Raw genomic sequence first — 72,089 nt, forward strand, 5'->3', positions numbered from 1 at the left:
TCTCAAATAAATTTTAAAAAATCTTTTCAAAGATCTTTTAAAAATAAAATAAAAAATCTGGTCTTTATTTTTAAATTTATGGCTCAATGGCCCCTGAGATACTTTGGGAATCTAGAACCCCCCAGTGGCATTGCCATCCTCCATTGTTAGGTGTGTAAGTATTTTTCTGGAAGATTTTCCTCTCCCCCAGGGCATAATCAGTTGAGATGCTTGCAAGTCTTGGAAGGAGAAAGCTCTGATTTAGTGTTTCCCATGGTCTCCTGACCTCCAGTAATGACTATGGTGGTCACAGAAAGTCAAGACCAAAAGCTTGACTATGACCTTCTGAGTCCATAAGACCCCAGTCACTAGTTACAGGGCATGAATTAGAACTCATTACAATATCAAATTTTGTTGGTTGGTGCATGTCATAATACATTTATCAATATTTATGTTTTGTATACCAAGAACAAGCTTATTCAGCAGAACCATTAGGACCACAACGTTCTTTCTGTCTGAAAACAATCTACGCATCTCTTTAGGGGTGTTCAGCTTTTACTTCTTGATATACAGGCAGTGGGCATGCCCTATGTTCCTGACTCTGAACTCGGTGTTGTCATTTGCAGCTGTCCTATTTTAGTGGCTCTGAGGAATCACAGTGAGGAATTCAACATGAAAACTTGTTGAATTAAGAACTGCCATCTCCCAGCTGCCTTTCTAAATGGCTCTGGCTGTTGGTTCTCTCCTCACTTTAAAATCACAAAATCAGGCTTCTAAGAGACCTGAGCATGTATGAAATCTCCCCAATATCATATCACACAGAAGGCTCCAGGCATCAAAAATGACAACTCACAGAAATTCAAGTTCTGAGGCAATTAAGCAATTAGGTTCTAAAGCACGAATGCCTTGGCCCAGCGAGGTATCAGACAATAGGAACCTGGTTAATGAAAGTCTTTATGGCTTGCTTGTCTTTTGAAGGGTTCTTATCTTATCTTTTTATTTTCCTGCATTAAATATTTGAAAAATAGAAGTTGCAGGAGATTTTAGGCCTACTAAGAGGTATGCAGACAATCCTAAAATACTCTATCTTACATAATATGGTTCAGGTCTTTGCTCTCAAGCCAGATTAAAATGTCACCAATCTTACCTTTTGCAGGCACTTTTCTTCAGTTCCTTAGGCAGGCTTGGTGATTATTCTTGAGGAGGTCACAATAAGGCTGGTAACACGGATGTCAGGGGCTATTTGTGTAAAAGGAGAAGTGAAGGGAAAATAAATGTGCTCACACTGACAACAGGAAGCCCAGTTGAAGAGAGGGAGGAAGTGAGGCTTGGCCTGCCCTCTTTAGCCTTAGAGGTGCAATCCTTCCCCTGTGGCTTTTTAAACATCTACTCCCACGACCCACCCAAATACATAAACTTGCTTCTATGAAACATAGGAAAAGTCAAAGACCAAAGTGGTTCAGGTACTAATCAGTGAGCACTGGTAGGTTCTGGGGTGATTTTAGCCTTGATTTCTGTCTAGAAAAAGGCAGTGCTTCTCAATCAAAGTTGTGCCTCAGAATTACCCGTGAGTCTTTTCAAGAATAAGTATGCCTGGCCCCCCATTTGGTAGCTGGAAACTGGAGTAGAACCCCAAAATAATTATTTTTAAAGGTTTTCTAGGACTAAGACAGGAATGTCTTTTAAGCCTCATTTGACCTTCTCCCCACCCTCCCTCCAGCTGCCTTCCAGAAGATCTCTAGTTTCCTGTTGGATTGGGATACCATTTTCAGACTTCTGTCTCCAAAGCTGGATTTTACTTATGTAAGGATATTGTCAAGGATAAACCCCAAGGTACAATCCAAGGGACACTGGTAAAAATGATTTGTTTAGTAAAGAGAGCCCCAAAGTTCTGAGTTTCAATCCCAGCTTCATCTCTGTTAGCTGTGTGATACTGAGCAAATCTCAACCTCTCAGCTTCAGTTTATTAATAGTAACATCTAATAATAATCCTGCTAGTTACTGTTATATCCCCATTAATAGATGAGAAAACAGAGCTCAAATAGGTTAGATATTTAGCCCAAGATTATACAGCTAAGAGATAGCAGTTGGGGGTGCCTGGGTGGCTCCATCAGTTGAGCAACCCACTCTTGATTTTGACTCAGTTCATGATCTTAGCATCATGGGATGGAGTGCATGTCAGCTCCATGCTCAGTGCAGAGTCTGCTTATCCCTCTCCCTCTGCTCCTCCCCCACTTGTGAGTTCTCTCTCTCTCTCTCTAAATAAATAAAATATTTTTAAAAGTTTAAATAAATAAACAAATAAATGAAAAAAAAAAACAGCAGTTTTTCAAATTCAAATTCAAAGTCACAGAGACTCAAATTCAAAGTCACAGAGAATGGGGCAGCCCAGTTGGCTCAGCGGTTTAGTGCCGCCTTCAGCCCAGGGCGTGATCCTGGAGACCAAGGATCGAGTCCCACGTCGGGTTTCCTGTATGGAGACTGCTTCTCCCTCTGCCTGTGTCTCTGCCTCTCTCTTTCTGTTTCTCTCATGAATAAATAAATAAAATCTTAAAAAAAAAGTCATAGAGATTGCTATTTAAAAAAAAAACTATGACCAGTAGATTTTGAAAATTATATATCCAGTTTTCTCTCTGCTGTGCCTACTGGGATTTTCTTAGATTGAAATGGTAAAGGGCTAAGTGATAACCCCAACAAATCCCTAGCCAGCTGTGAGCTGTGGAACCTACCACTGAGTCACAATTTTTTTATCTGATAAATGAAGAACTAGACATTCTCCCCAATCCTCAACTTAGAAACATGCCTCTGGCGGAGGGGGGTGCTTGGGTGGCTCAGTCAGTTAAGTGGCTGCCTTTGACTCGGGGCACAATCCCAGGGTCCTGAGATGGAGCCCCACGTCAGGCTCCCGGCTCAGTGAGGGGTCTGCTTCTCCCTCTCCCTCTTCCCCTCCTCACCTCTCATGTGCTCTCTCTCTGCTCTTTCTCAAACAAATAAAATCTTTAAAAAAAAGAAAAAGAAAGAAAGAAAGAAAGAAAAAGAAAGAAAGAAAGAAAAAGAAAGAAAGAAAGAAAGAAAGAAAGAAAGAAAGAAAGAAAGAAAGAAAGAAAGAAAGAAAGAAGACAACGGTAAAAAGAAACATGTATCTGGAAAAGCTAGCTTTCTCTGTCTTCCTTCAACCTGACACACTCAGATTCTGGAATCACCTGTGACCAGGGCTGGCTTATGGAAAATGCTAAATTAAAGAGGAAATGGATCTTTACTGCAGAACTTGTCAGTCATTAATATTCTCTAAGTGCACAGATTTTTCCAAATTTATTTGATCATTGAACAACATGTGTGTGTTTGGGTGTATGATTTTTTTTCGGGGAACAGTTTTTCAGCCTAACTGCACCTTAGGCAATGCTGTTGTAAATTCTCCTATCTTCGTGTGGCATCAGTTTGAGGAGTCAGGGCCCCTCACTCAGGCTGTTATCACCATGACAGGTCCCTGATATAGAGGAACTGAGGAAAGACTTCTTGCTTGGCTCACATTTTCTGTGGCTTCCATTAGTATCTGCCAAAGATTCACAAATCTATATACATAATTCGAGTTCTCATTGAGTTCCATGCAGTTACCTTAAATCCGGTACACAATATTCAACTGAGGAAACTGGGCATTCTTCTGCTGAAACCTGCTCTTCTCCCATATTCACCATCACAGGGAAAGGCCCCACTACTTCCCTGTTGTGTCCTCTTGGGCTACTCTCTTAGGCTACCCACATCATGGAATGTTATCAACCACCAAGTCCTATAGATTGTAATTTTGCCTAAATATTTCTCAAATCGGGCAACTTCTTTCTAACTTGAAAGCCACACACTAATCCTTATCTCTCACCTGTTTCACTGCACCCCAGCCTTTTTCAAGATCAGCTTGGATATTTTTTCACTCAGCTCAGACAAGGAAAGCCTTTTAAAAGTGATGATTTAATCATGTCATTCCCCAGCTTACAGCTCTTCAATGGTTTCCCTTTTAGGTTTTTGGTTTTGTTTTGTTTTTGTTAAGTAAGCTCTACACCCAGCGAGGTGCTCAAACTCATGATTCTGAGATCAAGAGTCTCATGCTCCACTGACTGAGCCAGCCAGGAGCTGCCTTAGGCTTTAAGCAGCCCCATTAATACCTAGTACTCATAGCTGGCCTCTCCTTGCCCACTCCCAACCCCAAGGCCCTGCCACACTAGATACTGAATTACTTTGAGTTGCTTGAACAAATCAGTATCTCTCTCTCTCTCTCTTTCTCTCTGGAATATCTTCTCAACTCTTCAATTGACAAATCCCTCCACATTCTCCACATCTCAGTTCCTTTGGGAAGCCCTCCAAACAGGACTAGATACTCCTACTACATGCTCTCATACCCATATACACCATTTTATCATTCATTGTTTTCCTACTTGTCTCTTTTCCATATTGACACAAAGTTCCAAAGGTAGGTTCTGTGTTGCTCTGTTGCTCTGTGGATGTTGGGTGATGGTGTCTGGTGCATCAGAGGTGCATTATACATATTTGAATAGCTTCTGGTAGTGTAAGGTCTGAAAATTAGGGGAACTGGAGACTTGGATGGGAGGAGAGAGTACCAGAAAGAGAGACGTAGTAGAGTGAACATCTGAGGGAGAAGAGGGCATTTTAGGATTATCAGGAAGAATATCTCAAGATAAGAGTTGCTCACAGAACTGGATGACTGCTTTAATGGAGAAAACTTTTTCCTTTAACGTACTCCTCTCTGCATCCCAATGAAGGGCTGGTCCAAGTGCCTGACAACCAGAAGTGGCTGTGCCTGAGTATCAGGTAAGAGTAGAGAATTGCATATCTGCTTAGACCCAAATCTACAAGATTCTATTGGGAACCAACGCTATTTCTGACCATCAGGTGTTTACAATCCATTTGGGGAGACAAGGGGGAAAAAAACAAGAATAAGGTAATGTCAGGGCAGACTGTGTTGTTGAATAGTCCTAAAGAATGCTCCAACACTTTGAAAAATGAAATCAGGAAAGGGATTTGCAGAAGCCTAGACTCATGTTTTGGTCTTCTTGATGCATGGTATATTGGATCAAGTGTCGGAGTAACAGTGGTGCCTGGGAGTTTAGGAGACCTGCATTCAGCCAGCCAATGAGTGGGAATACAAATTATGAATGTTCCATTATCACACAATAGTACCTGCCAAAATGTATGCTGAATCTCATATAGACAGAGAGAAATCACTGGTTCTCTTTTGGGCTTTTTTTTTCTTTCTTAACTTTCTAGTGGAGTAAGTTTGCTATTATTGAGAAAAGTCACTATTAAAATAGAAGAGGAAAACGAAAGTCCTAAATTTTTCTCCTCAAGTTACTCAGATATGCAAGAATATTAGAGTTTGGGAGGGATAGATGCTTGAGAATTATAAGATTAATCCTCCTTCAAATGGAGGATTAAACTAGTGGCACAGTGGATTTTGCTTATGAACTCAGGTTAGAGTTTTGAAGACAGTACAACAGAATATCACTTGTAGAAAGAGAATTCTCCATACAATTTGATTGCTATTATAGCTTAGAAGTGAATATAAACACTCAAAATTCTAACATTTGGCTTCATATATTTTGGATATTTCTGGAGTTTCAAAAAACCATTCATACTGAGAAGCAAATTCAAAATCTGGGTTTCAGCAATTGGATATATATTATCGGTGCCCATATCATTCCTAGGGTTTAAATTAAGTAGCTATATCACAGACATTATGTAACCATTTGGCAGTATGGCTTGTGGGGCAATGATATCAGTGGGGGGCTACCCTGCATGCAAGCTTGCCAATCTATGTGGTATTACATTAAGCTCCAAGAGCAAATCAATATCATGATTGGTATTATAACTATAATAAAATAACATACTGTCTTAGTCCATTCTGGCTGCTATAACAAAAATACCACATAGATTGGGTAGTTTATAAGCAACATAAATATTTTTCTTACAGTTCTGGAGACTGGAAAGTCCAAAATCAAGGCACCAGAAGACTTGGTGTCTGGTGAGAATCTGTTTCCTGTCCCAGTTCTGCCAGTGGGAAAGTTCCTTAGATAGGAACTAAGCAGATATCACAACTGTTGGCTCACTCTGAGGTTGGGCTCCAGGAGGATGCATCAGAAGTGGCACCTTTTGCTGAAGACTCATAATTTCCACATGAAAGGACTCTCTTGCTAAGGTTTATCTTCTTTGAGGTCAAGTGAGTATGGATAAATGAGAACCTACCAAGATTGTATGACACTGTAGCACAGACAAAATGGGCTTTCTTGCCCTCCTGCTTGACCTCAGAGAAAGCAGGGTGACAGGTCTCTCTGAAAACATAGCTACTCTCTGTGTTGTCAGAAGTGGCTATGAATTCCTCTCCTGACCCCTCATCCAACCCTGACTGTACGTCTATATCTCTTCCCATCCATCAGCAAAGGACTGCACTGCCCTAGGCCAAGAATCAGCTCATAGTGCAGCATTCCCTTCCCTTCTCCTCCAAAAGGATCTAAATCAGAGTGACAAGAGACTCCTTTTGCAGGCCAATTCACTCCTGAGGCTAGAAGGACAAATGTGTCAGGGTGTCAGCTTGCTAACTTGGGGTATCCAGGGCCCTACAAGGACAGGCATCCCTTGATAAGCCTGGAGGTGTCACTGGCAAGTGTTGCTTTGAGACCTGACTTGTAGATGACAAGTCAGTTACAGATATTTAGAGGCTTAAAAAATGCAGGGCCAGTAACAATGACACAAAATCATCTATAGAAGTTGGTTACCTCAGAAGCTGTGGCTGTCTCTAAATACTCTCCCCTTATTCTCCTCTCAGGGTACACCAACTGCCCTTGGCTTTACAGGGCATAAATTATTCCAACTGTGAGCTCCTTCTTTTTGTGTATCTTTCCAGTAGGAAAAGTAAGGGAAGCTAAAATGAAAAGATCTAGCCGAAAAAATAGTTGTGTGTATATGTATGTGTATGTAGAGTATACATATATAGCAGCAAAACTCTTTATTCAAATAAAGCTGAAAATGGAACAGCAATAACTCAGAGAGATGAAAGCAGAACTGCATGGAGAACACAGGGGTGGGGCTCATCCTTCTCCCCCTTTGGTGGCTTCTTGGCTTCTTTGACCAACACTAAGGATAGAAAAGCACCGGTCCCCGATTCTCTTGCCAGTGTTGGGGTTTGTTTTCAGTTGTGGGACCAGGGCTGTTGTTCCTGCAGCCCTGCTGAACCTCACTAGCTTGGAGAAAGTTCCATTGCCATGGTTCAATGCAAATAGGAAGCCAGTTCTAACCCTATAGCTCTTCTTCCCCATGGGAAGGCTGGGAGTTGTGGCTGCCTGCAGAGAGGATAATGCGGACATGTTTCTCTCAGCTGACAGCAATTGTACTGGCCACAAACACCCTGAGGCCTCCTCTCCTGATCTGAGGCCATGAACTTGTACCAGACACAAGGTGGGGCTTGGGGCTGGTGTGGGATGTCAACAGCTATGTGCACTGTGATACACCACACTCTCTCCTCGCCAAGTATAGCAAAATGGTATTCCTACAGGCAATTCTGGCATACAGCAGTGGGCTTCTTCTGGTCTAGGGCAAGGAGAAAAGCCAGAGTTGGTAGGTGGTGTGGTACAGGGGAGAGAGGCCTGGACTCAGAAACAGAAGTGCTGGATTCTAGTCTTTGTTCTATAATTACTCAGGGAAAGTCCATTTAATCCCCTAAGGGATCACTTCCCTGTCTGTGAAAGAAAATAGACTAGGTAATCCACACATTCTCTCTGGGCCTTAAAATTTCTGCACATTTATCACTTTATAATATCGAATATGAATACCTAAAATATAGTGGTTTGGTTAGCATTTGGTGCAGAGAGTGGAGCCTAGAAGCAGGGTTAGAAGAGCTACCATTTACGGAGCTGTTCCTGTGGGTCAGACAGTGTGCTCTACATGTTCCTATTTAGCAGTAGCGGGGAATAAACATGGCATTTCCTCCTTTACTAGAGAAAGGTTAGGATCAGTGAGTCCCCCTAACCTGTCCAAAGCACACTGCTATAAAATGGCAAAGCCGGAATGAAAAGCATGCCCATGACACAAAAGCCTGCTCACCTCTCCAGCAACCCAGCTTCTGCCAGAGCTAATCAGTGTAACCCTTGTTGCACCTGTGGATAATTGCAAGCTTACAATGTTTACTTTCACCAGGAACACCTGGTAAGGTGATCTCTCAGTATTTCCCAGGTTTACAAGAGGAGCAAGAAGAGGGCAATTCTCTCTTCATAAAGCAGTTCATAAAGCAAAGCCTGAGGATGTTTTCAGACACCCAGCACAGACTCCTCTGTGCTATTTCCTAGCCAGGGCTTTGACTAAACTCCATGAATGAATAGTGAGCATAATCTCTTTGCTCACGTCAGAAAGAAACCCCAAAATGCTTCAAAAGAAAGATTCAGGCAAGACATATTTGTATCCTCAGCACCAGGGAAGCATAATCTGAGGAGCCAGAGGCAGGCAGCATCTGAGTGTGCTGCTGACTTCAGTTATTCTACTCTGAAGTCAACTCAGCTCTTTAGAGCTGCATAGACCGAAGGACAAACACATGCCCACCACACCCTATGTTCTAAGTACTCAGAGCACATGCCAGCAGAAAGGGGAGTGTGGGCCAGAGCCTGGCAGAGGGCCTGGCAGGGGAGGCGGCACTCAAAGAAAAGCCTCAGCTTTCCCCTAAACCTGCCACTAGAGCGCCACGGGAGACGCTGCGCTGCGGATGGTGCTGTGGATCCTCTGCGTAGCCGCATCTCCCCAAACCTTCACTTCCCACCGTGAAGTTCTAGAGTGCAAGGGATTAGAAAATGATCTGCATCCACCAAATCTACTCCAGAGAAAGAAATTGAAGCTCCACATTCTTGATGAATAATTGATTTCTTATAATTATTGCTATTATTATTTTAAAGTAAGTTGATTTTTGGAGGAGTTTTAGGTTCTCAGCAAAATTGCGCGGAAAGTACAGAGAGCTCTATTTATCTCCTGGCCCCTGTGAAAATTAGGAAAAGGAAACATTGTTTGGAACGGAGTTAGGGACCAGCAGGAGGAGCTCTCACACCCTACCTCTGTCCACTGCCGCCCCCACAGGAAGACTTGGATACTTGCGCTTGGATACTTTACCATTCCAGCAGTAAGAAAAAAGGCTCTCCCCTCGCCTGGCAACAGCCCACCCAATGACAGACTATGCTAAGGCAGCCAATGAAAAGTCACTACACTTCCAACTCCGAGTTTACCCTAAATGAGTCTTTTGTTTAGAAGGGCCTTCCCAACTTCCCACTTTCCTCTATAGAAGAGGCTGCCTCTGCCTTGTTCTCTGGACTTGCCCATGCATGGTTGTGTCGTATCTGGCTCGTAGGGGATGTCAATTCTGCACTAGTCTCAAACCCATGTTTACTGGCAAGATAACTGGAAGTTTTATATTTAAGGTTCACATTACTTGTTGATCTGAAGCAGGATCCAGAGGAGACCCCCAACTCGGAGGCAGTGTGGCAGGATATAAAAATCAATGCTCAGAAATCAGTGGCATTTGTATACACCAACGAGACTGAAGAGAGAAATTAAGGAGTCAATCCCATTTACAATTACACCCAAAAGCATAAGATATCTAGGACTAAACCTAACCAAAGAGGTAAAGGATCTATACCCTAAAAATCACAGAACACTTCTGAAAGTAATTGAGGAAGACATAAAGAGATGGAAAAATATTCCATGCTCATGGATTGGAAGAATTAATATGGTGAAAATGTCTATGCTACCCAGGGCCATGTATACATTGAAGGCAATTCCTATCAAAATACCATGGACTTTCTTCAGAGAGTTGGAACAAATTATCTTAAGGCTTGTGTGGAACCAGGAAAGACCCAGAATAGCCAGGGGAATATTGAAAAAGAAAACCAGAGCTGGGGGCATCACAATGCCAGATGTCAAGTTGTACTACAAAGCTATGATCATCAAGACAGTGTGGTACTGGCACAAAAACAGACACATAGATCCATGGAACAGAATAGAGAACCCAGAAATGTACCCTCAACTCTATGGTCAACTAATATTTGACAAAGCAGGAAAGACTATCCACTGGAGAAAAGACAGTCTCTTCAATAAATGGTGCTGGGAAAATTGGACATCCACATGCAGAAGAATGAAACTAGACCACTCTCTTACACCAGACACAAAGATAAACTCAAAATGGATGAAAGATCTAAATGTGAGACAAGAATCCATCCAAATCCTAGAGGAGAACACAGGCAACACCCTTTTTGAACTTGGCCACAGCAACTTCTTGCAAGATGCATCTGTGAAGGCAAGGGAAACAAAAACAAAAATGAACTATTGGGACTTAATCAAAATAAAAAGCTTCTGCACAACAAAAATAACTGTCAACAAAACTAAAAGACAACCTACAGAATGGGAGAAGATATTTGCAAATGACATCTCAGATAAAGGGCTAGTATCTAAGATCTATAAAGCTTATTAAACTCAACAGCAAAGAAACAATCCAATCCTGAAAAGGGCAAAAGACATGAACAGAAATTTCACAGAGGAAGACATAGACATGGCCAACAAGCACATGAGAAAATGCTCTGCATCACTTGCCATCAGGGAAATACAAATCAAAACCACAATGAGATACCACCTCACACCAGTGAGAATGGGGAAAATTAACAAGATACGAAACCACAAATGTTGGAGAGGACTTGGGGGAAGGGGAACACTCTTGCACTCTTGGAGGGAATGTGAACTGGTGCAGCCACTCTGGAAACTGAGTGGGGGTTCTTCAAAGAGTTAAAAATAGATCTGCCCTAGACCCAGCAATTGCACTGCTGGGGATTTACCCCAAAGATACAGATGCAGTGAAAAGCCAAGACACCTGCACCCCGATGTTTATAGCAGCAATGTCCACAGTAGCCAAACTGGAAGAAGCCTTAGTGTCCACTGAAAGATGAATGGATAAAGAAGATGTGGTCTATGTATACAATGGAATATTCCTCAGCCATTAGAAATAACTAATACCCACCATTTACTTCGACATGGTTGGAACTGGAGGGTATTATGCTGAGTGAAGTAAGTCAGTTGGAGAAGGACAAACATATGTTTTCACTCATACGGGGAAATAGTGAAAGGGATTCAAGGGGAAAGGAGACAAAAATGAGTGGGAAATATCAGAGAGGGTGACAAAGCATGAGAGACTCCTAACTCTGGGAAATGAACAAGTGGTGGTGGAAGGAGAGGTGGGCGGGGGGATGGGGTGACTGGGTGACAGGCACTGAGGGGGGCACTTGACGGGATGAGCACTGGGTGTTATACTATATGTTGGCAAATCGAACTCCAATAAAAAAAAAAACATACAAAAAAAGAATCAAAACTCAAACCCAAAGTCACATTTAATAAGAAGTCAAGTAAAAAAGCCGAACTAAACCTGAACTTAATTATGGTAAGTTATCAACAAAGCAATCAAATCAAATGAGAATCATTATCAAGTACAGGTAGGTAGAAGTCCAAAAATTCATATGAAATCTTCAGCATAGGCTCTTAGTGCATACAGAAAACAATGGCAAGAGTGTGGTTAAAAATAGGTTTTTTGTTTTTTTTTTTTTTTTTTGTAATTTTCCTTTCTTATCCTGAGGGTGCATTCTAATAGCATGTTTAATAATATATGGGATATAAATAATAGCTAAAAGCAATAGAAGGATTTCCTTAATGGATTCCCAAACATGAGCAGAGAAATAATTCCATCTCATATCTAAGTATTTTAGAAGATTCTAGTCGACCATCAGCCAGAACAAATCACATGTTAAAATGACAATTCTAGAAATGAACATTTCTTATGTAAATTTTGTATATCTCTGTTTCCTGCAGCTAGGTTGGTGTTGACGAGTGCCTAGGCCGCATGAGTAGCTTGTGCAGCCCTTTCAAAGTGGGTTAGCTTGCAGGTCAGGTTTCATGGGCCACTTTGAGCCCTTAGAAGCTTTCATCTGAAAGTTTGTTCTGTCAGATTTTACTCAAGGTAGTTCTGTTATTTAATTATGATAGGATGTTGGGAAATCTTTATATGAATATTCTGAGATAAAAGTACCCATCTTGGTAACATTAAATATCACCTTAATAGCATACAATCTATTTATACACTCATGGTGATGGACACTGCATGGTGAGGAACATCCTTCATCCTAATGTGATTAAAGTACATGACCTCTGAGAAGTTCTTAGCATACATTGTCCAGTTAAAATGTCCCATGTCTAAGAAAAACTTTTCCATGGATGTTCTTGTTAAGAATATAGATTAGCATTGATTTCTAATTCATGATGGGCATAATACATGTCATTAGACTGTTGAAATATCATCTCTTTGGGTAGTAAATATCCATCAATTCATAAGGGTGTGTGGGTTGCCCAAATAGCTGTGCTGGTATACTCATCATATGTGTATGTGTCATATGCTAATAGACTTTGACTTCCTCCTAAATCTTAACAATTAAACTCCTGTATTATCACAACCGGATAGTCTGGAGGTGTCTGTCAGAGAGACCAGTCTAAAAAACACATTTTACCTGTCAAAATAATGTTTCTCATATCATTCCGTGTTCTTTCCAGTAGGTTATTGATTTTGTAGCAGTGATTTTTAAATTGTTTTCTTATGTAGAAATTTCTAAGATAGAGTAAATTCTGTTGGAGGGCCTGAACCTTATGGTCAATGTTATAGTTAAACTCCAGTTGGTAGGCATAGTAACCATGCATAGTTGAGACAATGGGATGTAGTTCTCTGAGCGCTGGGGAGATTTTGAAACTCAAATTTCCTACTGCATTAAGTAGAGGGTTCGTATGTTTTCTTAAAAAATGCAAATAGCTCCTTTTTATTTTTATTTCTTAATTTTTTTAGCTCCTTTTTAATAGCACCTTTTTAATGGCCAAAATTTTTGTTTCTTGAGTTTTAGAAATAATTTAGAGATGATGCCTTGTCTTACCAGGATTGTAGGGGTATTCTAAATCTAATCCTGTCAACGGGTGGTAAGTCGGGCAATTCCTGGGTGGCTGTTCCCACCTCTGTTGCACAAATCTTACATTCAGATTGTATATAGAGCAAATTGAATTGTTCCTTTTGGAAGCTTATTTTAACTTTCTGTGGCATAGGTTTGTATGCAGTTCTCCTAGCATTAAGTAATATGGGTTCAAACATATTTGGTTTGAGAATTTTTGGTGTTGGGTTGCTAATGCTATGTGTCCATGGCCATTATGCTTTCCATTGAAAAGTTTTCATACAATGTGTAGTATTCCAACATCCCCTCTCAATAATGCAGGGATGGGCCTGCACCATTGGGTGATACATCACATTGGTCAAAGGTAACTCCTTTCACTATGTAGATTGGTATTGATGAGTCATTTATGGTTATTTCTCATAGATAGGGTGCTGTGCCAGCCATGTGTATTCTACCCATTCTGCATCTGATGGTTGGATCAATGAAAAGTAATACTGTTGTATACCTGGATCAATCTGTGTCATTAGGTCTGCATTAAGATCAGTTCCTAATGTTTCCCACCATGCTTATGATCTTCCATGTATAATTGAGTCTTATTAATCAAGGGATAATAAAAAATATATTGAATCTAATTGTTCTAATGGACATAAAAATATGATGACTTCCTTTCTTATATAGGTTGACTTTAGATTTTGATATTAAGATAGCATTATAGTGTTGGCAGTTGAGCTGTATCTTATACTACATAGGTGTGAAAGGACCTAAGATGACTGGACTCATAGGTACAAGGTTATTAAAATTATCTAGCCTGTGATCACAGGTGAAAACTGTATTACCCCATTTACCTTTCTTGTACTGAAACTTATTTAGGTATGAATGTATAGGTGTCATAGACTGTTTGGGGAACTGTTTTGCCTTAATTACAGGGTGACCAGATTTCCAACAATTAGTTATATCAACTGGTAGTTTGTAAGTTGTGATATTAGCTTGTAGTAGGGGTCTCCATTACAAGTAATCCCTAAAGCCATAAACATTATCTCTAGAAATATTCCACTATGTAATACTGCATTCAATTTTTGATAAGTTTTTTTTTATAAGTTTGGATCATATCTAGAAGTGTTATCATTGGAAGAGATGTCAACTCCATGAGAGTGTGGTATAATAATGATATATCCTGTGAGGATGTCTTCAAGGATTGAGGTGTTGGGGCACCTCAGTGGTCCAGTCAGTTAAGTGTCTGCCTTCAGCTAGGATTGTGATTCCAGGCCCTGGTATCTAGCCCTGCGTTAGGCTCCCTGCTCAGTGGAGAGCCTGCTTCTCTCTCTCTCTCTCTCTCTCTCTCTCTCTCTCTCTCTCTCTCCTACTCCCCCTGCTTATGTGTTGTTGCTCTCTCTCTTTAATAATTTAATTTAATTTAAAAAAAGGATTGAGGTGTCATTTGGTATCCATGTATAACCTTTGTTTGTGTCATCATGCTATTGTGTACTATATTCCATGTTAATGAAATGTAACTTAAATTCAGCTATCCCATTAAGCAGAAGTTGATCAATCATGGTATTGCTCAAGAGTTTTGATTCTGTCCCATTATGATTTGATATGCAGAAAGTTTCAAAGACTGACTTTGAGGTTATCTTTCTTACTTTAGGGCAGTTTATCTTTCAGGGTAATATCCATGCCCTGTAAACCAATGTTTTAAAGTGTGAATTGTTCCAAATGGTTAGCTTAGGTGCTGGTTCTGAATATTCTGCATAAAAATGTTCCATCATGTGTCCTGTTGTGAGGTTCAATAGAAAGCATACACAAATTGGTTTTTTAAAAGCATTGGTCTTGTAGCATTGTCCCTGTGTAAGTGGGTGGTAAAATTACCTTTAAAGCCACTTAGGCAATGCCAATTGTGGCATAATGGCTTCATCTAATAATGTGTGTTTTTTGGTACATGTAAATCAGGTCTAGCTTGATGTATGAAGTGGTGATCCGGCTGTGTAAGCAAGGTTGGTCCTATTTTTAATTTCCAATCTAATTCTGTAGGTACAAATGTTCCATTTCCTCTTTTCTAAAATTCTTCAGATGTTAAGTAGGTTGATGAAGCCTTGGGGTATCAAGTGCCATGTGTGTTGTTTCATTGTGTATCTTTATGTCTCACACAAAAATTGCCAAAAGATAGAAAACCTGGAAAATGTGTTAAATAATAATCATAATATGTAATGTTTTCATTTGTGGATATGATGTTGTAATCCTTGGGTTTCCAGTTGGCATTGGAACCTTGTCTAGAGGTGGGTTAAAGTATGGTAAATGATATAATGAGGGTTTAGTAGTAATAGTACTTTCAAGATATTCATATTTATCATATTCATTAATACTAGGAGTATTTTCAGGATATTTATATTCATCATATATATCCTTTGTCCCATACCTGGTTAGTACCCAAATTCATACCATGTGTTGATGAAGATTTGTACAAGTGTATTATAAAGTTAATGCATGTGATGTCTAGACATCCTGCAGTGTGTATAGCTCTATGTTGGGTACATATGCTTGTGTGGTGAAATTATGTAGGATGGTACTGTTTTAAATTTTTTCTGATTCTGAAAATTTTATTTTTTTCAAAGATAGATTATATATTCTCAAAATTATTTTTTGAAAGACAGTATTTCCATCCCTTTTTGTTTCCAGTAAGAATTTTCTTTTTTTTTTAAGGTTTATTTAAATACCAATTAGTTAACATAGTATAATATTAGTTTCAGGTGTACAACTTAGTGATTCAGCACTTTATTTTTTTTATTTTTTTTTTTTAATTTTTTTCTTTATTTATTTATGATAGTCACACAGAGAGAGAGAGAGAGAGAGACAGAGAGGCAGAGACACAGGCAGAGGGAGAAGCAGGCTCCATGCACCGGGAGCCCGACGTGGGATTCGATCCCGGGTCTCCAGGATCGCGCCCTGGGCCAAAGGCAGGCGCCAAACCGCTGCGCCACCCAGGGATCCCAGCACTTTAATATAATATGCAGTGCTCATCACAAGTGCACCCTTTAATCCCTATCACCTATTTAACCCAGTCCCCATCCACCTCCCCTCTGGTAGCCATCAGTTTGTTAAGAGTCTGTTTCTTGATTTGCCTCTCTCTCTTTTTTTTTTCCTTTGCTCATTTGTTTTGTTTCTTAAATTCCACATATGAATGAAATCATATGATATTTGTCTTTCTCTGACTGGCTTATTTCACTTAGCATAATACTCTGTAGCTCCATCCATGTCCTTGCAAAAGGCAAGGTTTCATTCTTTTTTATGACTGAGTAGTCTATATACCAGTAATGAAGTGGCAGGAAGAGAAATTAAGGAATCAGTCCCATTTATAGTCACATCAAAAACCATAAGATAGCTAGGAATAAACCTAACCAAAGAGGTGAAAGACCTGTACTCTTAAAACTATAAAACACTATGAAAGACAATAAACACAACACAAAGAAATAGAAAGACATTCCATGTTCATGGATTGGAAGAATATTGTTAAAATGTATATACTACTCAAAGCCATCTACACATTTAATTCAATCCCTATCAAAATACCACCAATATTTTTTACAGAGCTAGGACAAATAATCCTACAGTTTCTATGGAACCATGAAAGACCCCAAATAGCCAAAGCAAACTTGAAAAAGAAAAGCATAGGGACGTTTGGGTGGCTCAGCAGTTTAGCGCCTGCCTTCGGCCCAGGGCATGATCCTAAAGTCCTGGGATCGAGTCCCACATCGGGCTCCCTGCATGGAGCCTGCTTCTCCCTCTGCCTATGTCTCTGCCTTTCTCTCTCTCCCTGTGTGGATAAATAAATGAATAAATAAAACTTTTAAAAAAGAAGCACAGATGGAAGCATCAGAATTCCAGGCTTCAAGTTGTATTACAAAGCTGTAGTAATCAGAACAGTATGCTACTGGCACAAAACAGACACATAAATCAATGTAATGCCTTTTTAAAGGTAGCCTTGAGATTTCTGTGAACCACCATATATAAGGCATATATTTCCATGAGATCTTTCTGTGTATGCATTACCACAATGATTTGTGGAGTTAATTGTACTTGTTTCCTTATTTATGTGATATTGGTCTCTTTTTTTTCTAGTTTTTTTTTAACCTTTCACTTTTTTTAAATTTAGATTTTGTGTATTTATTCATAAGAGACACACAGAGAGAGGCAGAGACATAGGCAGAGGGAGAAGCAGGCTCCCTGCGGGGAGCCTGATGGGACTCCATCCCAGGACCCCAGGTCAGGACCTGAGCCGAAGGCAGATGCTCAACCACTGAGCCACACAGGTATCCCTCTTTCTAGTTTTAATAGTGATACTCTAGGTACTTCCCATTTTCCATCTTTATGCCCTTTCATAAAATTATAATTTAAATTCCAGTTAGTTAACTTACAGTATATTAGTTTCAGGGGTACAATATTGTGATTCAACACCTCCATGCAACATCCAATGCTCATCATAACAAGCACACCCCTTAATTCCCATCACCTATTTGACCCATTCATCCACTCACCTCCCCTCTGGTAACCACAAGTTTGTTCTCTATAGTTAAGAGTCTGTTTCTTGGTTTGCCTCTCTCTTTTTTTCCCCCTTTGCTCATTTGTTTTGTTTCTTAAACTCCACATAATGAAATCATATGGTATTTGTCTTCCTCTGACTGATTTATCTTGCTTAGCATAATACTCTCTGGCTCCATCCATGTTGTTATAAATGGCAAGATTTCATTCTTTTTTCTGGCCAAATAATATCCCATTGTATGTATATACTACATCTTGTTTATCCAAAGAATACAAAAATACTAATTCAGAGGGATACATGCACCCCAAAGTTTATAGCAGCATTGTCTACAATAACCAAAGTATAGAGATAGCCCAATTGTCCATCAACTGATGAATGCATCCATGTCCCTTTTTAAGGTTATTGGTGGCAGTGTGTCTCCATTCTTTTTTATCCTTTTTAAACTTTAATTTTAATCCTCTTTGTTTCTGTCGCCTTAGTGATTCCTGTCAATGCATCAACCTCATTGTTATATTTCATTACCTCTGTATTGTCTTTTTTGATGTGCTGATACACATGTGACATGTATTTTAATATTCTCTGAGGCTTTATATAGTTCTTTCCAATATTTTCTTGACCATGAGTCTTTGCCATTTATTTTAAAGTCATTTCTTTTCCATTTTCCTGACCATGGGGGCTATTCCATTTGCTACTGCATATGAGTCAATATACATGGTACTTTTATTTTCCTCTTGGATTTTCTTTCAGCCAATATTACAGCAATTAATTCCACATGTGGTGCCAAGCATGTCTTTCCTTTCTTTTAAGGATCAGATTGTCCAAGGGTGTCAATGCCATGCCTGTCCATTCTGTTTTTCCAGAGACTAAGGAGGTTGATCTGTTAACCAGGTATTTGAAAAATCTTTATACCAGGATAGGCCCCATTTGCCTAAGTTCTGAGTATGGATTTGCCCTTCCCTCAGAATAAATTCTGGTTAAGTCCACTTCTATCGTATGTATTCCCCTGGTGACAAGTCCTGGTTGTCCCTGGAAAGAGGTATCTCTCCCTTGGATATACCGTTTCCAAGCAGGCAATTTGGGATCATGTTCAGGTAGCTGTTTGTTCTTCTGGGCTCAACTTTATCCAATAGGACAAAGGTTTATGACTCCATACTATTTTTTGGGTTCCCACTAGGGGTTCTGTATTCTTTAAAGCCTCATATATCAATCATATTTACTTCTCAAATATTAAATATTTATGTTCTGAATATGGGAATTTTATAACCAAAAACCCACTGTTGGAAAACTAGGCTTGTGTTCTTTTTTTGTCTAAAGGGACAATGAGGAGGAGCAAGATGGCGGAAGAGTAGGGTCCCCAAATCACCTGTCTCCACCAAACTACCTAGAAAACCTTCAAATTATCCTGAAAATCTATGAATTCGGCCTGAGATTTAAAGAGAGACCAGCTGGAATGCAACAGTGAGAAGAGTTCGCGCTTCTATCAAGGTAGGAAGACGGGGAAAAAGAAATAAAGGAACAAAGTCCTCCAAGGGGGAGGGGCCCCGCGAGGAGCCGGGCTGAGGCCGGGGCGAGTGTCCCCAGGACAGGAGAGCCCCGTCCCAGAGACGCAGGAGCTGCACCGACCTTCCCGGGGGAAAGGGGCTCGCGGGGAGTTGGAGCAGGACCCAGGAGAGCGAGGATGCCCTCGGGCTCCCGGGGACAGTAACAGCAACTGCGCGCCCAGGAGAGTGCGCCGAGCTCCCTAAGGGCTGCAGCGCGCACAGCGGGACCCGGCGGGACACGGAGCAGCTGAAGGGGCTCGGGCGGCGGCTCCGCGGAGGGGGCTGCACGGCCCCGGGAGCAGCTCGGCCGGGCTCGGGCAGAGGAAGAGGCTCCGTGCGGAGGGGGCTGCCCGGTTCCAGGAGCAGCTCGGAGGGGCTCGGGCGGCAGCTCCGCGGAGGTGGCTGCGCGGCCCGGGAGCGCGAATCCAACAGCGCAGGCTCCGGAGCACAGGGCGCCGGGACACAGCCCAGGATCCGGCCTCCCCCGGGACAGGCAGAGGCCGGGAGGGCCCAGGACAGCAAGGACGCTCCTGCCCCAGCTGAGCACATCAGCGGCCCCGCCCCGGAGCCTCCAGGCCCTGCAGACGGAGTTCCCGCCGGAGCTGAATCCACGTTTCCAGAGCTGCCCCGCCACTGGGGCTGTTCCTCCTGCGGCCTCACGGGGTAAACAACCCCCACTGAGCCCTGCACTAGGCAGGGGCACAGCAGCTCCCCCAACTGCTAACACCTGAAAATCAGCACAACAGGCCCCTCCCCCAGAACACCAGCTAGACTGACAACTTCCAGGAGAAGCCAAGGGACTTAAAGTACACAGAATCAGAAGATACTCCCCGGTGGTTCTTTTTTTTGTTTGTTTTTGTTTTTGTTTTTGTTTTGTTTTGCTTTTTGATTTGTTTCCTTCCCCCACCCCCTTTTTTTCTCCTTTCTTTTTCTTTCTCTTTTTCTTCTTTTTTTTTTTTTTTTATTTACGATAGTCACAGAGAGAGAGAGAGAGAGAGAGAGAGAGAGGCAGAGAGAGAAGCAGGCTCCATGCACCGGGAGCCCGACGTGGGATTCGATCCCGGGTCTCCAGGATCGCGCCCTGGGCCAAAGGCAGGCGCCAAACCGCTGCGCCACCCAGGGATCCCTCTTTTTCTTCTTTTTTTTTTTTTCGTTTTTTTTTTTCTTTTTCTTCCTTTTTTTTTTCTCTTTCTCTTTTCTTTCCTTCTTTCTCTCCTCTTTTTCTCTTTTTCCCAATACAACTTGCTTTTGGCCACTCTGCACTGAGCAAAATGACTAGAAGGAAAACCTCACCTCAAAAGAAAGAATCAGAAACAGTCCTCTCTCCCACAGAGTTACAAAATCTGGATTACAATTCAATGTCAGAAAGCCAATTCAGAAGCACTATTATACACCTACTGGTGGCTCTAGAAAAAAGTATAAAGGACTCAAGAGACTTCATGACTGCAGAATTTAGAGCTAATCAGGCAGAAATTAAAAATCAATTGAATGAGATGCAATCCAAACTAGAAGTCCTAACGACGAGGGTTAACGAGGTGGAAGAACGAGTGAGTGACCTAGAAGACAAGTTGATAGCAAAGAGGGAAACTGAGGAAAAAAGAGACAAACAATTAAAAGACCATGAAGATAGATTAAGGGAAATAAACGACAGCCTGAGGAAGAAAAACCTACGTTTAATTGGGGTTCCCGAGGGCGCCGAAAGGGACAGAGGGCCAGAATATGTATTTGAACAAATTCTAGCTGAAAACTTTCCTAATCTGGGAAGGGAAACAGGCATTCAGATCCAGGAAATAGAGAGATCCCCCCCTAAAATCAATAAAAACCGTTCAACACCTCGACATTTAATTGTGAAGCTTGCAAATTCCAAAGATAAAGAGAAGATCCTTAAAGCAGCGAGAGACAAGAAATCCCTGACTTTTATGGGGAGGAGTATTAGGGTAACAGCAGACCTCTCCACAGAGACCTGGCAGGCCAGAAAGGGCTGGCAGGATATATTCAGGGTCCTAAATGAGAAGAACATGCAACCAAGAATACTTTATCCAGCAAGGCTCTCATTCAAAATGGAAGGAGAGATAAAGAGCTTCCAAGACAGGCAGCAACTAAAAGAATATGTGACCTCCAAACCAGCTCTGCAAGAAATTTTAAGGGGGCCTCTTAAAATTCCCCTTTAAGAAGAAGTTCAGTGGAACAGTCCACAAAAACAAAGACTGAATAGATATCATGATGACACTAAACTCATATCTCTCAATAGTAACTCTGAATGTGAACGGGCTTAATGACCCCATCAAAAGGCGCAGGGTTTCAGACTGGATAAAAAAGCAGGACCCATCTATTTGCTGTCTACAAGAGACTCATTTTAGACAGAAGGACACCTACAGCCTGAAAATAAAAGGTTGGAGAACCATTTACCATTCGAATGGTCCTCAAAAGAAAGCAGGGGTAGCCATCCTTATATCAGATCAACTAAAATTTACCCCAAAGACTGTAGTGAGAGATGAAGAGGGACACTATCTCATACTTAAAGGATCTATTCAACAAGAGGACTTAACAATCCTCAATATATATGCTCCGAATGTGGGAGCTGCCAAATATATAAATCAATTATTAACCAAAGTGAAGAAATACTTAGATAATAATACACTTATACTTGGTGACTTCAATCTAGCTCTTTCTATACTCGATAGGTCTTCTAAGCAAAACATCTCCAAAGAAACGAGAGCTTTAAATGATACACTGGACCAGATGGATTTCACAGAAATCTACAGAACTTTACATCCAAACTCAACTGAATACACATTCTTCTCAAGCGCACATGGAACTTTCTCCAGAATAGACCACATATTGGGTCACAAATCGGGTCTGAACCGATACCAAAAGATTGGGATTGTCCCCTGCATATTCTCGGACCATAATGCCTTGAAATTAGAACTAAATCACAACAAGAAGTTTGGAAGGACCTCAAACACATGGAGGTTAAGGACTATCCTGCTAAAAGATAAAAGGGTCAACCAGGAAATTAAGGAAGAATTAAAAAGATTCATGGAAACTAATGAGAATGAAGATACAACCATTCAAAATCTTTGGGATGCAGCAAAAGCAGTCCTAAGGGGGAAATACATTGCAATACAAGCATCCATTCAAAAACTGGAAAGAACTCAAATACAAATCTAACCTTACACATAAAGGAGCTAGAGAAAAAACAGCAAATAGATCCTACACCCAAGAGAAGAAGGGAGCTAATAAAGATTCGAGCAGAACTCAACGAAATCGAGACCAGAAGAACTGTGGAACAGATCAACAGAACCAGGAGTTGGTTCTTTGAAAGAATTAATAAGATAGATAAACCATTAGCCAGCCTTATTAAAAAGAAGAGAGAGAAGACTCAAATTAATAAAATCATGAATGAGAAAGGAGAGATCACTACCAACACCAAGGAAATACAAACGATTTTAAAAACATATTATGAACAGCTATACGCCAATAAATTAGGCAATCTAGAAGAAATGGACGCATTCCTGGAAAGCCACAAACTACCAAAACTGGAACAGGAAGAAATAGAAAACCTGAACAGGCCAATAACCAGGGAGGAAATTGAAGCAGTCATCAAAAACCTCCCAAGACACAAGAGTCCAGGGCCAGATGGCTTCCCAGGAGAATTTTATCAAACGTTTAAAGAAGAAATCATACCTATTCTCCTAAAGCTGTTTGGAAAGATAGAAAGAGATGGAGTACTTCCAAATTCGTTCTATGAAGCCAGCATCACCTTAATTCCAAAGCCAGACAAAGACCCCGCCAAAAAGGAGAATTACAGACCAATATCCCTGATGAACATGGATGCAAAAATTCTCAACAAGATACTGGCCAATAGGATCCAACAGTACATTAAGAAAATTATTCACCATGACCAAGTAGGATTTATCCCTGGGACACAAGGCTGGTTCAACACCCGTAAAACAATCAATGTGATTCATCATATCAGCAAGAGAAAAACCAAGAACCATATGATCCTCTCATTAGATGCAGAGAAAGCATTTGACAAAATACAGCATCCATTCCTGATCAAAACTCTTCAGAGTGTAGGGATAGAGGGAACATTCCTCGACATCTTAAAAGCCATCTATGAAAAGCCCACAGCAAATATCATTCTCAATGGGGAAGCACTGGGAGCCTTTCCCCTAAGATCAGGAACAAGACAGGGATGTCCACTCTCACCACTGCTATTCAACATAGTACTGGAAGTCCTAGCCTCAGCAATCAGACAACAAAAAGACATTAAAGGCATTCAAATTGGCAAAGAAGAAGTCAAACTCTCCCTCTTCGCCGATGACATGATACTCTACATAGAAAACCCAAAAGTCTCCACCCCAAGATTGCTAGAACTCATACGACAATTCGGTAGCGTGGCAGGATACAAAATCAATGCCCAGAAGTCAGTGGCATTTCTATACACTAACAATGAGACTGAAGAAAGAGAAATTAAGGAGTCAATCCCATTTACAATTGCACCCAAAAGCATAAGATACCTAGGAATAAACCTCACCAAAGATGTAAAGGATCTATACCCTCAAAACTATAGAACACTTCTGAAAGAAATTGAGGAAGACACAAAGAGATGGAAAAATATTCCATGCTCATGGATTGGCAGAATTAATATTGTGAAAATGTCAATGTTACCCAGGGCAATATACATGTTTAATGCAATCCCTATCAAAATACCATGGACTTTCTTCAGAGAGTTAGAACAAATAATTTTAAGATTTGTGTGGAATCAGAAAAGACCCCGAATAGCCAGGGGAATTTTAAAAAAGAAAACCATATCTGGGGGCATCACAATGCCAGATTTCAGGTTGTACTACAAAGCTGTGGTCATCAAGACAGTGTGGTACTGGCACAAAAACAGACACATAGATCAGTGGAACAGAATAGAGAATCCAGAAGTGGACCCTGAACTTTATGGGCAACTAATATTCGATAAAGGAGGAAAGACTATCCATTGGAAGAAAGACAGTCTCTTCAATAAATGGTGCTGGGAAAATTGGACATCCACATGCAGAAGAATGAAACTAGACCACTCTCTTTCACCATACACAAAGATAAACTCAAAATGGATGAAAGATCTAAATGTGAGATAAGATTCCATCAAAATCCTAGAGAAGAACACAGGCAACACCCTTTTTGAACTCGGCCATAGTAACTTCTTGCAAGATACATCCACGAAGGCAAAAGAAACAAAAGCAAAAATGAACTATTGGGACTTCATCAAGATAAGAAGCTTTTGCACAGCAAAGGATACAGTCAACAAAACTCAAAGACAACCTACAGAATGGGAGAAGATATTTGCAAATGACATATCAGATAAAGGGCTAGTTTCCAAGATCTATAAAGAACTTATTCAACTCAACACCAAAGAAACAAACAATCCAATCATGAAATGGGCAAAAGACATGAACAGAAATCTCACAGAGGAAGACATAGACATGGCCAACATGCATATGAGAAAATGCTCTGCATCACTTGCCATCAGGGAAATACAAATCAAAACTACAATGAGATACCACCTCACACCAGTGAGAATGGGGAAAATTAACAAGGCAGGAAACAACAAATGTTGGAGAGGATGCGGAGAAAAGGGAACCCTCTTACACTGTTGGTGGGAATGTGAACTGGTGCAGCCACTCTGGAAAACTGTGTGGAGGTTCCTCAAACAGTTAAAAATATACCTGCCCTACGACCCAGCAATTGCACTGTTGGGGATTTACCCCAAAGATACAAATGCAATGAAACGCCGGGACACCTGCACCCCGATGTTTCTAGCAGCAATGGCCACGATAGCCAAACTGTGGAAGGAGCCTCGGTGTCCAACGAAAGATGAATGGATAAAGAAGATGTGGTTTATGTATACAATGGAATATTACTCAGCTATTAGAAATGACAAATACCCACCATTTGCTTCAACGTGGATGGAACTGGAGGGTATTATGCTGAGTGAAGTAAGTCAGTCGGAGAAGGACAAACATTATATGTTCTCATTCATTTGGGGAATATAAATAATAGTGAAAGGGAAAATAAGGGAAGGGAGAAGAAATGTGTGGGAAATATCAGAAAGGGAGACAGAACGTAAAGACTGCTAACTCTGGGAAACGAACTAGGGGTGGTAGAAGGGGAGGAGGGCGGGGGGTGGGAGTGAATGGGTGACGGGCACTGGGTGTTATTCTGTATGTTAGTAAATTGAACACAAATAAAAAAAAAATAAAAAAAAATAAAGGGACAATGAGCCATATTCTCTACTTATTAGTATTTATATCTGTAATGGCTCTCTTGGCACTGGATAGTGTATTATTTGGAATGTTTTGATGAAATAATTTAATGTATCTAATGGCTTTTGTTTGTTCTATCCATTCAAAATCTTGTGCTTTCCTACTTATTTTGTATATGGGTTTTAGAATTATATTTAAGTATTGTATATGTTGCCTCCAATATCCAAATAAGCCTTATAAATCCTTCTGTCTGACCTCTAGATGATCCTATTGCTAGTATTTTATCTATTACCTTATCTGGCACTTTCCTTTCTTCAGAAGACCATTGGATTCCTAGAAACTTGCAATGAGTGTCTGAATCTGATGTTTTTTCATTATTAATGGTCCATCCCTATTCCCTTAAATAGATTACCAGTCTTTACTCTTCCTGTTATAATTGCTCCTTATTATTACCATTATTATATTATCAGTATAAGATATCACTAGAGAATTGTACTGTGACTCATCTATATGGGTGGATAATAGAGTATATGCTGTTATTGGACTATTTAAATAACCCTGAGGCAGCCTCACGGATTGGTATTTTTTGCCTTCCCATGGAAATATAATATATTCCTGGCTTTCTTCTGTAATAGGTATTGCAAAGAACGTATCTGACGTATCTATGGTCACATGATATTTTCCATTATTACTAGTTATCTTGTTCATCTCTTCTTTTTTTTAAATATTTTATTTATTTATTCATGAGAGACACCGAGAGAGAGGCAGAGACACAGGCAGAGGGAGAAGCAGGCTCCGTTCAGAGAGCCCGATGCGGGACTCGATCCCGGGACCCCAGGATCATGCCGTGGGCTGAAGGCAGGCACTAAACCGCTGAGCCACCCAGGGATCCCCTTGTTCATCTCTTCTTATGTGACAAGTAATGTACCCATTAATTTTGGTGTTGCTTTATTTATAATTTTATAATCTACCATTACCCTTTACTTTATTGTCTATTAGGTTTTTGTAAAAATGTTTTATTTAAATTCAATTTAGTTAACATATAGTATATTATTGGTTTCAGGGATAGAATTTAGTGATTCATCAGTTGCGTATAACACCCAGAGCTCATTACATCAAATGCTGTCCTAACTGACCATCACCACCTCTACCCACCTCCCCTCCACCAACCTTGTTTGTTTTTTATAGTTAAGTGTCTCTTATGGTTTGCCTCACTCTTTTCGTCTTATTTTATTTTTCCTTCACTTCCCCTGTGTTCATTTGTTTTGTTTCTTATATTTCACATATGAGATCATATGGTATTTGTCTTTCTCTGACTATTTTGCTCAGCATAATATATTCCAGTTCCATCCACATCATTGCAAATGGCAAGATTTTCTTTTTTTGATGGTTGAATAATTATTATTATTCCATTTGTGTTTGTGTGTGTGTGTGTGTGTATAATCACCTCTTCTTTATGCATTCATCAGTTGATGGACATCTGGTTTTTTTTCCATATTATGGCTATTATGGACATTACTGCTACAAATATTGGAGTGCACGTGCCCCTTCGAATCACTGTGTTTGTATCATTTGCATAAATACCTAGTAGTGCAGTTGCTAGGTTGTAGGGTAGTTCTATTTTTAACTTTTTGAGGAACCCCCATATTGTTTTCCAGAGTGGCTGTACCAGTTTGCTTTCCTACCAACAGTGTAAGACGGTTCCCCTTTCTCTGCATCCTCACCAACATCTGTTGTTTCCTGACTTGTTAATGTTAGCCATTCTGACTGGTGTGAGGTGATATTTCATTGTGGTTTTGATTTATATTTCCCTAATGATGAATGATATTGAACATTTTTTCATGTGTCTATTGGCCATTTGTATGTCTTCCTTGGAGAAATGTCTATGTCTTCTGCTCATTTTTTACTGGATTTCTTGTTTTGGGGGTAATGAATTTCTTTAAAGATTTTGGATACTAGCCCCCACCCTTTTTAAAGATTTTATTTATTTATTCATGAGTGACATAGAGAGAGAGAGACAGACAGAGAGAGAAAGAGAGAGGCAGAGACACAGGCAGAGGAAGAAGCAGGCTCCATGCAGGGAGCCCGACGTGGAACTTGATCCTAGGTCTCCAGGATCAAGCCCTGGGCCCAAGGCGGTGCTAAACCGCTAGGCCACCTGGGCTGCCTAGATACTAGCCCTTTATCTGATACATCATTTGTGAGTATCTTCTTCTTTTTAGTCTTTTTTCCATTGCTTTGCAAAAGTTTTTTTATCCTGAGAAAGTCTCAATAGTTCATTTTTGCTTTTGTCTCCCTTGCCTCTAGAGATATGTCTAGCAAGAAGTTGCTTTGGCTAAGGTCAAAGAGGTTGGTGCCTGTGTTCTCCTCTAGGATTCTGATGGATTCTTCTCTTACATGTAGGTCTGTCATCCATTTTAAACTTATTTTTGTGTATGGTGTAAGAAATTGGTTCAGTTTCATTCTTCTGCATGTGGCTGTCCAGTTTTCCCAACACCATTTGTTGAAGAGACTATCTTTTTCCCATTGGATATTCTTTCATGCTTTGTCCAAGATTAGTTGACCATAGAGTGGAGATTCCATTTCTGGGTTCTTTATTCTGTTTCATTGATTTATGTGTCTGTTTTGTGCCAGGACCATCCAGTCTTGATGATCACAGCTTTGTAATACAGCTTGAAGTCTGGAATTGTGATGCCTACAGCTTTGGTTTTCACTTTCAACATTACTCTGGCTATTTGGGGTCTTTTCTGGTTCCATACAAATTTTAGGATTGTTTGTTCCAGCTCTGTGAAACATGCCGGTGGCATTTTGATAGGGATTGCATTGAATGTGTAGATTGCTTTGAGTAGCATATGTCCATTAGATTTTAATACTAGTCTTATGGACTATTAAAACTATCCCTGAAATGATTATTTCCTTTTTTAATAATTCCGTTATCTTTTCTGTTATTTCCTTATTGTTTAATGGGTATTGTTTAGTAAATGATCTCTTCTTAGGTCTTGAGAGTTCTTTGGGATCTATTTTCACTTGTGCTAAGCATGCCTTCTTATTTTTAATTTATTTTCAATGGTGCACATTCTTCATATAACTTTGGGATCAGATTCCTTCCTATAATGCTTTCCAGTAGCAGCACATTCACAAAGATGTGTTTTATGGCTTCCACATCATACATTAGCACTTCTCTTTCTACGGGTATTCCTTTGGTTATTTTTCCTCCTAATTCTCCAGGGTTAATAGTTTTTCCTTTATTGGGTCTTTCTTTCCTTAATAATGTTTGATATTTGAGATCTTGTATCTACTGAAAATGTATCTGTTCTTTTCCTAATCTCAATGCTAATTGTAAGCATGGCCTATTATCTCTGATTTTGGTGGCCTGCTGTGCCACCCTGGAACATCCTCTAGTGTTTGTTTTTACAAAAAAAAAAAAGGTTTTGGGAAAATTCTTCTTGTTCCTTTTGTCAGTAATTCTCCTCCTCTCTTGGTGGTTTAGATGAGACATTTCTTTTCTCTCTCTTCTGTCTTGATTTCTGCATGCATTTCTGGTAACTTTCTCATTTCTTTGTTTCCTGTTTCTATATTGATTTCTATTTCCTGTGCTTCTTTGTTGATTTCTCCCTGGATATCTTTGGTTATACTCTCTATTCCCTCTTCCTTGATTATTTTGATAGTTCTGTGTTCTATATCTATCAAATGGTCTATTTGTTTTGTTCCCATAAACTCGCAAGTAGTGTTAAATGTAACTCTTCTGGTGTGGTCTTTCTCAGTGGATGATTGAGTATATGTTCATTTGTATGAGCAAGGCATGTAAGTATCAGTGACAGTCTGTATATGTTCTCATATCTCTTACAGTCCTCATCTGGTGGATTTGGGGTTTTCTGGGCCATAATGCTATCTTGAATGTGCCTGATAGCTCAGCTGACAATCTAAATGCATCTATTACATCTTGCATGTTATGGCATCCTGTGGCATCTTGCATAAATGCATGTTATACATTCATAATTGAAATGTTTAATTCCCAAGGGCTCCTAACAGAAGAGCTCTTTTGATCTCATCAGTAACCGGCACCTCAAATAGTGTCATCATCTTTCCTGAGTGTTCTGTATCTTTGCCAGAATAGCCAATTTCAGCAGTGTAACCAGGTCTGTTCTAGATGGTCCAATTTAATTTAGTTTATCTCCAGATTTGGTGGAATATAGATAGGAGTTCACCCTTTCTATGCCAAGGCAATCCAGTCCCAAAGAGATAGAATCTTTGTGATGTATTTCACTGTTATTTCCAGAACTGCATGGTTTAATGAGGGAGTTTCCACTAAAGAAGATACCTGATGCATTTCTTCTGTCCCTGATGGTGTTATAATTGCCACACACACTCAGGATTATCATCAGTCTCCTGGGTCCTCAGGATGGGGATCCTGTGATCCCTAGGGTGGTTTGTCCTTTAAACTGAAATTATTCACTGATTTGGCCTTCCTTATCACTCTGTTAGCTAGCTCTTTGCTCCTTTTTTGGTCCTAGTCTTGCTGCAAGATTTTCATCAGTAAGATGGGAACCTGTGAAGGGGGCACTCAGAACACTGAGTTTTAGATTTATGATTCCATCTCCTAGGGGTCCTATTTGTGAGCTTCTTTCTTTTTTTTTTTTTTATTGGTGTTCAATTTACTAACATACAGAATAACACCCAGTGCCCGTCACCCATTCACTCCCACCCCCCGCCCTCCTCCCCTTCTACCACCCCTAGTTCGTTTCCCAGAGTTAGCAGTCTTTACGTTCTGTCTCCCTTTCTGATATTTCCCACACATTTCTTCTCCCTTCCCTTATTTTCCCTTTCACTATTATTTATATTCCCCAAATGAATGAGAACATATAATGTTTGTCCTTCTCCGACTGACTTACTTCACTCAGCATAATACCCTCCAGTTCCATCCACGTTGAAGCAAATGGTGGGTATTTGTCATTTCTAATAGCTGAGTAATATTCCATTGTATACATAAACCACATCTTCTTTATCCATTCATCTTTCGTTGGACACCGAGGCTCCTTCCACAGTTTGGCTATCGTGGCCATTGCTGCTAGAAACATCGGGGTGCAGGTGTCCCGGCGTTTCATTGCATTTGTATCTTTGGGGTAAATCCCCAACAGTGCAATTGCTGGGTCGTAGGGCAGGTATATTTTTAACTGTTTGAGGAACCTCCACACAGTTTTCCAGAGTGGCTGCACCAGTTCACATTCCCACCAACAGTGTAAGAGGGTTCCCTTTTCTCCGCATCCTCTCCAACATTTGTTGTTTCCTGCCTTGTTAATTTTCCCCATTCTCACTGGTGTGAGGTGGTATCTCATTGTAGTTTTGATTTGTATTTCCCTGATGGCAAGTGATGCAGAGCATTTTCTCATATGCATGTTGGCCATGTCTATGTCTTCCTCTGTGAGATTTCTGTTCATGTCTTTTGCCCATTTCATGATTGGATTGTTTGTTTCTTTGGTGTTGAGTTGAATAAGTTCTTTATAGATCTTGGAAACTAGCCCTTAGAACTCATACAGCAATTCGGTAGCGTGGCAGGATACAAAATCAATGCCCAGAAGTCAGTGGCATTTCTATACACTAACAATGAGACTGAAGAAAGAGAAATTAAGGAGTCAATCCCATTTACAATTGCACCCAAAAGCATAAGATACCTAGGAATAAACCTCACCAAAGATGTAAAGGATCTATACCCTCAAAACTATAGAACACTTCTGAAAGAAATTGAGGAAGACACAAAGAGATGGAAAAATATTCCATGCTCATGGATTGGCAGAATTAATATTGTGAAAATGTCAATGTTACCCAGGGCAATATACACGTTTAATGCAATCCCTATCAAAATACCATGGACTTTCTTCAGAGAGTTAGAACAAATTATTTTAAGATTTGTGTGGAATCAGAAAAGACCCCGAATAGCCAGGGGAATTTTAAAAAAGAAAACCATATCTGGGGGCATCACAATGCCAGATTTCAGGTTGTACTACAAAGCTGTGGTCATCAAGACAGTGTGGTACTGGCACAAAAACAGACACATAGATCAGTGGAACAGAATAGAGAATCCAGAAGTGGACCCTGAACTTTATGTGAGCTTCTTTCTGACTTCCAACTCCATGGAGTACCCTGGGTCTTCTATACAAAGTAATAGTGTATGACCTCTTTCTACCAGCTTTTTAAAGTCTTTACCTTTTTATTTTTTTATTTTTAAAATTTTTTAATAATAAATTTATTTTTGATTGGTGTTCAATTTACCAACATACAGAATAACACCCAGTGCTCATCCCGTCAAGTGCCCCCCTCAGTGCCCGTCACCCATTCACCCCCAACCCCCGCCCTCCTCCCCTTCCACCACCCCTAGTTCGTTTCCCAGAGTTAGGAGTCTTTCATGTTCTGTCTCCCTTTCTGATATTTCCCACTCATTTTTTCTCCTTTCCTCTTTATTCCCTTTCACTATTCCTCCACCTTTAAAGGGATTTAATCGGTCTTGGGCCTTGGCAGGTTTCTTCTGGTTCTAGTGATTATCACTCTCAGGTCTTCTAGGCTCTCTTGGCTTTGCTGGTTATCATTAGGTCTGGATGCTGCCATACAGTGTGGGGTCAGTGATATCTGACCAGCCAAAGCTGCAACATGTTTGGCTGCTTGTGTTACTGCTTGACAAGAGTAACTGCTTGACAAGGGTGACTCCATCTTGCTCTGTGTAAAACCTTATTTGGGATCTGTTTTAAGGCTTTGCTTTTTGGGGTGTGTGTGTGTGTGTGTGTGTGTGTGTGTGTGTATACATTTTCTCTGAGAATACTCACTTGACCTTTAGGATGACTTCTTTACGAATCAGACTGTTCCTAATGGGAACTGTGCTGATGGTTGGTCTGATTTCTTCTAGGACCAGGTTGTACCTGTTGAAACTGTGCTGTTTAGGAATGTCTCTTTACTCTAGAGAAAAACCTCTGACAAATAGCATCCCACTGTATGTCTTGAGGGCATTCGCCCCCTTGGGCACTGGCTGGTTTTATGTTTAAAAACTATGGTCCCCTGGGATGCCTGGATGGCTCAGCAGTTGAGCATCATCTGCCTTTGGCTCAAGTTGTGATCCTGGGGTCCTAGGATCGAGTCCCACATCGGGCTCCCCACAGAGAGCCTGCTTCTCCCTCTTCCTGTGTCTCTCCCTGTCTCTCTGTGTGTCTCTCATAAGTAAAATATTTTAAAACAACAAAAAACAAAAAACTATGGTCCCTCCTCCTGCACATTTATGGCTTAAGTGGATTGACTTAACCAAAATAATTTAGAACTTCAATGGCCATTATGGAAAATTGCAGTCTCCTCAAACTTGTTTTACTCAAAATTACATTGAAAAGCTGTGGTTTCGGAACAATCAAGCAAACAGAAAACTGAATGGAGTGTCTATTTTAAATGGTGCCTTGAGGCTTTCCAGATGTTTTCAGAATTCTAAGTCTGCCTCCTGCAAAATACTATTTCTAAATTAAGTGAGGCAAACAATTGAAAGACATCAAAATATGACCTCTGAGGCTTCCCCCATTGCTTCCCCCACCACACTATCTTCTTCATCTGCAGGCAGGTAGCAGTTACCTTGCGCTCAGGCCCCGTCCCTGGCACCATCTCTGCCAAACATCTGTTTTCCACTGAATCTTTCTCCGGTCCCTCCTCTTCTGAGCCTATTAAAGTTAAGTCTCCTAAGGATAAACCTCAAGTATTGTACGTTCCCTGGAGTAAGACCAAATTGTGAGTCATAGAGTTTCAAGACCTAAAACTCATTATTCAGACTTAGCAACCTGTTTTCTCAGATTTATATCATTAGGCTCCATGCTTGTTGGTGAGAACCAGGCCAAACATTGGATGAAACTGGCCTGAAGGAAATATCCTGAAGGAGATTTAGAGAAACAAACCCCTAACTTTTGGCAGTATGTTAGAATACTTGCTGGAAAACACTGAGCAATTGCAGGAGCTTTTCCTAAGCCTGTTGATGGAAACAAAATTCAGGTTTACACACACACAAAAGTCTGATGAACCTGTCCATAACTATTAGATCAACTCTAAATTGTCTTTAAAGAAATTTCTTGTCTTCCTTTAGATGTTGAATTCACCCGGGTGGCATTTAACTCTGTGGGGTTTTAAAAATTTTTCTTTTTATCGGAGTTCAATTTGCCAACATATAGCATAATACCCAATGCTCATCCCGCCAAGTGCCCCTCTCAGTGCCCGTCACCTAGTCACCCCAACCTCCCCCCTACCTCCCTATCCACTATCCCTTGTTGTTCTCCAGAGTTAGGTGTCTCTCATGTTTTGTCACCCTCACTGATATTTTCACTCTTTTTCTCTCCTTTCCCCTTTATTCTCTTTCACTAATTTTTCTAAATGAATGAGACCATATAATATTTGTCCTTCTCCGATTGACTTATTTCACTCAGCATAATACCCTGCAATTCCATCCATGTCGAAGCAAACTCTGTGTTCTTTAACGGGCTGAACCAGGTTCATTCTCTTTTAGTTAGAAGGGCCAGGATGGAATGGGAAACTACCCACTCCAGATTAAGTTCATTTGGCAAACTGATTCTCTTATATCCTTGGTGAGTCACCTAAAAGAAAGACTGCAAAAATTCTCAGTTTTCAACTCAGGTAAATGAAGGCCCCCAGACAAAAGCCAAGGCATTAGAAAAAAGATTATTATGAGTTTAAGTGCTCAAGGCACCATCCACCTGCTAGTTAGCCTTTTTGGTGGCCTCGCAATTCTCAGTGATGGGGCTACAGGGGCTCTTCCCAATCCTCCTTCTCAATCAGCTCAGAGAAGTCACTCTCTGGATTTGAAATTAGTTTCTATCCCTATTGACATGGAAACTACATCTTGGTGCTTAACCCCATTGCTATAAATTAGCCCCTGCCTCAAAGTATTAGGAGTTCAAATTGTGGGGTTCGGGGATCCCTGGTGGCTCAGCGGTTTAGCGCCTGCCTTCGGCCCAGGGCGTGATCCTGGAGTCCCGGATCGAGTCCCACATCGGGCTCCCTGCATGGAGCCTGCATCTCCCTCTGCCTCTCTCTATCTCTCATGAATAAATAAAATCAATCTTAAAAAAAAAACACAAAAAAACAAAACAAAACAAAACAAAACAAAAAACAAATTGTGGGGTTCTCCAATAAACTTCAACAAGTTCCTGTCTCTGAAACGATTCCCTTTTGTGTAGACTCTTTGAGAGATACATCCCCCTTTCTCCTTAGTTGCTCTACCTCCTTCCAGTATTGGGCTGAAATTTCTCAGGAAAATATCATGCCAGAATTTCTTTCTCCCAGAAAGAGGAAGGAATTCTAGATTTGACAGTAGTCATCAAAATAGCCAATGAGGGGAATTAAATAATCCTTTGACATCTTTTATTTGTTATGTCTCTGATGACATTATAGCTGAGTCTAGGGACACTGATTTTTTATTCCTGTTGAATTAGATACCATTTTCTTTATGGGCAAAGTACTTAACTGATATTGGCAAAACTCACGGCACACCTGCCATCAAGATTCAAATAGATCCCTCAAAACTTCTTCCCATAATTGATCACTACCCTATAAATAAAGAAGCTCTTCAAGGCATCGAACCTATAATAGAAGATTATAAGTCTCAGACCCTCATTATCCCCTGCACTAGTAATAGCCCTGTTTTGCCTGTGAAATAACCCAGTGGCAGAAGATGGAAGTTTTTCCAGGACCGCTGAGCAATAAATACTGCTGTTATCCATTGGCACTCTTTTTCCTAACTACTCTATGCTACAAATATTCTTCCACTAAGAGCAAATTTTTCACTGTAATTGATCTATGTGGTACATTTTTAGTATTCCAGTTGATATAGATATCCAATATCTTTTTGCTTTCACTTGGGAAGAATGGAAATAAGCCTGGACAGTAGTGCCTCAGGGTTTGACCAAGAATCCTCCTCATTTTTCATAAACCTTAGGAGCTGATTTGGATGATAGAAAGTTTTCTGCAGGCTGTACTTGGTTATAATACTACATGATTTGCTTCTCTGCTCCCCTTCTCAAACCTGTGCACAGTTAAGATAGCTTCCATCTGCTAAAACCTTTGGCCTTTCTTTTCCAAAGAAAAATTATAGTTTGTTCAACCTCAGGTTTGATTCCTATGACACCTCAGAATAAGGACTGCATTTGGATTCAGATGGAAATCCCTTACGACTGCTTAATGCTGACAGATTACCTTTTGAATCCTTGTGATAATTTATAGGAAACTCCTCTAACCAATGCAAATTTTTCATAGTTTACTGGTAGTTCTTATTTAAAGAATAAAAATCTTAAACAATAGTTTAGGTATGCTGTTTTAGCTCCTTTTAAAGTCGTTGAAACAGCACCTCTTTATATTTGGCTACTTCACTTCCACCCAGCACACTGAGTTATATAAGCCCTTACTTAATGTAGTATATTAGCCAAGGGTAAACTGCATTTATATCAATAGTTGGTATGCCTATGATGTAGCTCATGACTTTGGAATATTATGGAACCAACAAAGTGTCCTTAACTTCAGTGTGAATACATTTAAAATGGCTCATATGTCCAAAATGTATTATATGCCATACTGTTGACAGCTGCTTTGGCAATTACAGTTCCTAGGCATTCCAGATTCAACTCCCAGGAGGTCAAAGTAATTTATCTCACTGATATTTCCACCAAAATGACTACTCTCAAGGAAATCAACAGCCAAATCTCTGTCATGGTCAAAAGTGATATCCTCCCAAATGATAAATTTTGGAAAAGTTCACAAAAGATACCCAACAGTTGGCCCCAGAGAGAAAAAACAACATTGGAAACTTAGTAATTGTTGGCTTGATTTAAGAAAAAAAAAAAAGGCTTTCTCTATAGACATGACAATGCTGCTTCTGTTAGAGAAGATTATCCTTACCTGAGGAAACTCTCTCAGAACTCATAGTGATCACAGAAGCCATTTGACTAGTCAGGTGCTTTGACAGTTCTGTGCTCTTTGGCTGGTTTTACACTTTTGTTGTGCATATCATCCTCAATCCTCAGAATTATTCATATATGCACTAAGTTATGTGCTAGGATTCAACTGGTGAAATTTGTAGAGACCCTCCAAATACCTGGGCTGCAAGCATTGCCATTGGATCTTTTAAATCTCAGATTTATCCCCTTGGGAACTTATAGTCTCCTATTTTGAGAGAGTCACAAAGTGTCCAATGCACTTGTCTCTGCCTCCTTCAACCCACAGTTGATAAAAAGAAGATAGGAATATACTTCAACAATGTAAGGGCCTAATTGGTTCTATTAAAAATAGTTATGTTTGGTGGGTTCCTGAGTGGCTCAGTCAGTTGAGCATCCAATTCCTGAGCTTAGGTCCGGTCTTGATCTCAGGGTCATGATTTCAAGCCCCGAATTGGGCTCCATCCTGGGTATGGAGCCTACTTAAAAAAAAAAAAAAGCCATGCTTGGTGGAGCAGTCTATTCATACTGGACTCCTAGAAGACAATGAACTTAAACACCTTGCAACCTGGAGATTTCATCTGTTGGAAAAGATACCTCCAGAAAGATTCTTCAACTTCACTGGACGTGGTCCTTACCAGGAACTGCTAACCAACCCTTGTGCCACCAAACTCCAAGAAATAGAATCATGGATCACTGTGATGCATATAAAGAAAGCACCAAAGCCTGACTGGAACTTCATGCCATCTGGTGATCTGGAAGTAAAGATTCCTAGGAATTGAAGCAGGCATCTGATGAGAGCTTTTCCAAGGTGTCCAGACCAGGCTTGTATACCTTTTCTTCCTATGCTTCCTCTCTCTTCTTTATGAGAAGACAGTGCCCTGTCTGCATTTCCCAAGCCCTTGCAAAGGGGGGAAACCTTTTATTTTGATTATAGCCTTTTGGAAATAGCCTCATGATCCTGGGACTAATTAACCTTTCACTTGCTTTCTCTGAAGGGTTAGCAAGTTAACAGTTCACAAAAGTTTTCTTTCATCTGAACTATTAACTGACTTAAAAGTCTTTTCCATACTCATGGTCTCTGGATTTTCAACTTTACTGACTGTATTTATTGATAATATATTTGGTCCTAAACAGTTCTTTTGAGATAACATCATTCTTTAAAATGTCTTTGAAGTTTTCAAAAAGGCTCATCAGCTGCTGCTTTACACCTATACTGTGTCTTCCCAAATGCCCTTGGTTAATTCTTTCAGTGTGTTTTCACAATACTTACTATTCTGCTTTTGTGACTTTCAGGATGCATACTATGGGAATTTGCCTTTATAAGGAGAACCTTTTCTCCCATAAGTCAGAATAAGTGCCAATAAATATTTCAGTTGGCTACTTTTCAAATTTAGACTCCTGGTTTAGAACCATCACACAGTTTGGAATTGTTACGTTATGTCTCTTATTTTTCATAATTATTTTACATTTTATATTTTTTTGCCGTCAAACTCTCTAAAAAATGATGTACCCAATAAGCTATCTCAGAGCTCTGAGATGATCTCCAAAACATATGACCTTGACAAGATACAGGCTTTAAGTTGGAGTACCTGAGTTCTTCCCTCCTAATTTTCCTTGTTACTCAAATGTGGCCTTATGTGGTTTCCAACTGCTGTGCACTTTTCCTCTGATGTAGGACGTGACAACCAGGAAAGGTCATTCCTGACACTGAGGGACAAAACCACTAAATATGGAAAACCTGACTCTTGATCAGCAATGCTTTCAAAGAAAGATCTTGATCAAAAGGGGGAAAGGTGAAAATTAACAAAAGAAAATATGATTTAGAATGGAGTTGGGAAACCAGCAGAGAGAGCACTCATGCCCTACCACTCATCAATTGGTGACCCAACAGGGAGAGATGGATCTTGCATATGGATACTACTTTACTACTTCAGCAGGAGGAAAGAAGCTTCTCTTCCTCTCCTGCAACAGTCCAGCTAATGAAAAGCCTCTATACTTTGAGCTCCCAGTTTACTGTCATGGACATTTTGTTTTTCACAACCTTCCCAACTTCCCCCTTTCCTCTGTAAAAAAGCATTCCTCTCCTGTTCTGCACACTTGCCTACAGTTCTGCCATAGCTTGGTTGATCTAGACTGCAATTCTCTGCTATTCTCAAATAAACCCATTTTTGCTGGTAAGATAACTGGCAGTGTTAGTTTTCAGGTAATACCCCACATTTGCAGTCTCCCCCCATTATCAACATTTCCCACCAGAGTGGCACGTTTGTTACAATCAGTGAACCTACACGGATACATCATTATCACCCAAAGTCCATAATTTACTTTTGAGTGCACTCTTGGTGTTGTATACTCTGTTGGTTCTGCCAAGTGTATAATGACAAGTGTCCACTTTGTAGTATCATACAGAATAGTTTCATTGCCCTAAAGTGCTGTGCTCTCTATTCATCCCTCCCCTGACCCTAACCTCTGACAACTACTGATCTTTTTACTGACTCCATAGTTTTGCCTTTTTTCAAAAATCATATAGTTGCAATCATATGATGTCTATGATTGACTTCTTTCACTTAAAAATGTCTATTTCAGGTTTCCTCCATGTCTTTCAGATCTTGATAGCTCATTACTTTTTAACTTTAAATAATATTCCACTGTCTGAATGTACTACAGTTTATTTTTCCATTCATCCATTGAAGAACATCTCAGCTGCTTCCAAGTTTGGGCAATTATGAATAAAGCTGCTATAAATATCCATGTGAAGTTTTTTGTGTGGACATAACTTTTAAACCCATTTGGGTAAATATCAAGGAGTGTGATAACTGGATTGTACGTTAAAAGTCCATGTAGTTGTAAGAAACTTCCAAACTGTCCTTTAAAAGTGGTTGTACTGTTTTACATTCCTGCCAGCAATGAATGAGAGTTCCTGTGGCTCCATGTCTTCCCCAGTATTTGGTGTTAGCAGTGTTCTATATTCTGGCCATTCTTTTAGATAAGTACTAGTCGTCTTATCATTTTTGATTTTGAAACACAAGTGTAGTTTTATATTTTATATGTAGTTTTATGTTAGTTATTTGATTAATGTTTGTCATCCCCCTATAGACTGTGGGTTCAGTGAAAGCAGGGACTCTGTTTTTTGTCTGTTTTATCAGCTATCTATAGTACAGTGCCTTGGACATAGTAGACCTTGATGAATATTTGAGTAAATGAGCAACCAGCCTTAGCAGCTCATTTTGCAGGTGAGCTTTTACACAAGGATCCAGATCTACTAAAGATTATGGATCAGACTTTGACCCACTGAGGCCATTCCTGGGATGCTAGTTCACCCAAGGCTGTCAGAACTCGGCAGCATTCACAGCCATGCTCAAAGACATCTGGTGATCTGGCTTTAAAATAACTCCTGATGACAGGTAGTACTTTCGCACAGAATCTAAATTACTCAATCCAGTTCGTCATCCTTGAACAAATATCGAACTTTTCCTTTTTGTATCATCTAAGGAGGAATCCTGGCTTCTTACTCAAGCACATCTTCAGGGCTTCATGGATGTCTCTGTTTCTTAGGCTGTAGATGATGGGGTTGAACATGGGTGTCAGGATGGTATAGAGAAGAGAGAATCCTTTGCGCAAGAGTTGTGAAGAATTGGCTGAAGGCACAAGATACGTGGCAATCAGTGTCCCATAAAACACTGTGACCACGGTGAGGTGGGAGGAGCAGGTGGAGAAGGCCTTTCTCCGACCTGTGCCAGGTGGAATTCTTAGGATAGCAATAAGAATGCAGGAGTAGGAGGCTGCGATGAGGAGAAACGGAACCAGAGTTACTGCCGAAGAGGTGGCAAAGGCGATGGTCTCCGTCAGTGAGGTGTCTGTGCAGGAGAGGTGGACGAGAGGGGTGAAGTCACAGAAGAAGTGATCAATTTCATTAGGTCCACAGAAGGTCAATCTAGATAGTAAGACCATAGTGATTGCTGTAAGAAGGAAGCAGCAGAGCCAAGAGCTGGCAGCTAGCCTAATGCAAAGGGGGCCAGTCATGAGGATGGGATAGTGGAGAGGTTGGCAGATGGCCAGGTATCGGTCATAGGACATCACAGCCAGCAGAAGACACTCTGTTGCAGCCAGAGATCCAAAGAAGTAGAACTGTGCCATGCACCCAGCAACAGAGATAGTCCTCTGTTCAGCTATGGTGATCAGTAACATCTTGGGGACAATATTGGAGGTATAGCAGATCTCTAGAAAGGACAAGTTCACCAGGAAGAAGTACATGGGGGTGTGGAGGTGATGGATGAACAAAACTAGCAGAACAATGAGGATGTTGCCAGAAATGACTAAGACATAGAAAACTAAAAACATTATAAAGAGAAAGATATTTAGCTGTCGGATAGAGGAGAATCCTTGAAGCATAAATTCCACTATGGTTGTTTGGTTTTCCCAGGGCAGGATCACCATGCCTTGGCTTCCTTAGGACACCCAGTGATCAGAAGTGCTAAATGCAGAAAGTCCTAGCTTACCCATCAATGGGCAGCTGACAGTGGGTGATTTTCATTCCCAACTCATGTTTTTGGAAGGTTTTTTTATTTGGGTAGAGGAGTATCATCTTTTCTTCCAAAGCCTGAAATGGGAAAGAAAAGAATTTGCGGTAAGAACTTGTGACCATCCCAATCCTCCTTCTCCTACCTGTATTTTCATCTTATCAGGAGCAGTGTCAGGCTTTGGGGAAAGCAGGAAATTGAAGAAAGAGGAAAAAGAATACAAACTGGGAGGAAGGACAAAGGAAAAGGAAAGGGAAGGAGAATCATCTGCTCTGTGCTCATCCTGTGGTAGCTTGAGGACTTACAGAATGAAAAGAAGATCTGAAAGGGAGATAGGCACATTCCAAAGAGTATGAACTCTTAGAACCTAGACCATCAAGGGCCAAGACAAAGAACCCTCCCCTCCCTCCTTAAACACTGGTTACGTGCAGGGATATGGTCCCTATCATATCTACTATGAATTTTTCTCCTTTCAGCTTCTCAGTGATTTGAGAAGTGAGTTTCTTACTTCTGTTACAGTTTCCAGAACAATAGCAAGAGAAAATCATGTGAGTGCTCATGCTGGTGTAATTCAGAGGTAGGAGTGCATTCTCACAATCTTAAAAATCAGGTCATCAGGCTTGGGTGGCTCAGCAGTTAGTTGAGTGTCTGCCTTCAGCTCAGGTCATGATCCCAGGATCCAGGATCCAGTCCTTCATCGGGTTCTCTGCATAGAGCCTGCTTCTCCCTCTACCTATGTCTCTGCCTATCTCTGTGTGTCTCTCATAAATAAATAAATAAAATATTTTTAAAAAATCAGGTCATTAAAAAAATTTTATGTTGAGGGGCACCTGGGTGGCTCAGTTGGTTATAAGCATCTGCCTTCAGCTCAGATCATGATCCCAGGGTCCTAGGATGGTGCCCCTAGTGGGACTCCCTGCTCAGCTGGGAGTCTGCTGCTTCTTCTGCCCCTCCTCCTGCTTGTGCTCATATTCAAGCTCTTTATCTCTCTCTCAAATAAATAAATAAAATCTTTTTTAAAAAACTATTTAATGTTAGGCAGCAGTAAATGGAAGAAGATTCAGACCCAAGTGGCCTAAGGCACTGTGTGCAACCAGCCAACTGAGTATAAGGTAGCTTCAGATTCTTTTGAATGAAATAAGAAGACCCAGGCCTCCTCCTCAGTTCCATCCAAGGTCCAAGCCATAGGCCTACCCTGAAATTCAGGACAGATAGAGAACCTGCCCAAAAAATACTGCTATCCTCCGACAGGGCAGAGGCTGAAACCATTTGACTATTCTCAACCACCTTGTACTGGATCCATTCATTACCTTCTTAGATAGTTGTGGAGGGAGCATACTGCTGCAGGTGGAGATGGGAAACCCCAGGTGCAGGTACAGAAAGCACCGGGCCAGGGTAATAATGAGGTAGTTAGCAGGGCATAGCCAGAGAGCCCTATACAAAGCCTAGGGTGTGGCCTTATAAGGGTCAGACTTTGAACAAGTTGTTTAACATCTTTGAGACACAGTTTCTCATCCATAAAATAGGATACCAGGAGGGAGAAGAATTTAACATGTGCCTAGATTATGCAAAAACATAAACACAAAGATCGTGAGATGGCTGGCTTTCCCAGGCTGCCGACGTTATGTAAATTTACCAAGAAATTGCCTTTCCTTTGAAGGGGGCGTTGGCAATGAGTCCCCCAGTTCGTTTTGCCACATCCTGCCAGTGTTTGTGGATGTAACTGTGTGAGTCATTAAGCTCTTCCACCGATCTCTTTTTTTTTTAATTTTATTTATTTATTCATGAGAGACACAGAGAAAGAGAGAGAGAGAGGCAGAGACACAGGTAGAGGGAGAAGCAGGCTCCATGCAGGCAGCTGTTGGACTCGATTCCAGGTCTCCAGGATCACACCCTGGGCTGAAAGCGGCGCTAAACCGCTGAGCAACCCGGGCTGCCCTCCACGGATCTCTTAATCATACTAAGAGCTTTTGGCAGTACATTAATCCCATTTTCAAACGGACTCAGTGTCCTGGGTATCATTCTGTGGGGCCCTAGTTCTGGCTTTCCAAGTGGTTTTCAGAGAACTAACCTGGAATTTGTGCTGAGAGTCCTGGTGCCCAGGGAACACTTGGCAACTGGTGATTTCAGATTCTGAGCCCATGGAGTAGAGCATGGAGAGAACTTCTCTCCATCCCTGAAAAACACAAATGAGGATCTGAGATCTCAGAGGGATGGCTTTGGTTCTGACAGATCACAGCCAGACTCCTGGTTCCTGCCGCTATTCCTGCCAGTGATGAGGATATTATTTGATCCCAGGCATGTCGTAAGTGCTGAAAAAAATGTCACTCCATTGTCACAACAACCCTCTGGTAGGTTAGTACCCTTACTTCTTATCCTTCCTTCCCAAATGAAGTCACAGAGAAGTTAAATGACTTACCCATGGTCATCATCTAGAAAGTGGCAGAGATGAGATTCAGATTTGCCCTCAATCCTTCACTCCTAAGCATGGACACTGCTTTTCATGGGCCCTGAGTACATAAGCTAGTTTGCATAGTCTCACAGAGGCTGGAAGAGGAAAGCTTCTACAACGCAGCCTATCATGAGAGAGGTCTATCTACATTGTTGGCTGTTGAAGGAGCCATCCCTTACAGGGATAGAATAATCTTCTCTACCTGTCACCTGGACTTGCTTTCACACTACTACTTTTGTTTTTTCTTTATAATCTTAAAATATATATATATCAGGTCAGCCTATTGCCTCAAGAAAACAATCCAAGAACACTTTTGAACGTGTGCACTGGGAATTACCACTTCCCTTCTACCACGCCATTACATTTCTGCCGCCAGGATGCTGCACCAGTCGATGCAGTGCAGAGACATGAGGAAGAATGGAAAGCCAGACAAGGGGATGCCTGGGTGGCTCAGTAGTTGAGCATCTGCCTTGGGCTCAGGGCATGATCCTGGAGTCCTGGCATCTAGTCCTGCATCTGGCACCCCACAGGGATCCTGCTTCTCCTTCTGCCTGTGTCTCTGCCTCTCCCTCTGTCTCTCATGAATAAGTAAATAAAATCCTGAAAGAAAGAAAGAAAGAAAGAAAGAAAGAAAGAAAGAAAGAAAGAAAGAAAGAAAGAAAGAAAACTAGGCAAAGGTAGGACAGAACTAGCTAGTGATGTCTTACTAAACTCACAGGCTCTAACACTAAACAGGCCTGGATTCCAATCCCTGCCAACCACAGAGACATCTAAGCAAAGGCATTTTATAACCTTTAAGGGAAGAGAAACTCTTCTCTTATGCTCCTCAGGGGGTGCAAATGAGGATTCATAGGGCAGCAGAGAGGTCTGTGATCCTGGCCTCCCCACCCTAGCATGCGGCCAATATCTCTTGCTCTGTCTCCTTAGCAGAAGTGAGGAAATCATGCTCCTCTGTTAACTCTGCTCCTATATACTGATTGACTCTAGAGCCACAAGCCCAAACAACACAATATACCTGTAATTCATTTTGGCATAGGGCTGGGGTTGGAGTCAATGCTCAGTAAGTGGTAGAGCTTTCTCCCTCCCGCCTTCCCTTCCCTCCTCTTCCTCTCTTTCTCTGCTCTTCCCTCTTTTCTCCCCAGTTATGTAAGCACAATTAGTGCTATCTAAATGTAGATTAACTCTTTTAGGAAGATATCTGCTTCCCTTCACTGGAGATGTTCAAGTTATGAAGACAATTAAACAAGACTTAAGGAGACTTATTGTGATTTGATGATTTTTCCGTCCCTTCCAGAGTTGAGGTCCCCCCCACACAACTGGGAAACATTCCATTCCCCCAAGATACACACAAAGCAAATTTGTAGGAAAGCGGGTTCTCATAAAGCAAAAACACTCAGTAAGGAATCTACAAACAAAAAAGCAAGGGGAACAGGAAATGACTCAGATGCTATCTGAATGGGATCCTTTCTCTTAGCTGAATTAAGTGCAACTAACCAATCAATTCAGCCAACATTTGGCTTTTTGATAAGGGTGTTGACTATTGCCAGCTGCTGGTGAATTCAGGAGATCAGTTGGTCAACCAGACAGACAGTTTGATTTTGTTACTAAACTGATAATGGATTTAGTGTGCTAGGGGATTGTACCCCTGGCCTCATATAGCAAAGAAGAGACCAAAACAGGAAACACGGAAGTGTATACCAGCAGAATAGATGAGCTTTACCTGTGCCTCAGAGGGGTCCACTCCTACTTTGGGGAGCCAGGCCACAGAGACAATGGCATACCCACCTCCCCTGGATTCAGAGAATTGGGCTACACAACTGAAATCTTTCTTTTATCCAGAGAGCTACCTCCCTTGACAAAAACTAAATTGGGGCTGTCTTTCCACATGAACCTAGGAGGCCGCTTAAATTTTGCTCCCATCTCAACATTTCTCTGTGTAAACTTGAGTTCCTCTGTGGGCAAAGCCATCACCTCCCCTGATATTGGTGCTCATGGGCATTTCCCAAATGACTCTAGTGGGGAATTGCTGTTTACTTTGCAAATTGTGTGAAACCAGTTTACCTTTACCTTAAAGGAAATCTTTTTTCCTTTGCTTTAAGCTTCTATTTTAATAATGACTATTTGTATTAATATTAGTTGTATAAAGAGCTTTAATTTAGTGATTAAAATGCATAATTATGCTTTGGAGAATGGGTTAAAACAATATTTTAAAAGAAGTATTTAATTTTTTTCTATCCTCTGGAAAAAATTGCTGGGCATGTCCTTATTATGTAGATTTGGTAGAGAACTGAGACATACCTACGATAGCAAACATTTATTGTCAAAACCAGTAATTATGATTCTAAAGAACTTGTGTCATCTTGGATACTTGTTATTTATTAAAAGTTGTAACTAAGGTTAGCCTTGTTCTGGGAAATGTAAGTTTGTGATTGACAACCTTATGGAATTAAAATTATCATCTACTGACAGGCATCACAAACTGAAGAGAGATTTGCTCCAGCTAACAAATTAATACAGCTATCTGATAAGTATAACAAATGAAATGATAAAACAATCAATGAATTGAAATGATCTCATTTGTTCTTTAGAACTGAAGTATTTTTTCTATGGACTACTACCCAGATTTCCTGAAACCTTGGCATTTGCCACTATTTGAACTCATGAATGAACACATATTTGATTATATGAGGCTTTTGGCTAGGATGTCCTCATAGAAATCTACTGCCTAGAAATCTATAGCCTACCAATATATGCCAGGTTTTCAGCTAAGCCTGTACTCCCTATAATCCTTACAACCTTTGTGTTTATTACCCATCTTACAAATGAGGAAATCCAGGCTTTGAGAGATGAAATTACTTGTTCAAAATTACCCAAGCAGAAGAATATGAGGAGGCTGTGATTGGACTGAACGCTCCATGAAAGCAGTGGAGTCTTCACTTTTCTATATACCTCAGAACCTAACATATACTAAGATTTATAAAAACTATATTAATATTTATAAATTTTAATATAAAATATAGATAATATTTATAAACAAACTGAATAAATATGTGAGCAAATGTCTGCCTTCAAATGTAATGTTCTTTCTATTTTAGGAAGCCCCTTCCTCCAGACTGTGCAATGGTGCTGTTACTCCCTCAAGTTTAAAAGGGCAGTCTCTCCCTTGCTGTCCTTCCCGCTGCCCCCTGGTGGTGTATTCGATAAATTTTTATCTTAAAGAAAGGATGGGGATGGAGGGTGCTCTAGTACCTGAATTGAGACTGTGAATAGGTTATGGAAGTAGTTCTTGATGCTAAAAATGTGTGTGTGGGGGGGGGTATTTTTTTTTTATTGGAGTTTGATTGTTTTTAAATGGCAAATTATACCTAAAAAAGTAAAAGGCCACTGATTAAAAACAGCAAAGATAACTTTATTTAGAATGAGGTCATTTAGAAGAAGCTTGCTTCAGTATTTAAGCCAATTAGTTATATTGCAGGAAGCCAGGAAGCCTACTTTACAGTTTCTAAGAGGTTTTTTTCCCAAAGATTATTTATTTAGTTTTTTATTTGAGAGGGGGGGGAAGAGAGAGAGAGAGAGAGAGAGAGAGAACGAGCAGGGGGAAAGGGTAGAGAGGAAGGGAGAAGCAGGCTCCTCTCCGCTAAGCAGGGAGCCCCTGGTAGTGCTCCAGTCCAGGACTCTGGGATCATGACCTGAGTCTTAACCGACTGAGCCTCCCAGTCATCCCTAAGGGATTTTTTAATTCCCTAATGGGATTTTGAACCCATTTTCTACTCTTGAAAAGATACTTATTTTTTGGCAATCAAGCCACTGATCCAAAAATATTCAAGAATACAAGCTTTATAATAAATTATTTCAGTAAAGTTGCAGGACACAAAATTAATACACAGAAATTAGTTGTGTTTTTATACATTAATAGTGAAGTAAAAAAAGGTGAACATTAACAAGACAGGAAACAACGAATGTTGGAGAGAATGTGGAGGAAGGGGAACCCTCTTGCACTGTTGGTGAGAATGTGAACTGGTACAACCACTCTGGAAAACTGTGTGGGGGTTCCTCAAAGAGTTAAAAATAGAACTACCCTATGACCCAGCAATTGCACTGCTGTGGATTTGCCCCAAAGATACAGATGCAGTGAAATGCCGGGACACCTACACCCCAATGTTTATAGCAGCAATGTCAATGTCCACAATAACCAAACTGTGGAAGTAGCCTTGGTGTCCATCGAAAGATGAATGGATAAAGAAGATGTGGTCAATATATACAATGGAATATTACTCAACCATTAGAAACGACGAATACCCACCATTTGCTTCGATGTGGATGGAATGGAGGGTATTATGCTGAGTGAAGTAGGTCAATTGGAGAAGGACAAACATTATATGGTTTCACTCATACAGGGAATATAAAAAATAATGAAAGGGATTATAGGGGAAGGAAGGGAAAATGAGTGGGAAAAATCAGAAAGGGAAACAAAACATAAGACTCCTAACTGTGGGAAATGAGCAATGGGTAGTGGAAGGGGAGGTGGGCAGGGGATGGGGTGACTGGGTGACAGGCACTGAGGGGGGCACTTGAAGGGATGAGCACTGGATGTTATAATATATGTTGGCAAATTGAACCTCAATAAAAAAATACCTCAATTGAGGTATTTTATTGAACATAAATAAATAAATAAATAAATAAATAAATAAATAAATAAATGTAAAAGAGAAATTAAGAAAACAATTCCATTTACAATTGTACCAAAAAGAATAAAATACTTAGGAATAGAAATAAACGTAACCCAAGAGGGTGAAAGATCTATAATCTAAACATTGGATTATAGAAAGATCTATAATCTTAACACCAATAATATAAACATTGGTGAAAGAAATTGAGGATGACACAAAAAATGGAAATAAAAAAACATTGAAATAAAGCATTCTTGAGCCTACTGTATTCACTTTACTTATATAATCAACATATTTGGGAATGTAACTTTTGGCTATAATATAAAATTACCTGCATGTTTGGCTGCCTTTTATTTTTTACTTTTTCTGCTTTGTCCCCATCCTTAGGAACCCCATGCCCCATTCTATCTCAGAGGCTTTGTAATTATTAACTCTGCCTAGAGTCAACACTGTTTTTATGTCGATGTGTTGTGTATCTTTATTTGAATTCAATTTATTTGCTTACTTCTTTATTGACGGTCTCCCCCACAGAACTGTAGGAAACTCTTTCTTGTTTGCAGCTGGATCCAAGTGCAGATGACTGTGTATATCTCCATTAAGTAGATAATAACTAGCACATAGTAAATAATAACTATTTACAGTATAAAGAAAAAAAAAACAGACCCTGAATGGAGTCACTTGTGCTAAGCCCTACCAAGACCTATTATCTAACTCAATTTCAGTTTCAGCTTCTCCCAGGAGTGGAATTTTAAACCAATCATCCTGAATTTCCTTATCAGCACTATTAGATCATCTGTATAATGAGACTCCCTGCTTTTTCCCTACAGAAAGATGACCTTGCCTGAAACAATTCTTTATTTTGCTAATAACCTCCTTGCCCTGCCCAGTTTCTGCTTATAAAATCCTTCCATTTTATACAGCTCATCAAAGGTGCCTTTTATTTGCTAGATGGGATTCCACCTGACTCAGGAATTGTTGAATAAAACGAACTAGATGTTTAAATTTACTTACTTGAAATTTTGTTGTTTAACAATTGGTAGCAGTGAGAGGCGGGGCAAGATGGCGGAAGAGTAGGGTCCCCAAGTCACGTGTCCCCACCAAATTACCTAGATAACTTGAAATCATCCTGAAAACCTATGAATTCAGCTTGAGATTTAAAGAGAGAACAGCTGGAATGCTACAGTGAAAAGAGTTCACACTTATATCAAGGTAGGAAGACGGGGAAAAAGAAACAAAAAGCATCCAAGGGGGAGGAGCCCCCGAGGAGCTGGGCTAAGGCCGTGGCGAATATCCCCAGGACAGGAGAGCCCCGCCTGGAGAAGCAGGAGCTTCACCAACGTTTCCGGACGGAAAGGCGCTCGCAGGGAGGTGGAGCAGGACCCCAGGAGGGCAGGGATGCCCTCAGGCTCCCTGGGACGCTAACAGACATCTGCGCCCCACGGCGAGTGTGCCACACCCCACAGCCGAACTCCCTAAAGGGCTGCAGCCCAAGCCCGGCTGGACCCGGGAGCAGCTCGGAGGCGGCTCCAAGTGGAGGGAGCTGCGCGGGCCTGGGAGCAGCTGCGTCTGGCTCCGGCAGAGGCTCTAGGCAGAGACGCCGGGCAGAGACTCCGGCAGAGGGAGCTGCGGGCCATGAGTGTGATTCCAACAGCACAGGCCCGGGAGCACAGGGCACCGGAGACACACAGCCCAGGATCCCTCGTTTCTCCAAGGACGGGCAGAAGCCAGGAGGGCCCAGGACAGCAAGAACGCTCCAGCCTCCGGGCAGCCCGGAGCTGAGCAGATCAGCAGCCCCGCCCCGGAGCATCCAGGCCCCTGCAGACTGAGAGCTCTGTAGTTACTGCAGGAGCTGACTCTAGAGCTGGAGAGCTGGCCACCTCTACTGTTGTTGTTTGTCCTGGGGCCTCACAGGATAAAAAAAACCCCACTGAGCTACACAGTGGCCTCACCAGATAAACAGGTTAAACAACTTTCACCGAGCCCTGCACCAGGCAGGGGGCTGAGCAGCTCCCCCAAGTGCTAACACCTGAAAATCACCACAGCAGGCCCCTCCCCCAGAAGACCAGCTAGACGGATAGGGGAAAAACAAATTATTGACCTTGATTGAGGAAAATGTCACCTCAAAAGAAAGAACCAGAAACAGTCCTCTCTCCCACAGAGTTACAAAATTTAGATTACAATTCAATGTCAGAAAGCCAATTCAGAAGCACTATTATAAAGCTACTGATGGCTCTAGAAAAAAGCATAAAAGACTCAAAAGACTTCATGACAGAAGAATTTAGATCTAATCAGGCAGAAATTAAAAATCAATTAAATGAGATTCAATCCAAACTAGAGGTCCTAACGACGAGGGTTAACGAGGTAGAAGAACGAGTGAGTGACATAGAAGACAAGTTGATGGCAAAGAGGGAAACTGAGGAAAAAAGAGACAAACAATTAAAGGATCATGAGGATAGATTAAGGGAAATAAGTGATAGCCAGAGGAAGAAAAATCTATGTTTAATTGGGGTTCCCGAAGGCGCCAAAAGGGACAGAGGGCCAGAATATGTATTTGAACAAATCATAGCTGAAAACTTTCCTAATCTGGGAAGGGAAACAGGCATTCAGATCCAGGAAATAGAGAGATCCCCCCCTAAAATCAATAAAAACCATTCAACACCTCGACATTTAATAGTGAAGCTTGCAAATTTCAAAGATAAAGAGAAGATCCTTAAAGCAGCAAGAGACAAGAAATCCCTAACTTATATGGGGAGAAATATCAGATTAACAGCAGACCTCTCCACAGAGACCTGCAGGCCAGAAAGGGCTGGCAGGATATATTCAGGATCCTAAATGAGAATAACATGCAGCCAAGAATACTTTATCCAGCAAGGCTCTCATTCAGAATAGAGGGACAGATAAAGAGCTTCCCAGATAGGCAGGAACTGAAAGAATATGTGACTACCAAACCAACTCTGTGAGAAAGTTAAGGGGGACTTTTTTTAAAAAAAAGATTTTATTTATTTATTCATAGACACAGAGAGAGAGACAGAAACACTGGCAGAGGGAGAGGGAGACACAGGCTCCATGCAGGGAGCCCGATGTGGGACTTGATCCTGCGTCTCCAGGATCACACCCCAGGCTGCAGGCGGCGCCAAACCACTAGGCCACCGGGGCTGCCCAAGGGGGACTCTTAAAATTCCTCTTTAATAGGAAGTCCAATGGAAAAATCCACAAAAACAGGGACTGAATAGGTATCATGATGACACTAAACTCATATCTTTTAATAGTAACTCTGAATGTGAATGGGCTTAATGACCCCATCAAAAGGCGCAGGGTTTCAGACTGGATAAAAAAGCAGGACCCACTTATTTGCTGTCTACAAGAGACTCATTTTAGACATAAAGACACCTACAGCCTGAAAATAAAAGGTTGGAGAACCAACTACCATTCAAATGGTCCTCAAAAGAAAGCAGGGGTAGCCATCCTCATATCAGATAAAGTAAAATTTATCCCGAAGACTGTAGTGAGAGATGAGGAGGGACACGATATCATACTTAAAGGATCTATCCAAGAAGAGGACTTAACAATCATCAATATATATGCCCCGAATGTGGGAGCTGCCAAATATATCAATCAATTAATACCCAAAGTTAAGACATACTTAGATAATAATACACTTATACTTGGTGACTTCAATTTAGTGTTTTCTACACTCGATAGGTCTTCTAAGCACAACATCTCCAAAGAAACAAGAGCTTTAAATGTTACACTGGACCAGGTGGATTTCACAGATATCTACAGAACTTTATGTCCAAACAAAACTGAATACACATTCTTCTCAAGTGCACATGGAACTTTCTCCAGAATAGACCACATACTGGGTCACAAATCGGGTCTGAACCGATACCAAAAGATTGGGATCGTCCCCTGCGTATTCTCAGACCATAATGCCTTGAAATTAGAACTAAATCACAACAAGAAGTTTGGAAGGACTTCAAACATGTGGAGTTAAGGACCATCCTGCTAAAAGATGAAAGGGTCAACCAGGAAATTAAGGAAGAATTATAAAGATTCATGGAGACTAATGAGAATGAAGATATAATCGTTCAAAATCTTTGGGATACAGCACAAGCAGTCCTGAGTGGGAAATACATTGCAATACAAGCATCCATCCAAAAACTGGAAAGAACTCAAATACAAAAGCTAACCTTACACGTAAAGGAGCTAGAGAAAAAACTGCAAATAGATCCTACACCCAGCAGAAGAAGAGAGTTAATAAAGATCCAAGCAGAACTCAACGAAATCGAGACCAGAAGAACTGTGGAGAAGATCAACAAAACCAGGAGTTGGTTCTTTGAAAGAATTAATAAGATAGATAAACCATTAGCCAGCCTTACTAAAAAGAAGAGAGAGAAGACTCAAATTAATAAAATCATGAATGAGAAAGGAGAGATCACTACCAACACCAGGGAAATACAAACGATTTTAAAAACATATTATGAGCAGCTATACGCCAATAAGTTAGGCAATCTAGAAGAAATGGACATATTTCTGGAAAACCATAAACTACCAAAACTGGAACTGGAAGAAATAGAAAACCTGAACAGGCCAAAGAGCAGGGAGGAAATTGAAGCAGTCATCAAAAACCTCCCAAGACACAAAAGTCCAGGGCCAGATGGCTTCCCAGGGGAATTCTATCAAATGTTAAAAGAAGAAACCATACCTATTCTACTAAAGCTGTTCAGAAAGATAGAAAGACATGGAATTCTTCCAAACTCGTTCTATGAGGCCAGCATCACCTTAATTCCAAAACCAGACATAGACCCCACCAAAAAGGAGAATTATAGACCAATATCCCTGATGAACATGGATGCAAAAATTCTCAGCAAGATACTAGCCGATAGGATACAACAATACATTAAGAAGATTATTCACCATGACCAAGTAGGATTTATCCCCAGCAAGGCTGGTTCAACACTCATAAAACAATCAATGTGATTCATCACATCAGCAAGAGAGAAAACAAGAACCATATGATCCTCTCAATAGATGCAGAGAAAGCATTTGACAAAATACAGCATCCACTCCTGATCAAAACTCTTCAGAGTAGGGATAGAGGGAACATTACTCAGCATCTTAAAATCCATCTATGAAAAGCCCACAGCAAATATCATTCTCAATGGGAAGCACTGGGAGCCTTTCCCCTAAGATCAGGAACAAGACAGGGATGTCCACTTTCACCACTGCTATTCAACATAGTACTAGAAGTCCTAGCCTCAACAATCAGACAACAAAAAGACATAAAAGGCAAATTGGCAAAGAAGAACTCAAACTCTCCCTCTTCACCGATGACATGATACTCTACATAGAAAACCCAAAAGACTCCACCCCAAGATTGCTAGAACTCATAGAGCAATTTGGCAGTGTGGCAGGATACAAAATCAATGCCCAGAAGTCAGTGGCATTTCTATAAAGTAACAATGAGACTGAAGAAAGAGAAATTAAGGAGTCAATCCCATTTACAATTGCACCCAAAAGCATAAGATACCTAGGAATAAACCTAACCAAAGAGGTAAAGGATCTATACCCAAAAACTATAGAACACTCTGTAAGAAATTGAGGAATACACGAAGAGATGGAAAAATATTCCATGCTCATGGATTGGCAGAATTAATATTGTGAAAATGTCAATGCTACCCAGGGCAATTTACACATTTAATGCAATCCCTATCAAAATACCATGGACTTTCTTCCGAGGGTTGGAACAAATCATCTTAAGATTTGTGTGGAATCAGGGATCCCTGGGTGGTGCAGCGGTTTAGCGCCTGCCTTTGGCCCAGGGCGCGATCCTGGAGACCCGGGATCGAATCCCACGTCGGGCTCCCGGTGCATGGAGCCTGCTTCTCCCTCTGCCTGTGTCTCTGCCTCTCTCTCTCTCTCTCTCTCTCTCTGTGACTATCATAAGTAAATAAAATTAAAAAAAATAGCCCAAAGCTACTGTAATATAAAAAAAAAAAAAAGATTTGTGTGGAATCAGAAAAGACCCCGAATAGCCAGGGGAATTTTAAAAAAAGAAAACCATACCTGGGGGCATCACAATGCCAGATTTCAGGTTGTACTACAAAGCTGTGGTCATCAAAACAGTGTGGTACTGGCACAAAAACAGACACATAGATCCATGGAACAAAATAGAGAATCCAGAAGTGGACCCTCAATTTATGGCCAACTAATATTCGACACAGGAGGAAAGACTATCCACTGGAAAAATGACAGTCTCTTCAATAAATGGTGCTGGGAAAATTGGACATCCACATGCAGAAGAATGAAACTAGACCACTCTCTTTCACCATACACAAAGATAAACTCAAAATGGATGAAAGATCTAAAAGTGAGACAAGAATCCATCAAAATCCTATAGGAGAACACAGGCAACACCCTTTTTGGACTTGGCCACAGTAACTTCTTGCAAGAAAGGACTTGGCCACAGTAACTTCTTGCAAGATACATCCATGAAGGCAAGAGAAACAAAAGCAAAAATGAACTATTGGGACTTCATCAAGATAAGAAGCTTCTGCACAGCAAAGGATACAGTCAACAAAACTAAAAGACAACCTACAGAATGGGAGAAGATATTTGCAAATGAAGTATCAGATAAAGGGCCAGTATCCGATCTATAAAGAACTTATTAAACTCAGCAGCAAAGAAACAAACAATCCAATCATGAAATGGGCAAAAGACATGACCAGTAATCTCACAGAAGACATAGATATGGTCAACAAGCACATGAGGAAATCTCTGCATCACTTGCCATCAGGGAAATACAAATCAAAACCCCAATGAGATACACCTCACACCAGTGAGAATGGGGGAAATTAACAAGGCAGGAAACCATAAATGTTGGAGAGAATGTGGAGCAAGGGGAACCCTCCTGCACTGTTGGTGGGAATGTGAACTGGTGTAGCCACTCTGGAAAACTGTGTGGAGGTTCCTCAAAGAGTTAAAAATAGATCTTCTGCACCACCCAGCAATTGCACTGCTGGGGATTTACCCCAAAGATACAGATGCAATGAAACGCCGGGACATCTGCACCCCGATGTTTGTAGCAGCGATGTCCACAATAGCCAAACTGTGAAAGGAGCCTCAGTGTCCATGAAAAGATGAATGGATAAAGAAGATGTGGTCTATGTATACAATGGAATATTACTCAGCCATTAGAAACGACAAATACGGCTTCCGGCCCGCGAGCAGCATGGCGGCGGCCTCAGGTGCAGAGAAGGAGAAGGAGCGGCCCGGGGTGGGGGGTGGGGGAGCGGCGCGGGCGCGGCGGGCGGGAACAGCACGCGGGAGCGGCTGCTGTCTGCGCTGGAGGACCTGGAGGTCTTGTCGAGAGAACTTATAGAAATGCTGGCAATTTCAAGAAACCAAAAGTTGTTGCCGCCTGATGAGGAAAACCAGGTCCTGGAGTTGTTAATTCATAGAGATGGGGAATTTCAAGAACTGATGAAGTTGGCACTTAATCAGGGAAAAATCCATCATGAAATGCACGTTTTAGAAAAGGAAGTGGAGAAGAGGGACAGTGATATTCAGCAACTACAGAAACAGCTAAAGGAAGCAGAGCAAATACTGGCAACAGCTGTTTACCAAGCAAAAGAAAAACTCAAATCAATAGAAAAGGCAAGAAAAGGTGCCATCTCCTCTGAAGAAATAATTAAATATGCACATAGAATAAGTGCAAGTAATGCTGTGTGTGCTCCACTGACCTGGGTTCCAGGGGACCCACGGAGACCATACCCAACTGATTTAGAGATGAGAAGTGGATTATTGGGTCAAATGAACAATCCTTCCACGAATGGTGTAAATGGTCATTTACCAGGGGATGCACTTGCAGCAGGCAGATTGCCAGATGTCCTTGCCTCGCAGTACCCATGGCAGTCAAATGACATGTCAATGAATATGTTACCACCAAATCACAGTAATGACTTCTTGTTGGAACCTCCGGGGCATAATAAAGAAAATGAAGATGATGTAGAAGTTATGTCAACAGACTCCTCGAGCAGTAGCAGTGACTCTGATTAAAAACATAAAAGACATAATTCATACAGAATTGAATACCATGGGGAGCACTTGGGTGGCTCGGCTGAGTGTCAGACTCTTGATTTTGGCTCAGGTCTTGATCTCAGGGTTGTGAGGTTGAGCCCCGTATCTGGCTCTGTGCTGGGCATGGAGTCTGCTGAAGATTCTCTGAAGATTCCCCCTGCCTCTCTCCCTCTCTAAAAACCAAACAAAACAGAATTGAATGCTGTGGAATTCTGTTTTCTAAAACTATTGTAAACCTGTAAAAAATAGCCGGGTAATACTGGCTATAGCGGAATGGTGCGGCCCATCAAGAATCACTGGACTTTTCTTTTAAAAGCCAGAAATCATGGTTTCAGTTCTAAACCACTAAATGAATATTTAAAGAATAATCAAAATTTATTGTTGGGAAAAAAATTACTCAGTGCTGTTCTATGCCATTATATTCCAGTTATGTTGGACTTGTACATAGTAGGTCTGGAAATACACGCTGAGGGAAGTGACCGCTGTACATACACTAATCAGCCCCTGGAATTAGTTAGAAAAGCATTTTAAATAAGGGCAGTGGATCACTGAATGTCTTTTGTATCTCAGAATAACAAAACCCTCATTTTAAAGTGAAGGCTGGTAGCTTCGGTCACAGTAACGGGGGAAATTGTCTCAATTTGTACTATCTGTAATTATTGTAAGTTTTGTAAATAAACTCTCTTGTTTGTACTCCGAAAAAAAAAAAAAAAAGAAATGACAAATACCCACCATTTGCTTCGACGTGGATGGAACTGGAGGGTATTATGCTTGATGAAATAAGTCAATTGGAGAAGGACAAACATTATATGGTCTCATTAATTTGCATAATATAAAAAATAGTGAAAGGGATTAAAGAGGAAAGGAGAAAACATGAGTGGGAAATATCAGAAAGGGAAACAGAACTTGAGAGACTCCTAACTCTGGGAAACGAACCAGGGGTGGTGGAAGGGGAGGTGGGCGGGTGGTGGGGGTGACTGGGTGATGGGCACTGAGGGGGGCACTTGATGGGATGAGCACAGGGTGTTATTCTATATGTTGGTTAACTGAACACCAATAAAATATAAAGTTATTAAAAAAAAACAATTGGTAGCAGCAACAACATCCAAGCAAAATTTTGACGGCGTTTGAAGACAATGAGAAACATAGATGTGGCACCCTGTCAACCCTTTGAATTCACTGTCTTTCTCACTATTTCTGAGGGTCATGGGTGAGTTCTCTAGGTTCTGAGCTCTGTTTTCTTTGCATCAAGCTCCTGATCTAATTGGCTTTCCAGTCAGTGCCCCATTTGATGGGAAACCCTTAGCCCTTGGCTTTGTCCCCAGAGCCCCAGATTCCATATTGGAACTGCTAGTGGTAGCTTCAATTTCCCATTTGTTTGGAATCAGTTCACAGTCCCATTTGTTGAAATCTGCTGATTCAATGGTTTTTCCCAGTCCAGAGGTGTATAGAACTTCATGGTGGTTGCAGGTTAGAGTCAGACTGCGTCTGACTAGGTCCGAGGTTGGACTGGGTTTGACTCCAGCTGGACTGAGTCTAGTAAAGGCTCTTGTCAACAGGGATCTCAGAAGCCAGAAAGCTGCAAAAAATTTGATGGGGAGGGATCCCTGGGTGGCGCAGCGGTTTGGCGCCTGCCTTTGGCCCAGGGCGCAATCCTGGAGACCTGGGATCGAATCCCACATCGGGCTTCCAGTGCATGAAGCCTGCTTCTCCCTCTGCCTATGTCTCTGCCTCTCTCTCTTTCTCTCTCTGTGACTATCATAAATAAATAAAAAATTTTAAAAAATTAAAAAAAAAAGAAAAAAATTGATGGGGAAGTATCAAACATTTAAAGGCTGCTAGAGCACTTGCTACCTCAGGAACACTCCCATAGTAGGATAAGTTGGTCCTATAACTGGTCAGATTAGGTTTCCTGCCATCATCAAGAAAATTTCCATGCAATGAGTATAAAACACCCCACAACTCCATTCCCCACAGCACATCTCACTTACGTCTGAGTTTGCTAAGAGAAACCCAAAAGCCTATCTTAAAACAAATGCGTTTCTTTCTATCCAAAGAGTTGAGTGTGCCACCCTTTAGGTATAAAAACTATGGTCCTGGAGGCTATAGATAATTATGAAAATGAAAAAAAAATCTTACTAAACAGAACCTAGAATTACAGCGCCCATTACAAGGAATCTCCTAATTAAATTAGATACAACCATTTAAGATGTATATTTGAAAGTAAACATTCCCAAATTAAACAGAATGGGATATCTCTTAAATTGTCATGCAGAAGCCTCCAAGAGTTTTCAATATTCCAAAATGGTTTCATTGAAAGATTCATTGCAAACAGTTAATGAAAAAGAGATAAAAGGTACTGAAAATGAAAGACAGTAAGACTATAAGGAGTAACCCCTACCGTTCCCCTCTACCTTCTTTTGTTTGAGTACTCCTTCTAGGAATCCTCTAAGTTGCTTTTCAATTCTGAAGAAACTATGAAAAAGTTACCCTTTAAAATAAGACCACCCTAGGCTACAGGCAGACCTCTTCAGGTATCTTTTACTCCTTGGTCAAATACCAAACTAAGGGCTTTAGTTAAAGAACTTTTTTCAACCCATGGAGGATCCTCAAATTTTTTTATAAATAGATTACCTCCTAAACCGCATTAAGAGAAGAAAATAAAATTTCACATTTGGCTTTTCTTTCCAAATCCAGACCAATTGATTGTTGATCCTTCTCTCCCAGGATAGCTATTGCCTTCTTGCTTGTCTGATTTTTATGTTCTAAGAACCTGCCTTGGATTTCTGCCTTGGATTTCTGGGCATGTAGGTTGTAGGTTCTGTCTTTGACTCTCTTTGGGAGTGGCTCTAGATCTTGTGAAGATAGTATCTTTTGCACCCTCTTTGAGGATGCCTCTTGGTTCCATACAGTTGTTTTATACAGCCAGGAATATTTCTGTTTGTCTGGGTGAAACCTGACACAGTATTTGAAAGGATTTAAGAACTTTATGATTAAAATTTTTACCAATTTTGAAGCTGGTATTCAGAATCTGATAGAAATATTTTCAGGTCTTCTCTCCTAAGCTAACTACACTGAGGGAAAGAGAAATATACCAACATAGGTGGATGGTGTGTCAGTCCAACTTAGGCAGCATCTCCATGCTTTCAAGAACAATTGTTTTTGTTTTGCAATCTGGTCTATAGAACCAGTGATGTTGCTCCAGAAACAATCCAAAGTCATCAATCACTTTTACCAATCTCCAAACCTTCCCTACTTTTCTCAAAAGACTTGTTAGTATTGTAAAAATTCTGGCCTTTAAGGAGCAAAACTTCTTAGAGAAGCTTGCATTCTTTTCCTGTGCCTTTGATGTGTTAATGTTCTATGTAGTCTCAAAGATTCTCATGAAGACCATCTTTGTTAAGAAAATTTCAAGGAGGTAATTCTTATCAAGAAAAAAAAAAGAGGGCGGGAGGGGTCACTTGAAACTTGATTTGTCAAGAACAAACACATGTCTTGTGTCCATATACATCTGTCTGTGTTAGATTCGAATCCTATTGTCTTTGAGGTCTTCTTACATGCGTATACACTGGACCAGATCCTGAATCCTAGTTTGCTCAACTATCTGGCTAATAACCATCTCCAAAATAGCATTTCCAGTTTTCTCCCAATATGTGACCTTTGGGTCTGGCTTCTTTCACTTAGCATTACATATTTTAAGGATTCATACATATTGTAGCACATATCAGTACTTTATTATTTTTTATGGTCAATTAATATTGTATTATATCGCTATATCAAAATTTGTTTATCCATTTGCCAGTTGATGAAAACTTGAGTAACTTTAATATTTCTATCTTAATTCTTTGGCTGTCATAAGTACTGCTATAAACATTTGTGTACACATTTCTGTTTTGTCTTCAAATCTCTGGAATTGCTGGGTATTATGGTAATTCTATTTTTACATTTTGAGGAACTGCTAATGCATTTTGACAACGTTTGTACCATTTTATATTTTCACTAGCAATGTATGAAATTTCCAATTTCTTCACATCTTTGTCAACACTTACTATTTTTTTCTTATCATTAGAGCTATCCCTGTGAGAGTGATATAGTATATCATTGTGGTTTTTATCTGCAATACTCTAATGACGAATAATGTTGAACATCTTTTCATGTGTTTATTTTTTTATTTTATTTACTATTTATTTATTTATTTATTTATTTATTTAATTTATTCATGAGATACACAAAGAGAGAGAGCCAGAGACATGTACAGAAGGAGAAGCAGGCTTCACACAGGGAACCTGATCTGGGACTTGATTCCCAGACCTAGGATCATGCCCTGAACTAAAGGCAGATGCTCAACCACTGAGCCACCCAGGCGTCCCTTTTCATGTGCTTAATGGCTATTTGTATATATTCTTTGGAGAAATGTTTATTCGAGTCCTTTGTTAATTTTTCAATCAGGTTATTTTTTGGTTGTTGAGTTGTAAGACTTTCTTATATATCCTATATACTAGATTATCAGGTAAATAATTTGCAAGTATTTTATTTTATTTTTTAAAATATTTTATTTATTCATTTATGATGGACATAGAAAGGGTGGGGGGCAGAGACAGAGGCGGAAGGAGAAGCAGGCTCCATGCTGGGAGCCCGATGTGGGACTTGATCCCAGGGCTCCAGGATCACGCCCCGGGCCAAAGGCAGGTGCTAAACTGCTGAGCCACCCAGGGATCCCCTGCAAGTATTTTTAATATGCTTTGCAAATTTCTCTAATTCTGTGGGTTGTATCACTTTCTTGGTGATGTGTTTTGATGCAGAAACATTCTACTTTCATTAAACCCAATTTATCTTAAAAAAATATTTTGCTTTTGCTGTTGTATCTAAGAATCCATTGCTTATCCAAGGTCATGGAGATGCATCCCTATGTTTTCTTCAAAGAGTTTCTATTGTTTACCTCTTACATTTAGCTCTTTGAACCATTTTGAGTTAAATTTTATCTGTGGTGTGAGGTAAGGATGCAACCTCATTCTTTTGTTTGTAAATAATTATTCCATCATCAATTATGGAAAAGTTTATTTCTTTGCTCCATTGAATGGCCTTTGCATGATTCTCAAAAACCAATTGACCATTGATGTAAGGGTTTCTGTCTGCACTCTATATTTTATTTTATTGGCCTGTATATTCATCCTCTTTTATCAAAATAGGCTTTATTTTTTAATTATTTTTAATTAGAATTTTTATTTAAATTTTTAAACCTAATTTTAAATTGTATTTTATTAATTTATTTAAATACCGAATTTATTTAATGAAGTTAATTAAAATAATCTTATATACTAATTTTTAATTAAATAAAAAACTAATTTTTTTCTTTTTAAGTTTTTATTTAAATTCTAGTTAGTTAACAATTAACTAGATAAAGTATAATGTGATATTGGTCTCAGGAGTAGAATTTAGTGATTCATCACTTACATATAACACCCAGTGCTCATCATAACAAGTGCTCTCCTTAATACCCATCACTCATACCCTACCACATCCCACCATCAACCCTCAGTTTGTTCTCTATTATTAATAGTCTGTTATGGTTTGTTTCCATTCTCTTTTCTTCCCCTCTTCTCATATGTTCATCTGTTCTGGTTCCTACATGCCACATGTGACTGAAATCATATGGTATTTGTCTTTCTCTGACTACCTTGCTTGTCATAACATATCCTATCTCCATCCACGTCATTGGAATTGGCAAGAATTCATTCTTTTTGATGTCTGAGTAGTATATTCCATTATATATATATGTGATCTCTCCTTTTTCATGTGTGTTTTTATTAGTTTATTAGTTTCAGTCCTTTCTCTTCCTTTTTGATGAGTCTGGCTAGAGGTTTATCAACTTTATTAGTTCTTTCAAAGAACCAACTCTTAGTTTCATTGATCTGTTATACCGGGTCTTTTTCATTTCTATACAATTTATTTCTGCGCTAATCTTTATGATCTCCCTTCTTCTTCTGGCTTTAGGCTTTATTTGCTGTTCCTTTTCTAGCTCCTGTAGGTGTAAAGTTAGTTTGTGTACTTGAGACTTCTCTTGCTTATTGAGGTAGGCCTTTATTTTTATGCTTTCCTCTTAGGACTGCATTTACTACATACCAAAGGTTTTGGACTGTTGTGTTTTCATTATCATTTGCTTCCATGTATTTTTTTACTTAATTTTCTGGCTAACCCATTCATTCTTTAGTAGGATGTTCTTTAATCTCCATGTGTTTGTGGTGTCTCCAATTGTTTTCCTTTGGTAACTTCTACTTTGAAAGCATTGTGGTCTGAAAATATGCATGATATTCTGTCTTGCTATACTTGATTGGTGACCCAGTATGTGAACTGTTCTGGAGAATGTTCCATGTGCACTTGAAAAGAATGTGTATTCTGCTGCTTTAGGATGAATATTCTGAATATATCTATTAAGTCCATCTGGCCCAGTGTATTTTTCAAACCCATTGCTTTGTTGATTTTCTGTTTATATCATCTGTCCATTGATTTATGTAGGGTGTTAAGGTCCTCTACTGTTATTGTATGTTTATCAGTGAGTTTCTTTATGCTTGTTGATTTATATATTTGGATGCTCCCATTATGGGGGGCATAAATATTTATAATTGTTAGATCTTTCTATTGGATTTTCTCCTTTATTATAGTATAGTGTTATAATAATAGTATAGTATAGTATAGTATAGTGCTCTTCTGCATCTCTTATTACAGTGTTTGGTTTAAAATGTAGTTTGTGTAGTGATGTGATGCAAGTATAGCTACTCCTGCTTTCTTCTGATGTCCATTAGCATCCCCTCACTTTGATTCTGCAAATGTCTTTAGGTGTAAAATGAGTCTCTTGTAGGCAGCATATAGACAGGTCTTGTTTTTTAATCCATTCTGATACCCTATATTTTTTGACTGGAGCATTTAGTCCATTTACTTTTAGAGTGATTGTTGATAGTTATGAATTTAGTGCCATTGTGTTACCTGTAAGGGTGGTGTTTCTGGTGATGTTCTCTGTTCCATTCTAGTCTTTATAGTTTGGTATTTCTTTTCCCTTCCCCTTTAAGACTTCTTGCAGGGCTGGTTTAGAGGTCATGCACTCCTTTAGCTTTTGTTTCTCAGGAAACTCTTTATCTGTCTATTCTGAATGGCATCTTTGCTGGATAAAGTATTCTTGGCTGCATATTTTTCCTATTTAGCACATTAAATATATCATCCCACTGCCTTCTACGCTGACAAGTTTCTGTGGATGAATCTGTGGTGAATATGATATCTTCCCTGTGAGGTTAAGGACTTTTTTTCCCTTTGTTGCTTTCAGGATTCTTTCCTTGTCTGTGCATTTTGTGAATTTGACTATGATAGGCTGGCTTCTGTTGAATTTAATGGGAGTTCTCTTTGGTTCTTGGATTTCAATGTCTGTTTCCTTCCCCACATTAGGGAAGTTTTCAGCTATAATTTGCTTAAATAAAACTTCTTCCCATTTTCCTTTCTTTTCTTCTTGAGGAACTCCTATGATATGAATGTTATTATACTTTAAGGAGTCATTGAGTTCCCTAAGTCTACATTCGTGATCCAATACCTTTTTCTCTTCGGCTTCATTATCTTTAATAATTTATCTTCTATTTCACTGATTCATTCCTTTGCTTCATCTCTATACTCATTGCCATTGCATCCATTCAGTTTTGCATCTCAGTTATAGCATTTTTTATTTTGGCCTGGCTAGCTTTCAGTTATTTATCTCTGCAGTATGGGATTCTCTAGTGTCTTCTGTGCTTTTCTCAAGCCCAGCTAGTATTTTTATGATATTGTTTTAAATTCTGGTTCAGTCATCTTACTTGTATCTGTATTAATTAAATCCCTGGCAGTGACTTCCTGTTCATTCTTTTGGGATGAATTCCTCCATATTGTCATTTTATATGGGTTGTTTTGTTTTGGTATTATAGTTAAGCAACCATTTTGTATTCCTGCTCCTGAGAGTAATTGCTATACTAAGAAGAGATTTTTTTTTAAAGGAAGCTAGAACCCAGGTGTCCTAGGTATGTTTTGATCTGTTTGTGAAAAGAAGCTAGATCTGGGGTGCCTGGGTGGCTCAGTTAAGTGCCCAACTCTTGATTTCTGCTTACATCATGATCTTAGGGCCAGGCTCCAAGCTGGGTGTCAAGCCTGCTTAAGATTCTCTCTCTCTCTCTCTTCCTCTGCCCCTCCCCTCCAACTTGTGTGCTTTCTCTCTATCTCTAAAAAAAAAAAAAAAAAGCTAGATCCAAAAAAATAAGAAAAAATTTTAAATTAAAAAAAATTTAAAGGAAGCTAGATTCTAGCTGTGTTTTGATCTGCTTGTTAAAAGAAGCTTGATCTGAGAAATTAAAAAATAAAAAATAATACAAAAAAAAAGAGAAAGAAAGCTAGAGCCTAGGTGTGCTTTGGTCTACTTGTTAAAAGAAACTAGATCTAAAATTTGAAAATTAAAAAAAAAATAAAAAAAAACAAAGGAAGTTAGATCCTATTTCCACTAGAGCTGAAGTTTGGCAGCATTCTGTGAGCAATAGATTTGGCGGCATGGGAGGCGTTTGTGCTGGTCTTCTGGGGTAGGGGCCTGCTATGCTGATTCTCAGGCCAACTTGCTCTAATGGAGATACACCTGCAGGGCACAGCCCAGAAGGGCTTTATGTAAGAGGTTCTGGCCTCCACTTGGTGGCACTGTTTTGTTCACTGAAATTGGTCAATGTCGATGGGCATGGGGAAAAATGAAAACACCTCCTGGGAGTGGGGAGCTCACAGCTGCCACTCCTTAGGAAGCCCTCACAGAAGAGCAAGCAACCACCCCTCCTGTGTCCCCACCTTCTGTCATGGCCCTACCTACACCCTGCCTCTGTCTGAGCCATCCACCTGCCAGGTAGTACAGCCTTCCTGTGTTTTATCTCAGACATGTGGGTGGCTTTCAAAACTCCAAATCCTATTGATCTGCCCAGGGTGGATCCTCTGAGGGAGGGTTTTGCCACACTGTGGCCAGCTTGTCACAGAAAACGGTCTTGTGAGTATGCAGCAGCTCAGAATTGAAGGTAAATCTCAGCAGCGAGTTGCATCAAGGTTCACTACCCTCAGCTGGTGTCCCCCTTCCTGTTACTGAATGGGGCAGCTCAATGGTGCCACGAGGCACTTTGTCCCTAAAATGGCTGTGCCACCTTTCCCAAATGCACTTCAAAAAGGGAAATGTTTCTCCCATTGTGATGCAGGGGATCCTCAGAACATGATGCCTGTTCCTGGGTCTCTGCCCTCCTTTTCCACTGGTGCACTGCTAAACCCACCAGGTGACACTCTTGTGATGGTGTGGACCTCTAAAACTTCAGACTTTGCACTCCATTGCTTATTAAGGCTTACAGTATTCAGACCCTCTTCTTTTCCCAGTGAATGGTTTTAGAAAAGAGTTTTTCTCATGCATTCCTCTGCACGTTTTCTCTCTCCTCTCTCCATGAACAGGGCTCCCTCCCCTCCACAGCACTTGTAGCTCTTTTCTCCCCCAGATCAACTCTGTAGCTCCTACCTTCCACAATGTGGCAGGGTTTTTATTTGACTTGATTTTTAATCTCTAGTTGTGCAGTTTGTTCTCTCAGACCTCAGATCAATTTCATGTGTGTTCAGAATGATTTGCTATTTATCTAGTTGTGTTTAAGGGAGGAGGCAAGCCCAGAGCCCCACTAACTCCTTTACCATTTGTCCTTATGCTAGTGCCACAATATTTTTGATTTACTATGCTTTGGAATAATTTTTGAAATTGGGGGTTGTGTGTCCTTCAATGTTATTATTCTTTTAAAAATTGTTTTGAGTATTCTGAGTCTCTTGTGATTTTATATGAATTTTAGGATCATCTTTCCATTTCTGCAAAAACACGATTAGAGATTTGATAGGGATTGTTATGAATCTGTATATTTCTTTGGGGAGTGTTGTCTTAACAATATCTTAACAATATTAAGTCTTCTGGGACCCCTGGGTATCTCTGTAGTTCAGCGTCTGCCCTCAGTTCAGGGCGTGATCCCAAGGTCTGGAGTTGAATCCTGCATCAGACTCCTGGTGGGGAGCTCTGCCTGTGTCTGCCTCTTTCTCTGTGTCTTTCATGAATAAATAAAATCCTTAAAAAAATAGTCTTCTAACCCATGAATGTAGATAAATTTTCATTTATTAAGTCTTTATTTATTTTTTTAGATTGTATTTATTTATTCATGAGAAACAGAGAGAGAGAGAGAGAGGCAGAGACACAGGCAGAAGGAGAAGCAGGCTCCATGCAGGGAACCCAATGTGGGACTCAACCCTGGGTCTCCAGGATCATGCCCTGGGCTGAAGGTGGTGCTAAACCACTAAGCCACCCGGGCTGCCCTTATTTAGTTCTTTAATTCTTTCAGCCATGTTTTGTAGTTTCCAATTCACAAATCTTATACTTTTGTGGTTAAATTTATTTCTAAGTTTATTATTTTCGATCATATTGTAAATGAATTTTTTCTTAATTTTATTTTCAGATTTCATTGCTTATGCTTAGACATTGATTTTTGTATGTTAATTTCATATCCTGAACCCTGCTAAGTTTCTTCATTAACTCTTAACAGTTATTTTGTGTATGGATATGTTAGGATTTTCTCTATGTAACGTCATTTGCTTATAATAATTTTAGTTCCTCCTTTCCAGTATTGATGCCTTTTATTTCTTTCTCTTGCCTAACTGTGCTGGCCACAACTTTGAGTACAATATTGAATTGAAGAGGCAAGGGTGGACATTCTTTTCTTGTTACTGATCTTTGAGGAAATTTTTCAGATTTCATCATTGAATATAATGATAGGAATGAATTTTTCATATATGGCCTTTATCATGTTGAGAAAGTTCCCTTCAATTCCTGGTCTGTTGTGGGTTTCCTTTATCATTAAGAGTTGTTAGATTTTTTCAAGTGCTTTTTTCCACATAACTTAAGACAACCATTTGATGTTTTTCCTTCATTCCATTGATATATTACATTACATTGATTTTCTTTTTTTTGTTCTTATTTAAATTCATTAGTTAAAATACAGTTATCATAGTAGTTTCAGGTGTACAATATAGTGATTCAACACTTCCATACAACACCAGGTGCTCATCATGACATGTGCACTCATTAATCCCCATCACCTATTTCACCCATCCTCCCAACCACCTCCACTCTGCTAATCATCAGTTTGTTCTCTATAGTTAAGAGTCTGTTTCTTAGTTTGCTTCTCTCTCTTTTTCCCCTGTTGTTTTATGTTTTGTTTCTTAAATTCCATGAATGAAATCATATGGTATTTGTCTTTATCTGACTGACACGGTGGGATTTCATTCTTTTTATGGCTAAGTAATGTTCCATCGTATATATACACCACTTCTTTATCCGTTCATTAGCTGATGGACACTAGAGCAATCCATAATTTGGATTGCTGACAATGCTCCTATAAACATTGGGTATGTCAATCCCTTTGAATTAGCATTTTTCTGTTCTTTGGGTAAATACTTAATAGTGCAATTTCTGGATCACAGAGTGGTTCTATTTTTAACTTTTTTTTAATTTTTTTATTTTTAACTTTTTGAGGAATCTTCTTCCTGCTTTCCACAGTGGCTTCACAAATTTGCATTCCCCAAAACAGCACTATAGTGTTTCCCTTTCTCCACATCCTTGCCAACACCAGTTGTTTTTTGTGTTGTTGATTTCAGCTATCTTGCCAGGTCTGAGGTGATATCTCATTTGAGTTTTGATTCATATTTCTCTGATTATAACTGACATTAAGTATCTTTTCATGTGTCTGTAGGCCATCTGTATATCTTTGGGAAAATGTCTATTTGTATCTTCTGCCCATTATTAAGTTGGAATATTCATTTTTTGGGTGTTGAGTTTTATAAATTCTTTTTTGTAATAAATTTATTTTTTATTGGTGTTCAATTTGTCAACATACAGAATAACACCCAGTACTCATCGCATCAAGTGCCCACCTCAGTACCTGCCACCCAGTCACCCCCACGCCCCGCTTACCTCCCCTTCCACCACCCCTAGTTCATTTCCCAGAGTTAGGAGTCTTTCATGTTCTGTTTCCCTTTCTGATATTTCCCACTCATTTTTTCTCCTTTCCCCTTTATTCCCTTTCACTATTTTTTATATTCTGCAAATGAATGAGACCATATAATTTTGGTCATTCTCCGATTGACTTATTTCACTCAGCATAGTACCCTCCAGTTCCATCCACATCGAAGCAAATGGTGGGTATTAGTCATTTCTAATGGCTGAGTAATATTCCATTGTATACATAAACCACATCTTCTTTACCCATTCATCTTTCGATGGATACCGAGGCTCCTTCCACAGTTTGGCTATTGTGGACATCGCTGCTACAAACATCGGGATGCAGGTGTCCCGCTGTTTCATTGCATCTGCAATAAATGGGGTAAATCCCCAGCAGTGCAATTGCTGGGTCGTATGGCAGGTCTATTTTTAACTCTTTGAGGAACCTCCACGCAGTTTTCCAGAGTGGGTGCACCAGTTCACATTCCCACCAACAGTGCAGGAGGGTTCCCCTCGCTCCATATTCTCTCCAACATTTGTGGTTTCCTGCCTTGTTAATTTTCCCCATTCTCACTGGTGTGAGGTGGTATCTCATTGTGGTTCTGATTTTTTTTCCCTGATGGCAAGTGATGCAGAGCATTTTCTCCTGCGCTTGTTGGCCATGTCTATGTCTTCGTCAGTGAGATTTCTGTTTATATCTTTTGCCCATTTCATGATTGGATTGTTTGTTTCTTGGCTGTTGAGTTTAAGAAGTTCTTTATAAGATCTTGGAAACTCATACAACAAATTTGAAAGTACACCATGTCTTTCTATCTTTCTGAACAGCTTTAGTAGAATAGGTATGGTTTCTTCTTTTAACATTTGATAGAATTCCCCTGGGAAGCCATCTGGCCCTGGACTTTTGTGTCTTGGGAGGTTTTTGATGACTGCTTCAATTTCCTCCCTGCTCTTTGGCCTGTTCAGGTTTTCTATTTCTTCCAGTTCCAGTTTTGGTAGTTTATGGTTTTCCAGAAATATGTCCATTTCTTCTAGATTGCCTAACTTATTGGCGTATAGCTGCTCATAATATGTTTTTAAAATCGTTTGTATTTCCCTGGTGTTGGTAGTGATCTCTCCTTTCTCATTCATGATTTTATTAATTTGAGTCTTCTCTCTCTTCTTTTTAGTAAGGCTGGCTAATGGTTTATCTATCTTATTAATTCTTTCAAAGAACCAACTCCTGGTTTTGTTGATCTTCTCCACAGTTCTTCTGGTCTCGATTTCGTTGAGTTCTGCTTGGATCTTTATTAACTCTCTTCTTCTGCTGGGTGTAGGATCTATTTGCAGTTTTTTCTCTAGCTCCTTTACGTGTAAGGTTAGCTTTTGTATTTGAGTTCTTTCCAGTTTTTGGATGGATGCTTGTATTGCAATGTATTTCCCACTCAGGACTGCTTGTGCTGTATCCCAAAGATTTTGAACGATTATATCTTCATTCTCATTAGTCTCCATGAATCTTTATAATTCTTCCTTAATTTCCTGGTTGACCCTTTCATCTTTTAGCAGGATGGTCCTTAACTCCACATGTTTGAAGTCCTTCCAAACTTCTTGTTGTGATTTAGTTCTAATTTCAAGGCATTATGGTCTGAGAATACGCAGGGGACGATCCCAATCTTTTGGTATCGGTTCAGACCCGATTTGTGACCCAGTATGTGGTCTATTCTGGAGAAAGTTCCATGTGCACTTGAGAAGAATGTGTATTCAGTTTTGTTTGGACATAAAGTTCTGTAGATATCTGTGAAATCCACCTGGTCCAGTGTAACATTTAAAGCTCTTGTTTCTTTGGAGATGTTGTGCTTAGAAGACCTATCGAGTGTAGAAAACACTAAATTGAAGTCACCAAGTATAAGTGTATTATTATCTAAGTATGTCTTAACTTTGGGTATTAATTGATATATTTGGCAGCTCCCACATTCGGGGCATATATATTGATGATTGTTAAGTCCTCTTCTTGGATAGATCCTTTAAGTATGATATCGTGTCCCTCTTCATCTCTCACTACAGTCTTCGGGATAAATTTTACTTTATCTGATATGAGGATGGCTACCCCTGCTTTCTTTTGAGGACCATTTGAATGGTAGTTGGTTCTCCAACCTTTTATTTTCAGGCTGTAGGTGTCTTTATGTCTAAAATGAGTCTCTTGTAGACAGCAAATAGGTGGGTCCTGCTTTTTTATCCAGTCTGAAACCCTGCGCCTTTTGATGGGGTCATTAAGCCCATTCACGTTCAGAGTTACTATTGAAAGATCTGAGTTTAGTGTCATCATGATACCTATCCAGTCCCTGTTTTGTGGATTGTTCCATTGGACTTCTTCTTAAAGAGGAATTTTAAGAGTCCCCCTTAAAATTTCTTGCAGAGCTGGTTTGGTGGTCACATATTCTTTCAGTTCCTGCCTATCTTGGAACCTCTTTATCTCTCCTTCTATTCTGAATGAGAGCCTTGCTGGATAAAGTATTCTTGGCTGCGTGTTCTTCTCATTTAGGACCCTGAATATATCCTGCCAGCCCTTTCTGGCCTGTCAGGTCTCTGTGGAGAGATCTGCTGTTAATCTAATATTTCTCCCCATAAAAGAGATTTCTTGTCTCTTGCTGCTTTAAGGATCTTCTCTTTATCTTTGGAATTTGCAAGCAACTATTAAATGTCGAGGTGTTGAATGGTTTTTATTGATTTTAGGGGGGATCTCTGTATTTCTTGGATCTGAATGCCTGTGTCCCTTCCCAGATTAGGAAAGTTTTCAGCTATGATTCGTTCAAATACATATTCTGGCCCTCTCTCCCTTTCGGCGTCCTCGGGAACCCCAATTAAACATAGATTTTTCTTCCTCTGGCTGTCATATATTTCTCGTAATGTATCCTCATGGTTTTTTAATTGTTTGTCTCTTTTTTCCTCAGTTTCCCTCTTTGCCATCAACTTGTCTTCTATGTCACTCATTCGTTCTTCCACCTCATTAACCCTCACCGTTAGGACTTCTAGTTTGGATTGCATCTCATTTAATTTATTTTTAATTTCTGCCTGATTAGATCTAAATTTTGCAGTCATGAAGTCTCTTGAGTCCTTTATGCTTTTTTCTAGAGCTACCAGTAGCTTTATAATAGTGCTTCTGAATTGGCTTTCTGACATTGAATGGTAATCCAAATTTTGTAACTCTGTGGGAGAGAGGACTGTTTCTGATTCTTTCTTTTGAGGTGAGGTTTTCCTTCTAGTCATTTTTCTCAGTGGAGAGTGGCCAAAAACAAGTTGTATTGGGAAAAGGAGAAAAAGAGATAAGAGAAAGAAGAAAAGAAAAAAAAAGAAGAAAATAAAAGAGAAAAAAAGAAAATAAAAGAGAAAAAAAGAAAAAAAGGGGGTGGGAGCAAACAGGAAAAAAAAAACAAAACAAGGGGGAGTATCCTCTGATTCTGTATATTGTAAATCCCTCGACTTCCCCCTGGAAATTTCCAGTGCTGCTTGGTCAATAATTTCTTTTTCCCCTGTTGGTCTAGCTGGTCTTCTGGGGGAGGGGCCTGCTGTGCTGATTTTCAGGTGTTAGCACTTGGGGGAGCTGCTCAGCCCCCTGCCTGGTGCAGGGCTCGGTGAAAGATGTTTCAGCTGTTTATGCGGTGAGGCCACTGTGAGGCTCAGTGGGGGTTGTTTACCCTGTGAGGCCCCAGGAGGAACAAGAACAGTGGCGGCGGCCAGCTCTGGAGCCCGGGATTCAGCTCCCGCAGTAACTACAGAGCTCTCCATCTGCAGGGCCTGAATGCTCCGGGGGCGGGGCCGCCGATCTGCTCAGCTTGGGGCAGGAGCGTCCTTGCTGTCCTGTGCCCTCCTGGCCTCTGCCTGTCCTGGTGAGAGGCGGGATCCTGGGCTGTGTCCCCAGGGCCCTGTGCTCCCGGGCCTGCGCTGCTGGAATGGTGCTCCTGGCTGCACAGCCCCCCGAGCTGCTCCCAGGGCCTCGCTGCGGGCGCTGCAGCCCTTTAGGGAGCTCGGCCAGGGGTGTGGCACACTCTCCCCCGGGC

General features: G+C 40.3%; 3 protein-coding genes and 1 long non-coding RNA gene across 4 annotated transcripts in view; 2 read left to right on the forward strand and 2 right to left on the reverse strand.

The window, feature by feature from the left end:
- The window catches only part of CD53 (CD53 molecule), a 19,186-nt gene extending 17,902 nt beyond the window's left edge, over window positions 1-1,284 (reverse strand). Inside the window, exon 1 of the mRNA XM_038541026.1 lies at window positions 1,127-1,284. The gene's annotated coding sequence lies outside the window, so the exon portion shown is untranslated. The remainder of the gene's footprint in view (window positions 1-1,126) is intronic.
- The window catches only part of LOC102152052, a 4,407-nt gene extending 2,595 nt beyond the window's left edge, over window positions 1-1,812 (forward strand). Inside the window, exon 2 of the long non-coding RNA XR_005361006.1 lies at window positions 1,700-1,812. This is a non-coding gene — a long non-coding RNA (uncharacterized LOC102152052). The remainder of the gene's footprint in view (window positions 1-1,699) is intronic.
- A 37,953-nt stretch (window positions 1,813-39,765) lies between these two features.
- On the reverse strand, window positions 39,766-40,719 carry OR11I1 (olfactory receptor family 11 subfamily I member 1). Its single transcript, NM_001313844.1, has one exon. It carries the CDS (start codon window positions 40,717-40,719, stop codon window positions 39,766-39,768), a length of 954 nt encoding a protein of 317 aa, NP_001300773.1.
- A 14,436-nt stretch (window positions 40,720-55,155) lies between these two features.
- Window positions 55,156-56,696, forward strand: LOC611719 (mediator of RNA polymerase II transcription subunit 4-like). The gene is given in 2 exon segments (XM_038541027.1): window positions 55,156-55,194; window positions 55,197-56,696. Coding segments are annotated over 2 exon segments (825 nt in total). The 3' UTR covers window positions 55,983-56,696.
- Window positions 56,697-72,089: the final 15,393 nt, after the last annotated feature.

Source organism: Canis lupus, chromosome 6 (genome assembly GCF_011100685.1).
Source record: "Canis lupus familiaris isolate Mischka breed German Shepherd chromosome 6, alternate assembly UU_Cfam_GSD_1.0, whole genome shotgun sequence".
NCBI classification, from domain to species: domain Eukaryota; kingdom Metazoa; phylum Chordata; class Mammalia; order Carnivora; family Canidae; genus Canis; species Canis lupus.

Bases quoted from the DNA above. Each gene is read 5' to 3' on its own strand.
- OR11I1 (NM_001313844.1), bottom strand. From the start codon at position 40,719: ATGGTGATCCTGCCCTGGGAAAACCAAACAACCATAGTGGAATTTATG.